General features: G+C 39.7%; 2 protein-coding genes across 3 annotated transcripts; one reads left to right on the top strand and one right to left on the bottom strand.

Moving 5' to 3' along the window:
• Positions 1–680: 680 nt before the first annotated feature.
• On the bottom strand, positions 681–16386 carry ALG12 (ALG12 alpha-1,6-mannosyltransferase). 2 transcript variants are annotated; one of them, XM_054054121.1, is made up of 10 exons: positions 14446–16167; positions 11477–11663; positions 11193–11325; positions 10482–10655; positions 8990–9184; positions 7559–7662; positions 6831–7054; positions 6022–6191; positions 5756–5831; positions 681–2035 (listed from the first exon to the last, which is right to left on the bottom strand). In XM_054054121.1, exons 1-10 carry the CDS (start codon positions 14556–14558, stop codon positions 1804–1806), a joined length of 1608 nt encoding a protein of 535 aa, XP_053910096.1. In that variant the 5' UTR covers positions 14559–16167; the 3' UTR covers positions 681–1803. The 2 variants fall into 2 exon arrangements, with proteins under 2 accessions (XP_053910096.1, XP_053910107.1); XM_054054132.1 differs by lacking the exon at positions 14446–16167 and adding an exon at positions 16253–16386 and having other exon boundaries at positions 683–2035.
• A 266-nt stretch (positions 16387–16652) lies between these two features.
• On the top strand, positions 16653–29406 carry CRELD2 (cysteine rich with EGF like domains 2). The gene is made up of 10 exons (XM_054054144.1): positions 16653–16867; positions 17994–18076; positions 18984–19094; positions 21298–21389; positions 22357–22533; positions 23879–23977; positions 25497–25574; positions 26346–26441; positions 27281–27421; positions 28860–29406. Exons 1-10 carry the CDS (start codon positions 16733–16735, stop codon positions 28916–28918), a joined length of 1071 nt encoding a protein of 356 aa, XP_053910119.1. The 5' UTR covers positions 16653–16732; the 3' UTR covers positions 28919–29406.
• Positions 29407–60961: the final 31555 nt, after the last annotated feature.

The following is a 60961-nucleotide window of genomic DNA, read 5'->3' as shown; positions in this document are numbered from 1 at the left end:
ATTCTGTATCACTTTGGCAATTAGCTAGAGATACCTGTTATAAGTTTAATAGCTCTAGGCTTCCTCTGAAGTTAATAGAAGCAAGTTTCTGCTGGGGGATTCTGACAACTAGGGGTTTGGAAAGCTGGAGTAACTAACCTAGCTTCAGCAGTACAGATATTTGTCTGCGCCTGGGCAGAATGCCAGTTTAGGTTCTTGAGTTGTGGATTACAGTGTGGGGGAGTTACATGAAGTCAATGATCAGGCTTAAGGCAAACACCTACATCCTTACTCAAAAGTTTTCCTTTGCACTGTTTCAAATTCTCAGCTATTTACACGTGACTTCCATCTGTCTTGTGCATTGTTTGATGTTCAAATTGGCGTTGGAGGAGTTTTCTTCCAAAGACAAGTCAAAGAGATAATATTTGAGTGATTTCAGTTTCAAGTGCAGCCGGGGACTGGACCAACAAGTTCTGCAGGTTGCCTTGGCCAGACCTGCTCAGCCCGAGTAAGTGCAACAGCAACAGCAACAGCCTCCCACGGGGGAGCAGGCTCCACCCCACCAGATCAGCTCCTCTGATACATCATCTAGAGAATAAAAAGAAAACATGGTCCTAAAAACTGAAATGTACACAACTAAAGGTAGTTCCTGAATAAAGCACACTTTTAAGAGAAAACAAAAAAAAAAAAAGCCAAACCACTTTATTAATAAGCTTTTTTTTACTCAAGTTTTCAGTCATGAAGGAATAGTTTTCTGCCCTTGATTCCTTCAGCAATGCTGACTTTTTACATTAATGGAGCTCCTGTCATATTATAACTGGCCCTGACCAAAACTCTTTTTTCCCTTATTTATCCCTTCCCTCATTCTATTCAGCAATCTAGTCAGACACTCTTAACAAAATCATCTAAACAAACAGACTACAGAGCATGCTTATTTTATTCTAGTTTACAGAATTCAACACATGGCACGTTAGATTATTCCTTTCCAAAGGGACTATTTAATAAAAATAAAAAAAAAAAGCAAAACAGCACCTATCTTCTTAAAGTGTATCCAAGTGAATATTTTCATAGGTAAATTTTTGCACTGCAAATTAAGATAGTATCATTACAGCAGAAGAGGGAAACAACATTTTAAAAATTCTTTTTTCCTGTGAAATCCAAGTTGCTGCTTATTCATGAACTTTTGGAATAAAGATAACCATCCTTTAATACTCAAATCTGTTACGAGACAGTGCTTGTCAAGAGGTCCGACTGCTTTTTAAGTGACTTTCACTTTAATTAGTTTGGTAGCCTACAGGGCACAATTAGGTATTGTGATGAAGCTACAATGAGTATGGCTTTCCTATATGTTGATAACATCATTAAGTTTCACACGGGCAGCCTGACAGCTGAGGGGGTTACAATTCTGCAGATACATCAAGTAATAAATCTTTGCACACATAAGATTACATATCAAATTATTGCCGTAGCACAAACCTGTTCCATTATGTATCTTGTATAGGACAATTAGGACATGCCTGCGCTACGTTATGAAACAGACAGCTACCCAAACCCAGGAAACAGGTTTTACTGAATACCACTAAACTTTTGGTAGCCTCTCTCAAACATCTAACAATACAACTTGCTATTTTAGTATATGCTGACTAGGAATGCATTGCAATATTTATGTAAGGAACATGACAAAGCTAAATATCGATTGGTAAACAGGTTTTCCATGCCTTTCCACAGCGGCTGAATTGCAGTGCTGGAATGACAATTTGCTGCTGTCTTAGACGATTCAGTCATCAGCAACATTACATCAAAAGACGTACTTAAAATTCACCGTCAAGATGACAGAGGAAGTTTTTCCAACAGTACTAATTTTGGTTTCAAGTTTAAAGTAAAAGGAGGTAGTGCAGTAAGGTTCAGCCCAATTGTACTGATGCCAGGTATATTTGCCAGTGGCCTGTGGGTTGTCTTGTAATGTGATATTTGAAGAGGGTTTGTTTCCATCAGTATGTGTGTGTAAGAAAACATCAACTGGTCTCCTGGTTTTACATCTTCTCTTTTGTCATACCTGTAAAGAATAAAGAAGGCTTATTTACATTCCTCTCTTTACATATTAAACACCTCCATTTTCACAAGGGCATGTAGTATCCAAGATGAAACACACAAGGAACTGTAATATTCTCAGTTATATCTCTTGATTAAACTAACCAATACTGGAGGAGGAAATAGTATTTTTGAAGATCGTAGGGAGCCAGGCATTCCATGCAAGTCTTTCTGTTGCTTTGTGATATAAACCACAACTCCTAGAAAATTGCTCACTAGAGTTCTATTTCAGTTCTGTGGAGAAAGGACACAAAAGCCTAAGGCTGTAGAAAACTGAACTCATTTTTAAGTTTTACTCCACAAGAATTGTAGTTTGGAGAAGCGCAGGGTTGGTGTAGTTCAGGGTCTTTTTCCTAACCAAAAAAAAAAAAAATGTTATGAGGCACTTTAGCAGAAACCATTATTTTCTGGTAGTCATACATTGAAACCTCAGAGAAAAGCAGGAAGAAGACTTCCTTGAACACTGTCGGAAAGAAAAAATATTGGCAATTATAGTATTAAAGTGGTACTTGTTATTTCTGGGTTCAGTTCCCTGACCTGTTTGGACAGATCACTTTGGGTCAGCTTTTATAAACCTGTTTAAGTACCTAAATATATAAAAAGTTAACTAGTGAGTTCTAATGTTCATGTATTTAACATGTACATTTAGAGTTATTTTTTAAAAAGGACTTAATCTAAGAGTAGAGGGAATTCACAGGATGAGAAAACAAATGACCTAAGCATTTGGCAAGGATGTGAAAATCTAGATTCAGCAACTCTCTATCTGATCTAAGCCCAGAACTTAAGTTTGTTATATCACAGAGGTGTAGGAACCTCTAATTTTCTACTTCGCAATATTTATTTATTCATTCACTGAAGAGTCAGGTGGAATTGATAGCTCAAGCGTTAGGACCCTCATAGTGGACATGGCAACTTTATCAAGTCCTCAATCCATCAACTTCAAAGGAAAAGGCTTAAGTAAGTCCATCTAAAAACACCCTGTTGACCACCGTTAGGTGTGCTTCCAGAAGTGGGAGACCTGGCTTCAAACCTTGGCTCTATATACAGAAAAACGTTCTATGTTTATGCTGGATAGTGGTCCAGAAGACAGAGGTTAAGATGGAGATTACTTCCTTTTAGTTTGTTTATGACAAGACAGTCTTAGGCATCTACCTACAGAAGAACATCCATGCCCTGTAACCCAAGAGAAAAGCAGTGCCCAATTTATTACCCTTTCCGTTGCCCTTCTCTGTGAACTGTATTCTACCAGCTCTTGGAGCTCCTATTCTTAGGCACCTGATTCCTCCAACACATTTCATGAGCAACTTACTCAGGGCTGTGGCTTTTCTTACAGGCATGGACGCTGGTAGAGAAGCAGTGCAATCCCAACCCTACATACTCCTAAATGCATCTAAGAGTACACCCAGGCTGCATCTTCCACCACTTGTTTCTTTGCAGACCCGGCCTCTCATCTGCTTCAATTCTCTAGAAAACTGGAAACAACCTCAATTTATATTTTTACAACACTCCCACAAATAGCAGTCATCAACATTTAAGATATCTAAAGCAACTACTCTTCAGAAAACTAGAGGATTTGTGTGGATTGTTAGCTAAAGTTTTGGCAACATAGAACAAACCCTCAGAATTCAGAAGTACAAAAAACATACAATGTAGAATTAGACTTCACACACTGAGCAAGTGCTTTCTTCTTGTGAAAAAATAAAACTTGCACACTAATTTCATCTGCTATTTCCAAAAAGATCACAGTACCACTTAGGATGGTACACGTGTTCAAATTGGCAGAAGGCATGGCATACTTCGTTACAACTCTACCAACTATTAATTTTGCATTTTCTTCATCAGCAAATAAAGGGCCTTTCATTTGGCTGCAAGCGTTTCTGAATTTTATTATTTTTAAATACTTTAAGCTTGCACAGCATATTTATTCCTGGTTCAAAGAGACTGCGCTAATTGCAGACAAGATTGTAACACCTGTCCTATGTAAGAATCTGTATTAAGCTTCTTTCAATCATCCTTTGAAGAAAAATAATGGATCACTTGCATTTTTCTTGAGGCAAACAGATCTAATCTGAGCATGCTGCTGAAAGCCATTAACTTTAAGACACTTTCATTTATGGATTGTAGTTATCCTGATGAATCATCAGCATTCATAGCCATTCCATCCATAAATCTGTTTTCACCTGATGAATACAGACTATGAAGATACTAAATTAGTTTCAAGCCATCTCAAAGGCTGTCACTTCCCTGGGTAAAGAGAAAATGGTGCCACTAGACAGCACTGTTGTGCTGTCAGACAGAGTGGTAGTCCTCTGTATGGTGCTCAGTTGTGGATTTTGCCTGATTTTTTTTAATGTGAAACTTTATGATGAAACAGCCCTCCCTTGAGGCATCTTTATGATGAGTAAAGATAAAAGTGAGAGAGACAAACTGCTCTGTAGCTGCAACACTATGAAACATCTATCACTGACAGGGATATTATCTGTTCACATTCCAATCCCACTGCAGTACAGCCTTGCAAGCCCCAGACACCCCAAACCCCACCACCTCAAAAAGCTCATTGAGATTAAGCATTATTCAGAGTAGCGTGTGTACATGAGTATATTAAAAAAAGAGAGATAGGAACATTTTAGCTCTCATGCATGTTCTACCACTTCTATATTAATAGCTTAATATCTCCTCTTGGCTGTTCATGGCTTAAGACTTTCTCTAGACTGAACACTAAAAAAACAATTTGAAATAAACATTGGATTGGTAACTATAAAGGCATTTCAGCTTTAAACTGTTCATGCCATCACAATGTTATAAGAGAGAGAGAGAGCACGGAAATAACACATAACAAGCTTGATGATTTTTTTAATCCCCTCAGAAGTATACTTTTCCCTTCTTTCTCTTTATTCCCAGAAGAATACTTTTATCTCTAAACATACCAATAATTAAATTATGTTTGTTCATCTGATCCTGAAGACTGTAACAGAGGAAAAAGAACTCCATATTCACAGCACTTAAACTGCATCCTGAAAAGCCAACCATGTCACCCCACAAATGTCTCCCACTATTCAATATTCTGGTTCTTAAAACTGCACATCACTGCTGGTCACAGTAACAAAGCACTTAACTGCTTTTTCTCAGAGCTAATGAATGTGACTGACAGTCTACAACATCAGCTTCAATGCCATCTATGTGAAGGATGTTTCACAAACAAAAAAAGCTTTGAATATTAATAGGCAGATAAGCTTCACATCACCACACATCATTCAAAACCAAACAAAATAAGGAAATACAACCCCCCACAATTATATACACTCTTCTGCCAACAGCAGAAAGTGTTCATCTACAGCTGTGTTTTGCAAGATCCAGTGAGATATCAAACATAACTGCATTAAAGATACTGGTGTTTTAGTAAGCTAACAATTGTTTGGCAGTCTGATGTCTTTAAAAGATTCTACACTATTTAGACAAACCAGAACCAACTAAAACAATTTAAAAACAAACGTTGCAGCGCTCTATTTCTGAAATGGCAGCACTGCATACATAAAAATTCTCTGAAGATTTACATTGTTCTTGACTCGGCTTAAAAAATATGCTGTACTGGAAAGCCTATCTGTGATGCTTCCCCCTGTGCATACACAAAAGGAGAAAAAGCAGTCTCCTGTCTCCAGATCAAAATACCTCATTCATAACATACCTCCAATCTGAATTGATTTCTAGAAACCGAGAAACTCCTGTTTGTGCTGCAGCCACATCAATATGAACAGAGACGTCTACATAAATGAAAAAAAAAAAATACAGTTTCAGTATTACAAGAACACTTTGATTAATAAATTAACAAAACAGTAACAGAAAAGGTGCATGTAAATAGTATGAAGTAATATCCATGTATGTAAAAACATACTAGCAAAAAACCCCTGCAACTGCAATTAGGCAAACATACCTCAAACCAGCTTTACGTACCTGCTGTTGAAGGTACCAACTCATGCAATTTCTGAATTGCCACTCCTCCAGGATAATTGAAATGTGAAACATATAAAGATGTTCCTGAATAAGCAGCATTAACTAGAAGGTGCATTATAACAAAGAAAGATCCAAGTTTGTACAGCCAAGATTTCCGGTAGTTATTCAGACTGTGGAGGAAAGTAAACATGAGTAAGAAGAAACCATTATTTTTCTTTCATACTGCATTTACTATCCAGTTCTGAAAGATAAGCTTCTAGGGACATAATATTAGAATGTTCTCACTAGTAAAGCTAACACAAGAAAGAAGAAAGCTAAGCATTTCTGTGTTTAAAACCTTTAGCTGTGACTGCATTCTCTTTCAAAGAATTTCAGAGTTTAACTTCAAATTTTATTCAATATACCCAAGTTGAACTAGTTAAGATAAACTCCATGTTTCAAGAGCCCCACCTGTATATTAAACTGTCTCCTAAGGTAAATTATATTAACAATATAGTAGTACATTAAAACGTGTCTCTTTCTCTGGTGGACAAAATAAACTGAACTGTAACAGCATAACAGTAAAATCAGGTCTGTATTCTTGACTCTGGACCAGACTTGCCAAATGGTCCTCTGTCAAATCACTTAACTTTTCTTTGTCTTCGTTTCCCTCATTACCATGTACCCATAGATGAATGGGTACAATGATACAGACATCCTTTCTAAAGCATGTGAAGACCTCAAGATGGAAAAAAGTGCATTAAAATAGTAATACTAGTTTTGCTTTTCTTTCACATTTTCAGAGAGGAAAAAAACATTTTTGAACTTACATTCGTGAGCACATTTTAGCAGCCACTATGTTGAAGACAGGGAAAGTATATATGATAAAACGCAGCTCTTTGTGTGGGAGAAACGAATATAAGAAAATAAAGCCCAGCGCAGGCAAAAGTAGTATCCGAGTTCTCTTTTCTGCTACACCTAAAGGTACAAATATAATGCTGCATCCCAAAGCACGAGGCAGAGCAGAGTAGAAATACCACAAGAAGGGGGAGGTCTTCAAAGTGAAAAGGAGGGTTAAGGAAGGATGCTTTCACTCTTTCACTGCTAACAAGTAAAGTAACTATTCTTTACAGAAGTTCATGCATATTTTGCAAATATGCAGTATACTTTTGATACATCACATGCTTCCAAGCATTTGTTTTCCTCTGCTTTTTTATTTGAGAAATAAAAGCATTTGCGTAACTACATTCACATCACCCAACAGATGCACATTAGATGGTGCTAATGATGGGCAACATGCAAAATCAAGGGGAAAAAAAAATGGCTTTACGTTGGTAGAACACAAATTAGAAAAAAAAGGAGAGCATCAGCAGAGGAAAGTTAAAATTTATGGAAAGATCTAAGAAACAGACATTGTCTCATAGCCTTCAAATAACAAAATGCTACATGAAAAGTAGAACTTAACACCATAACTGAGTCTCAGGAACAGGTTACACCAAGTCCTTGCTTTGGCTTATAGTGTTTAACAGAGTAATTTCCCAGACATTTCAAAGGATACTCCCCAGCTGGAACTTTTGTTTAAAATTGTGTTATACCAGAGCACTTTCCCCTCAGGCCACACAAGTTGCCTCCAAAATAGAGAATCCACAGCAACAGTTACCCCTAAAAGAATTAAGAAAATACAAATCTGTGTGAATTAAAAGCTAGGGAAAAGCACGCTAGCACATCCAAATTGCACATTCACTAATAAGATCAACATAAACTGGAACATACATCGTAAGCCTCAGTTAAGCCAGAGAAGGCTGAATCTGTCTGTCTTGCAGTGGAAATGCAGGGGGGTGGGTGGAGTGGAGACACTTCTTAATAGAAGTCCTAACAAAAGCATGTTAAATAGGAATCTGATAGAGATTTGCTCCACACCAAGCCCAGGTGTGAAAAACAGTGGTTTAATTAAAGATTGATTTAAAAGAATAGTAGAGCATTATATGTAATAAATGGTAAGAAACTGAGGTTAACTTCAAATGGTACTAAATGGAATTTTACTGTAAAGCTAGGTTAAGAAATACAATCTCTAGGAGTTTGCTACTATTTATTAGGTGGGAGAGAAGAAGGAGTATAAGGGATGAAAGGCAAAAACACAGGAAGAGAGCAGCATAATCTGTCCAGCTCCATCTCCATCTCCTCCTCTCAGGTCAATGAAAACTGCTCTGGTATTTACAAAGTTTGTCCAAAGAAGGAATAAGAATACTAATCCTTGACTAATTCCCATTGGGCCTCCAAACTCCTACCCTGTGAGATGCCTCCAAGTGCACGTGGTATGATCTTTTACTGTTTTTACTGTCCACACTGTGGAAGAGACAGCACACTACTGGAGATCACCATCAGGCATCTGACAATAGCATTTTTAATTAGGTAGGCTGGCAGAGAAGCTCAGAGTATCTGCAGGCACGTACACGAGCCTTCCACAGACGGATAGAGACAAGGAGATTTTTCAAACTCTCTAGCATGGATAATCACTCAAGCTATTATAATTAACGTAATAAACAGAGCTGAACTGTAACTTTCCCCAGAACTCTCTTGCTTTGTATCCCTGTCTGTCACATGTTGTATTTTATCCTGGGATTCAGCTTATTATCTTGGCAATAAGTACTACAACTGATAATGCACAAGTAGCTACAGCAAAGTACTAACTATACTGAAGTCAACTTGCGTGTCTAAGCCTTTTTAAGATCAGGACATAGTACTGTACGCAACTACAGGCGGGGATTGCAGTATCTTTCTACTGCTCCTTCCACACCTATTTCCTCACGTGGAATTTTTCAGAGATAAATAACCCTGCCATATTACTAGGAAATGTAATAAATCAAAAAATAAATTTAAAAAAAAAAAAAAGCCCTAAAGGCCAGACCACCAGAGAAGTCAGTCACATCTCCAAACCCCCACTGAGCTTAAAGTATGGCATTTGTTTTTTCTCCAAGCAAACACTTACCTAACCAAAATATGCCAGCAGGAACAGCATGGGAAAACACCTTGAATATGGAGATTCTTTTAGTTAATAATGTCACGAGGAGCATGAGGCCTAGGAATATGCAGAGCTCTGATCTGAAGACTATAATTGCCAAAGCTGAGAACCAAATGAACGGCCTTTGCTTCTGCTGTATCCAATACGTCAATGCCAAGAGCACTGGAAAAATATATAAAACACACCACCTGACATGCTTGAACTATTCATTTTCTAAAGGGCAGCACTTTTCTCAACAAGTGCTAGCATCTTGTTCCTCTAACTTCCCATCAATCCTCTCTTGGTCTTCCTACTGTATCTAGTCCAGAAATTCTTCATTAGAGAAATATAATTTGGAACAACACTCAACTTTCTGTTGATCCTTAAGTAATTAGGAAAAGTATAACCACAGAAGCAGCACATGGGAACTCTTCCTATGCAGTATATTTAGTAGTTTTTAGTGGGAAAAAAAAAAAAGTTAAACAAACATCAAAGGAGTGTGAAAAGCCTTCCAAACTACGATTTATAATTATTATTGCTCAGTATCACCTGAAGAGTTAGTTTATTCTTTTGGCTAAGAATATCCTGTATTCATTATATAAATACCCATTTCAAATATGAAAACCAGAGTACTGTTCAGGGAGAAAGAACTATAAATCCATTTGTGTGGTTAGCTGGAAACACACCGTATCTCTATAGATGAAGCTGGCTCTACTTTTTGACAGTTTAAGTCACACAGTAACACTGACTACATAGTAAAGTGGTCATGTTCCTAAGGAAAAGGTGTGGAACATTAACAGTGCAAAACCACGAAACTTGTATTTTTTAATACCTGCAGGAATTAGCCAAAAATTTTATTACTACCCAGTGTTTATCTGACAACTGAACTTCTTTTTGTTTTGTTTTTCAGTTCTGATCCTTACTCCAGCCTCATGATTTTATTAGTAGAACTTGCACTGAAGCATTAAGTGACTCAGCTAATATCTATCACGTGGTTAATCTTCCCTCTCATCATCTCTGGGGAAAACTGATTTTCTTTTCTTAAGTGTACAAACTGTTACATTTGTAGATAACTCCTGAAAAGGAAGGTGAGCTTGTTGCAGTGGGAGTTTGTTCCACAGTATTGTGAAAAAGCTGTTCCTCTGTATACTATGTTCACAGATTTCTTTTGCACTGCTGCCTTTTCAATAGTTCTACATTTTATGCATCAGATATGTGTACTCAAACATCTAGCTAATCAAAGCCATCTGATAAAAGTCCATAAATATTCTTATTCCTTGATTCAACAGTCGTTCTAAGCATACACAATAAAAAAAAATGAAAGAAATCAGAGCTGCTTAAGTTTTCTAGTCTTGTTATCATACAATTTAATCAAGTACATATATTAATTAGGTCTGAACACACAGTTTCTGTGTTTTAACTATTGATATATTTGAGAAGAACTTCTATATTTAAAAATCATTCCTATGTGAATACCTACCAAAAGGAAGTGCAAACACATTAGGGAGGGTTCGTGTACAGTAAAACATGAAATGAAACTGAGTAACAGTGATGAGACAGAAGACTGTTGATGTAGTTGCTCCAAACTGTTTTCTAACTTCTTTCTGCAACTTCCATAATGTGTAAATCACACTGAGCCCCAAGCTTCCTCGGACTATTAGAAGAATAAAAATAGGAAACGAATAATATCAGACAGATCATTGACAAACCACCATGTTATATAAAGTAATAGGAAGAAGTTATGAAAAATAATACTGAAGATATCACAACATAACCCACTTAAAAGGAAAAAAAAAACCTAACAAACCTCAAATTTCCTCATTATTTGTCTATTTTAACTCACCTTTAACTTTCTCATACCTTTGCACAAAGGTCAATGTTTCTATGCCCAAGTTAAACGATATTTTCTGAAGCATACACAGAAGTACACATGGGAGTGTATTCTCTGAAGACACTTGATTTTTCTACATCTGACATTTGTTAGCGCAGACTTTCTCTGTTCTATTAGTTACCCCAAAGAGGGCATGGAACTTTCACACTGGCTCTACGTACCTACAGTTTGTAAAATCCCTCATTAAGGAAAAGAATATCACATTTTAACCATTGATTCAAACACTGAATATTACAACGATGTCACCCATTAGTCCAGTAGCAAAAATATCTCTATTCTTACAATTTAAAGTTCTCATACCTATCAGCTGGGAGTAAAACTTTGACATTCTTAGGACAGAAAGTACATATATAGCTGGGCTGGAAAGAGCCGCAATAAATATTGGTCCAAGGAACGTTCTTGGAACAACTCCGGGAAATTCATGGTGGTCATACTGCAAAAAGGAAAATGTAAGTAAGATACGCAAATCAGAAACAAAGGAAAGCTGGGATAAATCATGTTGACATTGCATTTATCCTACTCATATAGCACAGAACTGTGATCTTTAACAGTGTCCAAGAAAGAATACCTTCTTTCCAATTTACCTTATCCAAGTCCAGTTGGTGGTACACTACATCGTGGATAGCCTGTAGGTTAAAGCTCTCCTCCACTTTTGTAAAAGGACAGACAGTTAAATGAACAAAGGCCACAATAATCAATAGCAGCAATGGGAATGATCGACCACTTGAACTCCGCTTCTGAGCCATCTTGGGTTTGAAATCCACGTATATTCTATTATTAGAAAGAAAATTAAAAGAAAACATAATAAGATGACGTGAAGTGTACAAACACAAAAACCGAGATTGGTAATGCAAGGAAAAAGTACTACAGTAGTGTAAAATTTTAAATAAAGACTAATAAATCAAATAATAAATCCAATTTTTCTTATATATTCAATGAATAAAGCAGATAGCCAAAAACATATTCAGGCAGCATGTCAGGATTTATGCCACCTTCTGTAAATGCAAAGATTTCAGTTTTCACCTAAACAAATTCAGATAACATGGATCTTACCTAAGAAAGTATTTCCCTTTGTGTTCCTCACTGCCACCACTGCCAAGAGGGCCACATCAGTTATGTGTGTGTTTTGTGGCAGAGAGAGCTTCATAATTTACTCTCACTTTAAAATCACACTGGATTTACACGTGATCTTTAGAACATACTCTCACTTGCCTAGGACTCTGACACTAGTGGGAGAGGAACCACAAGGATGAGAAATTGCTCAGCAACAGCTCTTTGATCTTCCGAGTTTGCCAGTTGCCAGGTCTAGAGTCGGTGAGTGAAAGACGAAATCATCTTAGACACTGACACCATGTGTCATAGGGCATAAAACAGTCTGAACCCCATGCTTCGCACTGCTACCCAGAAAGTAAGGGGATTTTTCCCTAGTGCTTAGTTTCACAAAACTGCTGAGCCATTCTTATGGTTGTATTTATGATGTAGTTTATCATGATAATAAAATCATGCAGGAGATGCTAGAGTAAATAAGTATAAGCAATGTTATGAGAAAACAGTTCATCCCTTCTGGTTTCAAAGTGCAAACCAGTTAAAAAAAACCTACAAAGTTATTTTCCATGACCACACCTAGCAAAAATACAGTAATCTATTCCATATTTTTTTAAATTAAGTTTCCTACTTTTTCTAAGCTTACAATTTTATGAAGGACAAGATCTTGGTTACTGTTATTCTGCTCTCAGAGAAACAAAAATTCGAATATAGCACCTTGAAGGTACAACTGGGGTTTTAGAGATGTTTTCTCCTGTTTTGGTCTAAATATGTCCAACAAACAGATGTAAGACAGCTGGCATATTTGCTACGATCACTTAGCAACTGCCTCCTAGAGTTACCTTTTCCTGAATCGATGTTTGTCCTGCTCATTAGTAGAAACAAATAGTGAACTAATGTTCCTTATTTTCACAGCTAACACAAACAAATTCTGGAATTTGTATACTTCATCTAAATTGCATGTTCCTCACTGACTGCATCTGTTTTTCTCACGATTACCACTTTCACAGAATGTGACTGAAGCTCTCGTCCTGGGCTCAAAGACAGAGTTATGTGGTAGGTCCTTACCATTTTTTGTTTGTTTTGCAATGTTAAGAATCTAAATAAACCACATCCCAGGAAGTGTGAAGTAGTCTTTATAACCTGTGCCTAGCATTACTTCTTTACGAGGACAGATAAAAATGGTTTATGCTACGACCGAATCCTTTTTCCACAGCAGTAATAACAGAGGTACGGGACCGCCATCAGGAGCACTTCAAGAAGTGTCTGGCAGAAATTAAGCCTTTTCACAGGGCAATTTACCTAATACAAATTCTTACAAGTCAAGAAAGCTCTCTTGCTGAATTCTTCCAATAAACAGAGGCATCTTGTGTTTCTGGCTAAACTTTCCTGACAGAAAAATGAACACCAAAGGATCAACCTGCTGCTGCACACAGCAACACGGGCATTTGAGAAGCCTGTGTGTCATGTGAAGCACCATATAACATACCAGCAAAGTAGTTAATTCCTCACTTGCAACTCACAATCTCTTAACATTTCAGGAGCCTGATCATAGGACCCCAGTGCCAAGGAGCTCTATATTTTCCCCTCTCTTATCAGTTGTGTGATAAAAAAACATTATCTTCACCAATAAATATTGCATTTATTATACTCTGGTCACTCTACAACATAGCCTGCTCCAGATATCTTTACATGCTCACCACAAAAACAATCAATCCCTGACTTCCTCAACCAACAGAATGCCAGTGAAGCTACATACCCCACAAATACAAGGCTTTTTTTATCTTATTGACTCCAATTCTTTTGCATGTCTGAAAAAAGTAAGCTTGCCAGCATACTCATAGATTTTGAAGATAATTATACCTAACACTGAGGTTCCCTGAAGGGAAACACTCTAGAAGATAAAAAACAAAGATAAAAAACAAAGCATGAAGACAACACCTAGGTTTCTGAGATAAAGCTTAATAAACTTAACAGTCTTGTCAAGATAACATGCACTGTCAAAAACTGATGCTTGATTTATCAAGGCAGGTAGACACTGAGTTTAGTATTTAAAATAAAGTTGCTATATAAAAGCGAAACACTTGCAACTACAACTTTTATTTTTAAATGTCAAAACCACAGAAAAAGATTTTCACTTAATAATCTTTCAATAATGAAGATTAGAGGAATAGTGTAAGCAAATAGTTTTATCTATCATTAACACTGTAACAACTTTAGAAGACTCTTCATCAGATCTGTACAACATAGCCACACCAACTCCCTCCAGAAGCTTACATCAAGACTGAATTATAGAAAAGCAGAGAAATCAAACCCAAAAAATTCATCCTTTGTTGAGACTAAACTGAGTGAAAATGAATTGCTTTCTTACACTAAAAAAAGAGTCAGACACTTCCATAAAGAATGGTTTACTCTTTTTCTATACTTTTTTCTGTGGAAGTGTCCTTAGTTCCAATAATGGACATTTTACCCTTCCCATGAAAAAATACACCATATTTAGCTCACTCACATTTTCCAGACACTCTTCAGTATAAAGATGTTACAGTTTGGCAGCCAAACTGCATGTTGAATCTGTCTACAGAGTCTGTATTTTACTCCCTCACATGCTCTGTAGGGAAGCATCTAAGCGGAACCACCAAGATCATCCCACCACAAAGTCCTCCCTCTTTGGCTTGGTCTAGCTTTGCTAAAACCTATGTTCTATTATCTTCAATTTTCATGGTTTTTTTTTTTTTTTTCTATGCTTTAACAGCTCTTCCAACTTTACTCTAAAGCTAACTATTGAATGAGGTCAGATTTAAACCTTGTACTTGCAAGAATTGCAGTATCCTCTTTTCTAAGAAGGAACACTACAGTTGCTATCCTTATACATATTTCCCCATGAGTGTGGGGGCCAGCTACAACGAAAAATTAAGACAAAGAAGATAAGAGAAAGTTGAGGCAGGAAGCAAAGCCTGGGACAGCACCAACTATGAAGGATACAACAAAGCTCTATAGACAATGTCACTGTTCAGACTGGTGAAGAAACGCATAGAATGCTCCTGACTGAAAAAAACCAAAAAACTCAAAAGCCAAACCAGCCTGCTCCCGCTGCAACTCCTTAGCTGGCCTGCTGCCCCACCACTTTGGGAGCACCCTGTCCACCTCAAAAGCAGTGGTCCGACTGATACCAAAACTGCTGACAAATAAACTCTCCAACACTCATTTTGGGGATCTAGAAAGCGAGTATCCTTTATCAGGCCTGGGAAACGTGAGGGACTGATCTCCCTCAATGACGTGCAACCAGACAAGAGCCAGTTACAGAATGTATTTCCCACTTACATGCGTGTGTATAAGTTTCCCCAGAAATCTTACGCATTTTCTATTACTTTCCAAAGACTAATTTTCACACTATTATGAACTTCATACCAGTCAAAATTCTTGCTAATTTGGAGCTTTGGAGCCACCTCTCTGCTTGGCCTTCCATTTGAGATCGGGAAAGACTACATACAGAGGTGATTACAGAAGAGACATCTGTTCAGCACAGATCACGCCTCACACAAGGCAGTGTTATCTTGTAGTGATAGGATGAGGGGAATGGGTATAAACTGTAGAAGGGCAGATTTAGGGTAGATATAAGGAGGAATTTCTTCACCATGAGAGCGGTGAGACACTGGAACAGGTTGCCCAGAGAAGCTGTAGATGCCCCATCCCTGGAGGTGTTCAGGACCAGCTTGGATGGGGCCTTGGGCAGCCTGATCTAGTGAGACGTGTCCCTGCCTATGGCAGGGGGGTTGGAGCTAGATGATCTTTGAGGTCCCTTCCAACCCAAACTATTCTATGATCTCCAAAGAGTGACTATTGGAGGTGTTCAAGGCCAGGCTGGGTGGGGTATGAGCAGGCTGATCCAGTGGGAGGTGTCGCTGCCCACCGCACGGGGTTGGAACTGGATGATCTTTAAGATCCCTTCTAACCCAAACCGTTCTAGGATTCTAACGTCTGGAAAAACATCGTCTGAAAGAAAACACGTTATCAGAGGAACATTCTGTCTAACTTTCAAAATATACAGTTACTCAGATGAAATTTAGCTCTATCTTAAATAAGAGCTATTCCACTTTCTATACCAGCACCCAATTCCCGCATCACCCGCAGGCGCCGCACCCCCCCACGCCCGGGCTAAGGGAGGTGCCGCGCTGCACCCGCCGAGCCCGAAGCCTCGGCAACGCCGCCTTAGGGTCACGGGGCTGATTTAACGTCACCCCCCTTCGGTTCGCCCCGGGCCGAGCCCACAGCATCACCCGCCACCCGCGCCCGCCCTCAGCCCGGCCCGCACTCACCGCCCGCGCGCCCACGTGGCCGCCCCGCAGAGGGCGCCGGAGGAGGGGCGGGGAGAGCCGCCGGCCCCAGCCCCGCGAGCACGTGACCGCGCCCCCGGCCGGCCATATTGAGTGAGGGCACAGCGCGCGCCAGCCAGAGAAAGGGCTACGGGGCGGCTGCCAAATACAAATGGCGGGTGAACCTGACGGCCTCACGGCGCTGGCGCCTGCCCGCTCTCATGATGGCGGCCACCTCGCTTCCTCCCACTGCGCTCCACCGCGCCCCATCTCGGCGCTCTGCTCACGCAGTGCCCCCCGATTGGTCCGCAGCGTGGCGGGTCGCGATTGGGCCACGTCCCTCTGCTCCTCCAGCTCCACCAACGAGCGCCCGCGGCCCGAGCGCGCGCGGGGCGGACGCGGAAATCCGAATGGAGCCGGCGGTGCGGCGGGCGCGGGGCGGGGCCGAGGCGGGCTGGGAGCGGTGGCCGCGCTGCCCTCGCCATGGGGCCCGGCCCCGCGTGGCGCCTGGCGCTATGCGCCGCGCTGCTGCTGCTGCTGCCGCCCGCCACGGGCCTCGTCGAGCGGCGCCGCGGGGCCTGCTCCACCTGCCGGGGCATCGTGGACAGGTTCAACCAGGTGGGCGCCGGGGCTCCGCCGCGCTTGGGGCTGCGGAGCTCCGCCGGCTTCGCGAGTCCGGGCTTCGCTGCAAGGAGGTTGTACAGGAGCGCTGGCCGAAGGTGTCACCCCCTCGAATCCTGTGTGTGATGCCGCTGGGCAGGGGGAAAGCCCAGCCAGGGACTGCCTCGGGTTGCGGCGCTCGGCGCTCCTTGTACCTGCGCTCTCCGTGCGAGCTCGATGGGTCGCTTTAGCGGTGGACATGGGAATGGTTGGACTCGATCCAAGAGGTCTTTTCCAAACTGATGATTCTATGATTCTATGTTCTCTTGCAAGGTATCGCTTGGTGAAGGGGCTGGAGAACAAGTCTTACGAGGAGCGGCTGAGGGAACTGGGGTTGTTTAGCCTGGGGAAGAGGAGGCTGAGGGGAGACCTTATTGTTCTCTACAACTACCTGAAAGGAGGTTGCAGAATGGAGGGAGCTGGCCTCTTCTCCCAAGTGACGGTTCAGACTGGATGTCAAGAAAAAAATTTTCACAGAAAGGATCATTGGAAACTGGCAGAGGCTTCCCGGGGGGTGGGGGGCGGGGTTGAGTCCCCATCCTTGAAGGTATTTAAGAGACGGGTAGACGAGGTGCTCAGGGACATGGTTTAGTGGCAGATAAGAATGGCTGGACTCGATGATCCTGGAGGTCTTTTCCAACCTGGTGATTCTGTGCTGCTTACAATAAATTATCCTGCCCTATGATTGCGTGTTTATGTTACCGCACGATGAAGATGAGGCTAAGTAGTATAAAAACTGAATGAAGCAGAGGTTCTGTTCAGCTGGTTATTAAAGTTCGTGGGAACTTAAAGGAGAGGAGTGTAAAGTTTCATACCTGCATCGTTTTTGATGTAACTGCAGATTGTGACCACGACTTCTTTATGTCTTATGAATACTGAGTCATGTTACGCTGTATCCTATGCTTTCTCACTTTTCAGTAGCTGTTTCTTTCACTTAGCAATTTGAACTGTCGCTTCAGAGCTTTACTGGAGTTTCTTCGTGGTGCTTTTCACAACTTCCATATAAGCATTTACTGTAGCCCTTAATTTTTATTAGAAACAAACCCAATGAAACTTACATTCTTTTGGTACTTTTCATTTGTAGGGATTAGCAGATACAGCTAAAAAGAACTTTGGTGGTGGGAACACTGCTTGGGAAGAGAAGACGCTGTCGAAGTATGAGTCTAGGTAAGCTGTCTCAGTACTTCCTGTGTGGTTGCGTTTTGCGTCCACTGTGCGTAATGCCACCATACAGATGTTTGTCTGGAACTTAAATATTGGATGGTGCAGCTGAAGTTTCCTGTGTCCCAGCCTTAAGTTCTTATGGATGAAAAGGTAACATTACATTGTAAAGTAAAGATTAAAGACTGAAACTCCTTATTAATGCCTTTATTTGTCTTTTGGAAACAACAAAAGTTAAGAGTTTGGTCATAGTAATTTTTATTCTATTTATCTATTTATTTTATTTAAAGTACTGAAATAATGATCTTCAATAATGGTCAGTTGTTTATTGATAATCCATAAAAGCTGTGGAGTACTGTAATACTTGTTTTAGAATTAAAGCAGTATCTCCTCCTTGGAGCTGTCACTATTTTAGTGCCAAACAGAAAGCGAGAAGAGGTGCAGATTACTGTATTCTTTTGTATATATGTTTGATTACTGAGCAAAGTGATCTGATATCTTTCTTCCAAATTTGAAATTCACTTTTTAATCTTAGTTAGAGTATTGAGATGTAAGAGTGGCATTTCTGGATCTCCATTGCTGTGGGCTTGTATCCAACATTAACAATACATTAAATTTATTTTGAATTTGGGAGAAAAATGCTGCTCTCAAAATTTGCTGGGAAGCTAAAAATCTATCAGACTGACAGTCTGCAGACAGAATAAATGCAAGCAAGCCACAGTGATGCTTGTGGTCATCCTATTTTTTTTTGGTTGAAATAATGTTGGTTCTTTATTCTGATATCTGCTTTGTTTTGGACCTAATTCAGAACACACCATAAACTGATTGTAGGCTCAAATCTAGCTTCTCTGTCATTTCTTGAATGGTGTCAAATGTTTAATTTAAATTTATGATTTTCCTTCTCTGCTTGTAGTGAAATTCGTCTTGTAGAGATCACAGAGAATCTGTGTGACAGTAGTAACTTTGAATGCAACAACATGGTAGAAGAGCATGAAGAACATATAGAGAAATGGTGGTTCAAACTGTAAGTGTATATATATATTTTTGTGGTGATTTCTGTAAGGATAAGCTATTTAAGAGAACAAACTACTAATGTTAACTCTTATGCCTGAACAATAGCAGTGTGTGTAATTCTTCATTATTCTTCAGGAGTTGCCAGTGAGTGCGGCTGGCTTCAGACTGACTTTTAGTAGCATGTGCTGCTGTACTGTGTTCTTTTTTTTGTTCTCCTGGCAATAAAAAAAATAGTTGATACTAATAAATCTAGAAGTTGAGTCTTTTCAGAATGGTAGTTTAGCAGCTGGCTTTTCTATCTGCCTTCTAAGCTAGCCTGTGTTTTCTGTTATAACTAAGCTTTTGATAGTCCGTTATAAAATATAATTAGTGCAAGAATAGCATTGTAGCATTTAAACATCTTAATCTTTTTTTAAATTACTAATCCTGTGTCTTCCAAGTATTTTTTTACTACTTTTGACTATCAGCACTTCCAATAAAGTAGAATTCAGTAGGTTGTACTACCATTATAACATTTCATAACTGAATGAGTTTTTTTGACAACCTGCTTTGCTCTGAATGAATGATTGCTTTATTGCTTTATCCTTTTACCAAGCTATACAGGATTGTGTAGGCATGAACATGCCAATTGAAGGGAATAAAATAGCATAGTATAGACCAGAATGTTTCAATTGGGAGGAACCTCTAACAGTCATCTAGTCCAACTGCCTGACCAGTTCAGGGCTGCTAAACAGTTAAAGCATTAAGGGTATTGTCCAAATGCTTGTTAAACTGACAGGCCTGGGGCGTTGACCACCTCTCTAGGAAACCTGTACCAATGTTGGAACACTCTCTCAGTAAAGAAACACTTCCTAATGTCCAATCTAAACCACCCCTGCTACAGTTTTGAACTATCACTACATGTCCTGTCACTGGATACCAGGGAGAAGAGGCCTGCACCTCCCTCTCTACCCTCTCTCCTCAGGGAGCTGTAGAGAGCAATGAGGTCACCCCTCTGCCTCCTTTTCTCCAAACTGCTGAAGTCCAAAGTCCTTAGCCATTCCTCATAGGACATGCCTGTAGGTGAGCTATGCAACCCAAAGTCTTAAATTTGTCTTAAATTTGCAGAACTGAAATAAATGTGTCTTAAACTAGAGAATTTGACGAAATCGAGTTCTTAAACAAAACCATTCATAAAATGCATTGTTTTAGGGGAAGTTTCTGTATTTAATAGGCCTTTTGAATGCAATTGATTAACTTTGCCTTCAGTCATTTAACCTGCACTGTTCCAATGGCATTCAGTTTCAGTGCCAGTTTCCAAGGAACTTTTTTGTGTCCATGGAATACCTTAGATCTTTTCTCACAAGTTCTTATGCTACATGTGGTACTCAATAAATATACTTTTCGGGTCCTGAGCTTTGGAGTCAATGTGTTGAGATGTAATAGTTTAGAAAGAGAAGCTGTACATGCCTCAGGAGTTGCTGAAGACTTCTGTCAGGCTTCAGAATACCTAAGCCTTTCCTTCACTAATGTTTTGGAGACTTCAGCATCAGCATGATACTGAAATCTGTGAAATGTCATTCAGAACTGCAGTAGTCCTCATGCTTGCTTTCACAATAGTATCTAGTCATTTCTTTGTTATTTAGGGATATGTGCTACTGCTAGAGTAGCACATAGCTAATTTTTTAGTGTTAGAAAAAGAATGCTTCTAAAATAATACTTGTTTCATGCTAAAAAAGAGGAGACATTTTAACAGGCATGCCATTGTCAGGTTGGCTGTAATCTGAGCAGGTGTTAACACATGTACTGGATTATCTTCTGCATAGTTTAGACAAAGATACAATAGTTATTTTTAAGAAGAAGACATAAATAAGGCTATCTAAACTGTATATAAACTTGCCCTAAGAATAAGGTATTAAAAAAGGTGGTATTTGTGTGTATTTATAAAGATTAATTTATTTTATTGGCTACTCTTATTTTGCATTTTTCATAATCTGTAAAATTTGATTTGAGTTGGTTAATAGTAATGTAGTTTAAAAGGTAAATTCATCTCAAGTTGGAGGACTTCCAGAAATCGTTCCTGAAATAAGATTGTCTTCAGAACAGAAAAACAGGTTTCCCATCTATCACACGCAATAGATTTCTCTGCTGCATTGTGAAGATTCAGTTGTGCAAGTTGGCTTTTAAAGAATCCTTGTTCTTTTTATTGATAAATGAATGTCTTTCGTATACAGAAAGAAGAAGTATCCCGATTTGTTTAAGTGGTTTTGCATAGAAACAATAGAAGTTTGCTGCCCTGCAGGAACTTATGGACCAGATTGCCTTGGTAATTTTTCTCTTGAAAAATACAGTAGCAGCTATTTTTTTTTTTTTTTTACTTGTTTGTTTTCAGTCTTTCATAACATGGACAGATACATGAAGTATGATACATCATGTGATACACCAGCTTCTTTGTAATATGTACCTGCCTGCTTCCTGGTAGTTAAGTAACTGCCTTCTGAGCATCCTGCGTGAAGAACAGTCTTATGGGCGGGAAGTAATGTTCAATAACATCGAGGGTACTTACATGTGCAGAATCCATCTGATCTGATGCTCACATCCACACCTGACCCATACTTAAAAGGCTGTCTGTGACATCATCTGTTGTTTATGTGGCCTTTCAGAAGCTATGTAGACAACAGTCCTTGACCAATTTCAATAGTAGAACTGCCCAAACACTGTTAGGGAGTAAATAAAGAAATTCACAACTAAGGCAATGAGAGAAGTTGGATGAAAGCAAGGTCTTTGCAAAAGTGATAAAGGAGGTATTTTGGCACTTGAAGTTTGTATAATTTCATACATATCTAAGCCTTGCACCTTGTTAGAGACTGTTAGAAATTAAATGCCTGTTTCCAATATTGATCTAAGTGATTGCTACTAGGTTTTCCCAAGTGCAGTATGAGCATTCTTAGAATTCTGGGATAAATAAAGTACGCAGCTGTAGCCAGGAGGCTAGGAAAATAGATTGGAAAATAGATTCTAAGTCTTGGTCTTTACCCAAAATTAAATTTATAACTGAACTTTCCTGGAAATTGTTTTGATTGCATCTTACACATGACTATATTACTGAACGTTCATTTTTTTGCAGGCGTTTTGATTGCTTTCAAGGGGAAAAAGATTTTGGAAATTGTATCTTGTTTAGTGTGACCACTTTTTTACGTTTTACTAGGTAGGGACTTCAGGTGCTTGTGGCTGAGAATAGGAAGTTATTTCCTTTAACATCTGATTTAAATGTATTTTTTGATCCTTTTTAGCTTGTCGTGGTGGATCGGAAAGACCTTGTCATGGAAATGGCCACTGTGATGGTGATGGGACCCGAGGCGGAGATGGCTCATGTAGCTGTAACAAGGAATATGCAGGAGAATTTTGTTTGGACTGTTCTAGTGGTTACTTCAGTACCATGAGAAATGAGACACATTCTGTTTGTGCAGGTAACAAAAGTCTTTGACAGATGCTTAGATCTTTGTCTTCCTTCTTCATTTTTTTTAAACAAAACTAGAAACAATTTAAATTGACAAATGTATTACAAAAAAAAAAATAGTTACAGTTTGGTTACTCAGCCTTAACCATAAAAGACATCTATAAGTCGGTTTGATGGAATTCTAAGGTTTTGCTAAGTTATCCTTCCGGACTACCCTTGATTTTTATTATTTTTCTAATTTTTTTTTTCTGCTTTAAATTAAGAAGCAGAATTAATCTATGTCATGAGGGAGGCAGGAGACCTCCCATATCACCCTCATGCCCTGTACTGTATGAAAATCTTGAGCTGAAATTGCTCCCTAGTGGACTACTTTGAAAGCTTAAGTTTCAGATAAGCTTAACTGGAGTAAATGGCCATGGAAACAGCTGATCTGTACTGTAGACTACATAGATTCCAGTGAAGTATGTCTAAGCTTACCTTTGAAACAAAATCCGGTTATAGGAATAGACTTTTTCAACTGGTCGGACTTCAATCTGGTTTTACATCCTGAATGAGATTCTGCAGCAATTAAATCCTGACTATGGGTCCTAATAAGGTTGTTTTTCAACACAGTCTATGTTGGATTTTTATCTGGCTGTGTAGCAGTTCTTCTCTATGATTTCTTTGATATTACAATATATAATATGCATTTTTATATTGCAATATATAGCATGTGTATATTTTGTGTTATATGTGTATATAATATATATACTATAAATATATACTATATATACATATATGTATGTATATATATACTATATATGTAATATGCTCAAACAACTGATTTTCTAGTATGTTGTAAAGTTCTTCAAACTAGTATCACTGCACACATTGCTCTCATAGCTAGTTGCAAATTAAATAGTTTGAGGATTTGTTAGGTAGGAGTGCCAAGTCTAGTGTTTAAACCATTATCCCAGCTCTGAGCAGCTTCACGAAGTTTACCTTCTTGATCTCCTCTTCCCAAATATTATGGAAATTGGACCTGTCACTCCTAGTCACTAGAATTTCTTGGAACTCGTTTAAGTGGTACAGATGACTGTAATTGCTAGGTTTGAATCCCTGGGGTTTTTTTGTTTGGATTTTTTTGTTGTTGTTGGATTTGGGTTTTTTTGTTGTTGTTTTTTACCAAGCCAGAGATGTATTTTTATAAATATCTCCATAAAGTCAAGATTTAATCTTGTGAGTGGGAGGGTCAGCCTTCTAAGGTGTGAAGCTTCCAGTGAATCCTAAGTAAGGTTTTCTTTGAGAGTTTGTGTGCCCACACTTGTTTTGGAATCTCTCAACAAAGCTCAGATTGTAGTTTTTTCTTACCTCAGCCTGCCATACTGCCTGTAAAACTTGTACTGGTTCAAGTAACAAAGACTGCCAAGACTGTAAAGAAGGCTGGATTAAAAATGAAGAAGCGGCTTGTGTGGGTGAGTAATGCTTGACTCCAAACAGGTTCTGTAGCAATATTGGCTAGTGAGATCAGATGCCAGCACATCGAGTTTTATTGTGTTTTATTGAAGTTTTCTGTCAGTTTAGATTTCTATAGTGTGTAGTCTCTTGTTTCACATTGTAGGAAAGCAGCATTTCCTCCCCACTGATTGCCTGGTTTGCAGAGTGTTCCCCTTTATGGCATGGAGTTTGTGTTTCAATGCGAAAGAGCGCCCTGTTCTTGATTTAAACTATTTTGTTAACTACCGCAAGATTCTTGTCATCTTATCTATGTATCTTGTAGTAATTGCACTGTTGTCTTCACATTACTGTACGTGTATAAATGTTCAACCCTTACAGAGTTCAAACATTTCACTAAAAGTGAAGCATACTAACTTTTCTTATTATTGGAGAGAAATGCAAAAGACAAAGATTAGTGCTTCTCTTGATGTATGAGGAGATATGTATGAAACACTTAAGGAAAAACCCAAATACCAAAAATATTTCCATGCAGGAATACACTAGAGGGAGAATAACACATTCTGTTTAACTGGTTGATTTTTACAAGTTAGAGACCTTTAACATAATGTCTTGAAAGAGTATCTTGGAAATTATGTGAATACTGCTTCTTGTTAAAATCGCCAATGAGAGCCAGGATTTGAACTACAGGTCCTGTGATGCATGCTTAGGCAACTGTTTAATACTCCGAAAGTGTTCATAAGATGCTCCAGTATTGTCTTCTGTACAGCTGGAGTTTTTTTCCCAAGTAGTCATTGCAACTGATCAAGTATTAATTGAGAAATCGGTAGGAGCGCTGTCTGCAGCAACAGGATGAGATAGACAACAAGGAGACTGAAATAGCCTTTCTCTGTCAGAATTTTTTAGTTGTGAGTATGGTTGCACCCTTTCCTTGAAATTGCAGGACTAGCATGTTTTAACTTCCCAGGTAGAACTGTTTTTCAGCTTCACTGGTCCTAACCATAACTTGGCTTTTTTCAGTTTACTTTCTGTAGAAAGCTAAGTGGTGTACATGTGTGCGTTTGTGTAGTTTTTTTGATACTTTAAGAAGTTCCGTAACTTGGTAATGCAGGAGTAGAGAAATCAATGGTATTCCAGAAGAGTAGGCTGTCTGCTTATTTGTTATACTATGATTCTAAAAAGCATGACTTGAAAATGACAAGGATGGCAGGTATTCTGGAAGTTTTATTTAATTTGAGGTCTTGAATTTCTGATACGTTAGTTACTATGATCACAAAACATCTTCTGAGGATCGGTTTTTATTTGTTAATGCAAATCTTATGCCTAAGGGAACAGTATACATTAGCATGTTACTTTTAAGTCTAGCATGTTTCCTATCTGATCCTGAATTCATTGTAGCAATTACTCTCAGGGTAGTTAGTTTAGATTGTAGCTTCTGTGGGCCTTTTCTTGCAAGATCTCAAGCATAGCTTTCAAGTAGCAATCTAGCTATTAATAATGACTACTGTTTTGCGTAACTTTTCACGTTTTATCTTTCAGATTTAGATGAGTGTGCTTCTTCTCCTTGTAAAGATCACCAGTATTGTTTGAATACAGATGGATCTTTCTCTTGCAAAGGTTTCTTTCTCTAATCTACTGTTGTACCTTATTGTCTAGAATCCTAATCTAATGCTAGAGTTAATGCTAGGAAGGGCTTTGTACCAGGAACTTAGTACGATGTGGTCTGGTTCTCGCTGGGCGTAGGAAGGATAAGGCTTTAGACCTATCGTATGAGGAAAGCAAGAGGCTTCTGTTTATTTCTACACTGCTCTGGTGAGAGCCTGCCTGGAGTACTGTGTTCAGCTCTGGGCCCGCAGCCTAAGAAAGATGTGGACCTGATCGAGTGGGTCCAGATGAGGGCCATGAAGTTGAACAGGGAACAAGAGCACTTCCCATATGAAAACAACCTGAGACAGCTGGACTTGTTTTGCCTAGAGAAGAGAAGCCTCTAGGGAAACCTTACAGCAACCTTCCAGTACCTAAAGTGGGGGCCTGCAGGAATGATGGGGAGGGACTCTATCAGGGAACGTAGTGATAGGACAAGGGGTAACAGTTTTAAGCTGAAAGAGGGTAGATATATATTAGGTATAAGGAAGAATTTCTACACTATGGGGGTGGTGAGGCAAGTGTTCAAGGCCAGGCTGGTTGGGGCTGTAAGATGCCTGATCCAGTGGAAGGTGTCAATGCCCATGGCAGGGGGGTTGAAACTAAGTCATCTTAAAGGTCCCTTCTAACCCAAACCATTCTGTGATTCTATGATTTCTTGTGTGGGTAAGCTGACTGACTTTAAGGGTGATACTTTAAACCTCAGATACGTGAGTTTTTATGCTTAAAACATTTTATCTTTAGCATGTGATGCCAGCTGTGTAGGTTGCACAGGGGAAGGTCCTGACAAGTGTAAGACCTGTGCGTCTGGCTACATAAAGGAAGATGAAAAGTGTACAGGTTGGTGAATTTAGTGTTACATGGTAGAACACCAGTTAGCTCGGAGCTGTTAAGTACGTTTGCGTTTGCTTCAGTTTTCAAGCCTATCAAAATGAACTCAGTCGTTCTGGTATTAGCAGCAAAGATTTCCTTTATAATTTCCTTTATGTTGTTGAGTTAATATACATGACAAACCTTAAAGGTGAAACACTTCTACAAAAGGAACAAAGTATTTTATAGTGGGTCCAGGAAACAAATACATGAGCCTCTTGTCAGTTATCTGCCACTTCATTAGAAGTGTGTGTCTGTGTTCATTTTGTAACAGAAGAGCAGGAACACAATGTTTTTTCTTTCTGTTAATCCATTAATGTCGAAGTTCAAATTAAATTTATTCATGGTGATTTATAACATATGAAATAATAGTGAAAAGACCAAAAATAAAGTTTCTTTGTGAGGAAGAGCAGAAGCTATGCACGATCTTAAGTAGCTGTTAACTATGATGATGTATTATAGTATATCAGGCTTCCTTCCCTTCCTTCACTTGTATTTTGGTGGCATCAATAGAAAAAGACTGTGGGAAATCTTCAGTATGTTAAGACGAATACATTTGCTTTATTCATTTCCCCACATAGGGGTTTGCAAAACAACAAAAAAAAATCAGTACTACCTGAATAAATTTGAAACAGCCTAAATCATGAAGAAACAACATTATCTTAACAGAAGTCAAATCCCTGGCAGCAGTGTTTTGCTCCTTAGTGTTTTTTGTCTTTGAATAGAATTTTGTTTATATGACTGAGTACAAGTAAGTTTTATAACAAAATAAGAGCAGCAGACTCTTTCTTTCTTTATCCTATTTCTAGATATTGATGAATGTAACCTTCCTGAAAAGGTCTGCCTGAAAGAAAATCAAGACTGTGTTAATACTTCAGGTAGTTACAAGTGTGTATGTTCAGAAGGGTTTGAAGATAAAGATGGAACATGTGTCCAAACTGTAAAAACAGGTAAGTGGCTCCTAATAACAGATCTTTTTAATATATGCTATGTCAACAACTTGAAGGTGTATTTCTGTCTAGTCCCTTGTAAACTCTTCTGTATAATTTCTCATCTTCCTGCAGCTGTGGTCTGTATAAATGGGTTTGTTTTGTGGGCTGCGTTCTGACATGCATGTTTTCTTCCTTTAAATACAGTGGATTTTTTAAATATCCTGTTCTTGTGTTGATAAATTTTGTTGCATAACTTAAGGTTGTGTTTATAAGGCCAGGCACTTAAGGGACTCATTACATAACATGAATTAGCAAATTACTCCTTGAGCATTAATCATAAGACTTATGCGTTTATCTGATAGTATCTAAGCTGCTTCAACTCACTGAAATCTAGAAAATAAAACAGAATTCTTCTTGCTGGATGAGCAAGCTGAATTTTTTAATTTCGTGATCACAGAAGTGCCAGAGCTGGTGTGAAGGTGAATATGGAGAAAACATCTGTTTTTCAGTAGCCAGGAACTGTTTAGCTTGCCTTAAGCTGTACCTTCAGTCAAGAAATTCAAGTCTGATTTGCTCTAGGATATGTGATATGGACAGAGTTACATTCATTACTCCATCTACGCTTTTTTTAAGATTCCAAAGTGAAAGACACCTTTATTTTGCAATAAACGTTGTAGGAGAATAGATGAGAGAGACTCAATTTCATACCTCTATTTTTCTTTCTACTTCTTAGCTTCTTTGGCTTTTTTGTTTTGTCCATCCTCAATTGCTTTTTCATCTCGTACTAATAAGTTGTAAAGAGATACATAATATTGGTATTCAAGTTCAGCCATTTTGCCCTCAGTACTCACTGTTATTAGGCCTTTAAAAGCAGTTATGCACTTTTCCTGTGCAGATATTCAGGTAATCAGATACTATGTTTTTTTAACGTAACTTGACATTTTATGAGAATAAAAGCAAAGTGAAGATGACAAATTAGGTTAACTTTTTTCTTAGATTAATGCTTTTACCAGTATAATAAATTGTCGTATTGCTTTTTTTAAAGGCTGTTTTAAACATATGAACTAAGCAGTTTGCACTAAAGAAGATATTTTTGAGTAAGACTTGCTTTTTATTTTCAAATACCATAATTTCTCCTGACAGGTCATGTGGAAAGGAGAAAGTTCGCTGTGAATAGCTGAAAACAAAGACTTAAAATAGAAAAAAAATGTGCTGCTTTTATCTTCTGCCACTGATGTCAGGCAAATTTATTTTGAATGTTTTGCTTGCAGCTAGCTGAAAAACCTAAAAAGCTTAAACTAGGAGGATGATGAAATGAGTTCTTCCTATATGGCTTTATGGCTTCACTGATCTTGATAAATATGTTGATTGTGTTTATCTTTAAAAATTCCTAATGTCAAAAAATACATGGTATAATTATACATTTATATTCTAATTATGATACTTAATTTCACAGGAGAGGAAGTAGAGAGTGAAACAACTAAGCCTTCACCTACTGGACATGATGACTTATGATATGCATTTGAAACCAAAAGACATTCCTATCAAAAGTTTTAAATTATTGGACTAAGCCTCTGATAGCTGACATACTGTGGAAATGGAGGAGATACCCAGGTTTCCATTAAGATTTTTTTTTTTAAATGGTGATAAACTGCTCTTTAAGCTGCATTTCTTTATTCTTAAATGCCACTTTTTATATAATTCTTCTAGAACAAAGCTCTAGATGGGTTAGTATAAAATTTGAATTAACATAACATTGTACCCAGAAATTGTAAACAACTTGCAGGTTTCTCATTCTAGTGCCTGCCGACAACTGTGATCATTTGGAAGGACATAGTTACACTTCATAATTCAAGAAAAATTCAGACTGAAGTTCGGCAATTCTTGACATGAGAAGTATTTCAATATTTCTGTAACTGAAATAAAGCTTTTAGAAATTGTCACTCCCTTAAACAAAATAGAATGCCTAATGCTGTATTCAATAAAAGTTTATTTTGTTGGAATGTGCCTTAAAAATTTTTTAAGATGCCAATACCTGTTCTGTCGTGTCTATTTTTCAGTTAGGTAGTGAAAAAAACAAACCAACCCAACAAAACCAAAATGCTAGAACCTTGTAACCACTGTATTTCAGTTCAACACTGAATTCCAGCACTCAGTTGTGCTAGAATGGGGTGGTGGTGGGGAAACCCAACACACCCACCCTCCCCCAACTCTTTTCTTTTAAAGAATTATGTCAAACCTAAACTTCCAAATGTAGGTACACAAGTCTTTCTTCCAGATACTTGCATTAAGTGTTTCATACAGTGATGAAAAGTAAGTTTGGCTACCACCTGCACTCAGAAGCTCATAGTTGTTATACAAATAAAAGCATAGCTTGGGCCTGGCTAAGAAGAAGTTATAAACAGTACACTGATGTAAGTGGAAATACTAAGGGTATGAATAGGAAGGACCTGTCAAGCAGTGAAGGCCAAACACCTGTATACTCCTGAAGACTTCTTTGCTCAGACTAAGGCACAGTTCAGTTTGTGACTGTACGTGCTAGGATTTAGATGTGCAATAGACATTTATGTGAATATTGTGCAAAAAAGGATTCTGTTGGATAGTTATGTTAAAAGCTGTCTAAGCTGGTGCTGTGTGCTGTAGTTTAATTTACCACCAGCATTAAAAGTATCTCTAACAGTTCACTTTCCTTCAACTGTTATATCTAGATGTTTCTTAATTTGCCAGTCCGAAAATGAAAAAGTTAGTGCTTTCTCAGCTGTAATTGCCAGATATAGGCCCATATGCCACAAAGCTTCCAAGTACTGTTGTGTGGGTAAGTGTTGTATTTAATAAGTGCTAAAGTAAAAGAAGGACAAACTAGGCAATTTGGGAAGCATTGGGAATACAACTCAGGGGTCTTTAGTGTTTTCTAGTACAAGTGTAGCCAGTTATGGTAACATTAGGCCTTAAGGATCTTACAGGAGTATAGCTTGTTTTTGTTGCTCACTGACACTTAACTCTCAGGTGTTCCAGATGATAGTCAAAGTAGTCTTTGTTATTAGTAATGTGAAACATCAGTTCTATTTAGAAACTACCACCAACTCCTATATAATAGAATTGTCTCTCCCCAACAAACTCTTCTATTAATTTTTAAGCCTGAAATGATGCTTCCTCACATGAAGAACAACTTGCTGTTCTGAGTTCCCTTCAAGTTATTTGGGACCCTGGTGAGGGATACCTGAAGAAGTTTGTAACTGCATTATGGAAGCATTTACTTTCCATTTCACCCCCATCCAAGGTGAACCTTGAAATTCTAGATTCACAGCTATTATTTTGTAAACTTCATACTGTGTGGTATCAAACTAATAACAGCATCCCTTTTGTTGGTTGGTGGTGTTCCTTGTTTAGGGTTTCTTGACCTAAGACAAAGTGCTTGTTGTAATAAGAAATACACTATTCGGTACCATCTAGGCACTTTAAAGGACAAGGTTCTCTGGTATGTCATAGCTGGAATCCACAGAAGGTTCAGGAACAAGCAAACCTGCAGACCCGCATGTTTCAATTAAAGCTCTAAACAAGGCCAGAAAAGCAGTCTCAAGTGTGCAGCATGTATATGACTATCCTCCTGCAGTGTCTGAACTTGGGAATCAAACTATGTGCTGAAATGTCTTCAACTGAGCATTGGGACATAATATTGAATTTATTCTTTGGTGTGAATTCCCAACATGTCTATCGTAGACACTGAGTTCTCTGCAAAGTGTAATACCATTCATTCATAAACAGGGTAAAACAAGTCTGGTTTGCAGGATAACTTGATGATTTAGGTAATTCAGGAAGTCTGAGATCATCTGGAAGGGTTCAAATCACTGTCTTCATTATTAGGAGAGAAGATGAAGCCCATTAGTTATAGGCAAGATCAGGACACAGGTCACTGTAAAATATACGGGCTATATTGTAGAAACACAACACTATTTTTCCTTTTATGGTTGATAAGAACTGATCATACATTGTCCTAGTGTGTAGGGAAGAGGTACTCTTCAATCAGGCGCTTGTCATAGTTAGTGCAGGTTGAAAAAGCACTAAGAGTTGTGAAAATTACCAAATTGTATTTTGAATGTTAAGCTGTCAGTGTACACAGTATTATGTGCATATTAAGACAATTCACCCTGAGAAACAGGATGCTCCCTGCCCTTTAAGTTGCTTTCAGATGGTTCTTAGTACAGCACACGATTAGGACTACGAGTAATTCAGGCTTGCCTTAACAAGTAACTAATTGTAAAGAATACATGAGGAGGAAAAAAAACCTTTAAAATACCCCAAGTGGTGCTGGATCAGTACAGTACTAATATGAAAGACCGTTCTCCATGATGGTCCTAGCTGAGCTCCTCATACCCCTCTGTTCCTTTTGTCTTTCAGTGTGCCCTATGTTACATTTTATCTGTTTGAAGGGAGACTTCTGATGTTATTCAAAGCAACTATCTGCTTTTTTTTTTTCTTTTCTTCTTTGGATGAAAATGGAGTTCTCTTCCTCTTTTTCAGCAACTTTATACTATGTCAAATGTTATGGTTTCAGTTCCAGTGTTAATCTAAATATGATCTGTGGATAGAGCTTAAATATGTTTGCAAGGATCTAGGTTTTTCTCAGGTTACTCTTAAAATAATATTTTAATGGATGCTAATGTAGTAGTTTTTCTCTTGTGCTAATGTATTAGATTTTCTGTCAAAGGACCTTTGAAATTGTGTCTCTGTTGCATTAGACTTTGTAGCTGTTTTGTCTTGATTTTAACTTTTTCCCACAAAAAAAAAAAGATACCCAAGTTGATACTTCCTCTTACTGGACTGGAATATTAAAACTCAATTTCTAGTCTCCTGATTGTTCTTTGTGGCACGCATGGCTGTGGAGGTCCACAGCGGGCTGAGCACCCCTGCTGACCGCACCCAGGAGAGGTAGCCGAGACATAAACAGGGAGGCAACACCTGCGGAACTTGGAGATGGTGGGACAGAAAGTGAGGAGACGATACAGGACCGCGCGAGAAAGAAGGACCATTAGAGACTGTTTATATATAAGCTAATCCAATCATGGGGAGACGCGTGTGTAGACAAAGGGTATAAGAGACGTGTGTGAGATCAATAAAGAAGTCATGTAACATCAATAAAGAAACTTGCTTCCAGATCACCGTGTCGTGTCTCAACAGCGACATCCGGTGACCCCGATGAGGTATAGCCTGGAGTTTCATAGAATCATGGAATAGTTAGGGTTGGAAGGGACCTGAAAGATCATCTAGTTCCAACCCCTCTTGCACTGGGCAGGGACGCCTCCCACCAGATCAGGCTGCCCAACGCCCCATCCAACGTGGCCTTGAACACCTCCAGGGATGGGGCATCCATAGCTTCCCTGGGCAACCTGTGCCGGTGCCTCACCACTCTGATAGCTTTGGGTTTAGAGTTTCGGCGGGCGCAGCCAAGAGAGCAGCGTGCATAGCTGCTAAATTATTTCGAAGTTTCGCCGAGCAGAGCCAGGAGCCCCAGCAAAGCAGGAGCGGCGGGAATAGCTGCTTAATTCCGGATCCGGGACCTTTAAGAAGACTCCGAGTACAGGTGAGCTGCTGGGGAAAGGTGGGAGCCTCATTAACAAAAGAGGAAGAAATGATAATAAGCACGTGGAAACAAATACTAAAAAAGAGGGGTGTAGAGCTGGAAGAAGTAATGCTTAAAAAGATGCTTTTATGGAGCAAGAAACAGGGATACAATCCAGACACGATAACATCATTTAATGTTTTGAATTGGAGAGAAATAGGGAACAGGCTGTTTGATAGCGCTTCACGCGGAGACAAAGAGTCAGTGTCCTTGTTAACCACATGGTGCCTTTTGTTTGATACTTTGAAGGACTGTAAAAAAACAGAACGAGAACTTCCACCTCTTGCCTCCCGAGACGAGCCTCCATTTGCTGAGGATCTGTTAACGGAGCAAGAGGGATTTTCTATATTAAGTGCTGATCCAGATTCTGCACCTCTGAGTTTCAACACCTAAATTCAGGAGATCCGGTAACGCGCCCAAAGAATAAACTGTCTCGGTTGGCGCGAAGAAGTCTTCTTGTTGATGAATCAGACGATGGGGCAGACTCGGCTCGTCCGATCTATAAACAAACCCCACGGCAGGTGAACCCCGTCCCGCCGCCCCCTGAAGAGCGAGGGGCGCCCGCAGCGCGCGGTGCCTCTGTGCGCCTTTGCCGGGTGAGGCGGACGGTTGGGACCATCCTGGAGCTGGGGGGGGGGGGGGGGGGGGGGGGGGCGGGGGCGGCTGCTTCGAAAAACAGAAAGATAAGGCTAACGCCGAGCCAACCTCTGGGGGTCCCTCTGGTAAACCTCAGACCCCTCAGGCGTGGGATTCACCCCCGGCACAGGTTACTGTGAGACCGTATGATCCTTGTTTATTTTGGCAAAAGGTAAAACGACGGGCTATGCGGGAAGGACTTTGGGCGTTGTGCGAGGGAATTACTGCACTCTTAGAGGAGCGTGGCGCGGGTCCTGCGCCAGCTGTGGCATTCCGGGGGGACCCGGGGCAGGGAATCAGGGATGAGCACAGGCCATACGCCTGGAAAATGATACAGGACCTTCAAAAAAATGTTACAGGGTCCGGTCCCAACTCCCCTGCAACGACGCAATCAGTTCGGTTACTATGGAAAAATGACACCATATGACTTTGCTCAAATTGCACAAATTATGTTTCCGCCTGTTCAGTGCACAGTTTGTCGAAATATTTGGACCCAAAAGGCAGAAGCACAAGCAGTGCGGAATCTGCAGCTCCCCCAGTCGGATCCCCAACATGGGGCAGGTGTTTTAACAGGAACTGGACAGTTTAGTAATCCACAGCATGAAGCCGAGTGGCACCCTTTAGGGCTTGAACAAGTAAAAGCACTAGGGCTTGAAGCACTGATAAGAACAGCGGAGACGGTTGAACCGAGGGCTAAATATACAACAATTAAACAGGGAGTTTGAGAGCCATTTTTACAATTTCTAGAGAAGCTACAGGCTGCTGTGGAACAGCAAGTTTTTGATGGCTATGTAAGAACGATGTTGGTCACACAACTGGTGCAAGATAATGCTAATGCAGATTGTCAAAAAATAATAGATGCCTTGCCAAGTGAACTGACTCTTGAAACTATGATCGTGGCTTGTGCCAAGGTGGGGTCAGTATACCATAAAATGTCCACTCTTGCTGCTGCTATGGCAGCCATGAAAACACCAGACAAAGTATGTTATAGTGTAGCAAGACTGGGCATCTGAAACCTGCCTGTCCAAACAGACAAAAAATGAATGGTGGCACTGCTAAATCAGCTGTTACACCAGCTGTTAGCAGATGTCTCAGGTGTGAGAAAGTCGGACACTTTGCCAAACAATGCCAGTCCAAATATCACATAAGTAAACAATTGTAACAGCCGGGAAACAGGAGACGGAGCGTGGGGGGGCGCACCCAGACACAAACACTTGTTCTCATGGAGAACATTCGGTCTCGTGCAATACGGCTCCAGGCCTTTGTGACCTCTTATCAGGAAAAAACAGCGAAGCAGCAGGGATGGATGTATCCACCACCCACACAGTAACTATTAATACACAGGGAGTACACAAGGTCCCTCTGAAAGCGTGGGGGCCTATTGGTCGTGGACTCGGTGCCTTACTTATGAGATGTTCCAGTGCTATCTTACAAAACATTCTAGTTCATGTGGGGGTAATTGATGAGGATTTTACAGGACAAATTTGTGCAATGGTTTCTACTATCAGCCACCTGTTACAACAGAAGAGAGAACTCACATTGCGCAATTTGTGCCTTTTAAAAGCAGTGTTCCTAAACCGGAGCAAGTCAACCGTGGAGGTGGGGGATTTGGATCCACCAGACCGCCTCAAATTTATTGATCACAATCTCTCTCAGGCACAAGGCCACAAATGGAATGTATTCTTGCTATGAACACCTCTTTTCCACATTCCATTGAAATATCTGGACTGCTTGACACTGATGTTGCTGATGTTGCTATCATCGCTTGGAGGGATTGGCCTGATTCCTGGCCCATGATACCTGCAACTTCAGGAGTAGTGGGACTAGGAGGTATGGCTACTAGTCTTATTGCAGCAAAACCTGTAATTATAACGAATCCTGAAGGGCAAAACCCCACTGTACGACCTTATATTACTCCAGCCCCCTTAAACCTCTGGGGACGAGACTGTTTGGGACAATAGGGAGTCAGTATAACAACAGATTTTCCATAGGAGTCACTATTCTGTAGGGCATTAAAAAACCCACTTTAAGGTTGTGATGGCTCACAGACAAGTCAGTGTGGGTGGATCAGTGGCCCCTCAACAAAGAGAAACTCAAAGCCCTGCGCACATTAATGGCAGAACAGTTAGCTGCAGGCCATATTGAAGAGTCACACAGTCCTTGGAACACAACGGTTTTTGTGATCAAAAAGATATCAGGAAAATGGCGATTATTACATGACCTGTGAAAAATCAATGAGGTGATGGCAACCATTGGAGCATTACAACAGGACTACCTTCCCCAACAATGATTCCAATGCAATGGTACGTATCAGTCATGGACTTAAAGGATTGTTTCTTTACAACTCCTTCAGATGAAGAAGAGGTTGAAAAATTTGCTTTTATAGTTCCTTTGACTAATCATGCGGAACCCACAAAAAGATATCATTGGAAGGTTTTACCTCAAGGAATGAAAAACTCACCTACTCTCTGTCAGTGGTTTGTAGCCCAGGCACTGAGTGTTGTGCGGCAGAAATAACCTGAATGCTATTGCTATCATTATATGGATGACATCTTATTGGCTGCTGCAATGTCAGAACAATTAGGAGAATTGGAAAGGGACACTAGACGAACATTGGAACATTATGGTCTAGTCAGTGCCTCTGAAAAGGTACAACTGTTCAACCATGGTTGTACTTGGGCATGAAAGTACTGGCCAAAACAGCCCCAGGCAATTAAAATAGTAACCGAAATCAGGACTTTTGTTCGAAAAATAGTTGGAATTATAAATTGGTTGAGACCCTGTTTGGGCCTTACATCATCACAAATACAACCCCTAGTTGATTTGTTAAAAGGGGACACAGATATTGCAGCACCCAGAGTTTTAAATAAGGGAGCCAGAAATGTTCTGGAACTAGTAGAGCAAGACATTCAGGAAAAGCATGTCTAGTGCATTGACTTAACTGTAATTGTGCAGGCATTAGTCTTTGTGGAGGACACAATGCCCTACTCTGCGCTTGTGCAGTGGGATCAGGGGTGGGAAGATCCCCTCCATGTATTGGAGTGGATCTTACCGTTTCGAAAAAGAAAAGGGCTGCTCCAGGATTATAAGAGTTGTTAGCTCAACTCATTATTAAAGTTCAAACACGATGCATGGAACTATTGGCACGAGATCCAGAATGTATTGTTATTCCTCTGCAAGTTCAATATTTTGAATGGTGTCTTGCCAATAGTTCTGTACTTCAGGCTGCTCTCCTGGATTTTACAGGCCAGATATCATATCATTTTCCTTCTCAGCCACTTTGTAAACTGGGAACTCAAATCTCACACAGGAATTATTAAACCAAACAGCACCTGTTGATAGACCCACAGTTTTCACAGATAGGTCTGGGAAAACAGGAGAAGCTGCTGTTATATGGTTTGATGGCCAAAACTGGCGACATCTAATTGAGCACCAGCAAGGCTCCCCACAAGTGGTGGAATTATGAGCAGTCACATTGGCATTTCAACAGTTCTCACAAGCCATAAATATGGTAACTGACTCTGCTTATGTTGCAGGCCTAGTGCAGAGATTGGATAAAGCAGTTCTTGGACAAGGGACAAACCAGCTGTTGTTTGGAGTTATGAAGCTGTTGTGGGAAACCACACAAAACTGCAGCTTACCCTATTATATCTTACATATAAAAAGCCATAATGATTTACTTGGTTTTATAGCAGAAGGAAATGCCCAGGCTGACCAATTAGTATCTGTGGTAGAATTAGGACCAGTAGCAAACATTATGCAACAAGCAATTGCTTCTCATCAATTTTTTCATCAGGGTCACAGAGCACTCAAAAGACAGTTTCAATTTTCTACTACTGAAGCTATCATTGCCTCATGTCCTGATTGTCAAGGACAACATTTTCCAACGGTCTATGGAGTAAATCCTGGCTTACGGGCCCTACAAATTTGGCAAACTGATATAACTCATATTATGGAATTTGGCCGACAAAGGTATGTGCATGTATTGATTGATACCTTTTCTTCTGTCATCATTGCTACTGCACATACTGGAGAAACAGCAAAAGATGTTATTAGGCATTGGCCTAATAACATTGGCCTAATAACAGCCTTTGCCACCTGTGGTGTTCCTCAACAAATTAAGACCAACAATGGTCCTGCTTATGTTTCTGGGCGGGTGAAAGCATTTTTACAGTCACGGAGTGCCAGCCATACTACAGGTATTCCTAGCGTGCCCATGGTACACTTAAGTGCCTTTTACAAAAACAAAAGGCGGGAACATCTGGGGAATCACCTGAAGCACAGCTGAACAAGGTGATGTATGTATTACATTTCTTAACTATCAATGAGGAGCATCAGAATCTCGCAATGATTCGACACTTGAAGTCCACTGCAACTATCTCTAATGGAGTGAAGGTTCAAGTGAAGGACATTCACAGTGGTCAGTGGTCAGGCCCGTGCAAGCTAATAACTTGAGGTCGATGGTATGCTTGTGTTTCCACAGATAGAGGACCTCGGCGGTACCCTGCTCATTGTGTTTGCCCTGTTGTGGATAAGCCATGGAGGCAATGTGTGGAAAATCAAACAGCTGGAGACGAGTGTATGGGTAACCCTTGCTAACATCGCTAAACAGAACACCATTTTCTGTGGATAATTGGTCTTGTTCTCTACAGCTAAAGAACTGTAATAATAACTGGAATGCAATCTGTGCACACTTATAATACAGGAACCACAAGAATTAGAGCTGTTAAGATCAGTAAAAATGGAGTATAAGTCAATGCTTGTGTACTTTTCAACTATACCTAGGATATTACTGCTTCATTTACCTGTTTTAGGAGTGGGTATGTTATTGTAGTTGTGCTATTGATGTTGCCCTGCATTGTGTCTCTGATGCAAAGGGCCCTGCAGTGGATGACACAAGCAATTTTATTTAGCACAAATACAAAAAGGGGGAATTGTGAGGGTCCACAGCAGGCTGAGCACCCCTGCTGACTGCACCCAGAAGGAGAGGGAGCCAAGACGTAAACAAAGAGGCAACATCTATGGAACTTGGAGATCATGGAACAGGAAGTGAGGAGATGATACAGGACCGTGAGAGAAAGAAGGACCATCCAGTCACAGACTGTTTATATATAAGCTAATCCAATCAAGCGGAGACGCGTGTGTAGACAAAGGGTATAAGAGGCGCGTGTGAGATCAATAAAGAAGAAGTCATGTAACATCAATAAAGAAACTTGCTTCCTCATCACTGTGTCGTGTCTCAACAGCGTCACATGGCTATATGTAAAGTAGTTGAGATAACAGGCATGTCCTTACTACCTTGTCTTTACTGAATTTCTTGGGGGCAAGTTGCTGTTTCCCCTACTGAATCTAGACCTCTTAAACCAAATTCTGGGAGGCAGAGGAATCTCCTGGGGTAATCTGCTGGGAGGTAAGAGACCTAGATCTGGATTTAATTCTCCTGCTTTCTGAAAGTGCTCTGACCAGTAGGTTAACTTAGCAACTAGATGGGCAAGGCTAAATCTGGCCATACATTAAAAGGAAAGAGTGAGCTCATGCAAGTTTGTGTGTTCTTTTAGAGGTGGGTGGCTGTGTTTTGATTTTTTTAGTTGATTGCTTTGGTTTGATTTGGTTTGGGTTTTTTTAAGAAAATATATATCAATTATGAGTAGGCACAACTCACTGGTCCCAATTAATACACCTAAGTTCTGTAGAAGGAATGGAAACTCAGACTTATTGATGTCCTAGGTAGGTGAGGTTTGAAGGGTGTTTTTGGCTAGTAGTACGTATCTAGCTTGCTTAATTTTGGTTGTCTAGAGTGTAGATGCCAAAGTCTATAAATGGTTTGGTAGCTGCTGTTAGAACAGATTACACACATTGTTGGCATCTTGCTCACACCTAGTAGGTGCTGGGCTCCTACAGTAGAATCTAGAAGCCCAGATTGTGATTAGAGAGTGTAATTACATGAAAGTATTAACAGTTCCACTCCACTCCTGGCATTGTGCAATGACCTGTACCTGGAGGTAAGATGGGCCTGCCCTGGCCTAGCATCTCCTCACTTTGCTAATATGGTATTCTGACTGTGAGCTGCAGGTCCTGATTGCACCAACTCTGGTTGTTCATTAAAATGGGACTGTAGGGAAGTTTGTGACCTGTCTCCTAAATGTACCTGAGACTCAGTTAATTCTTCAACATTTACACTTGCTGAAGCCAGAACTCAATTCTACCACCTGACAAAAATTGAGCTTTGCCACTGCCAAAAATAAAAGCCAAATGTATTTCTGAGATGGCAAAAATCACAGAGAGGTTGAGGGTATAATGTACCTTCAGAGGTTGTCTAGGCCAAATACCCTGCTCAAAGCAGGGTCAGCTAGAGCAGGATCTTGTTACTCAGGACCACATTTACTTGAGTTTTGAATATCTCTGGGAATGGAGACTCTACAGCCTCACCTTTTTCACATCCTCGGGAACCTTTTCAGATCAGTATGACTTTTCAAAGATGATAAAGATTGGGTTTGCAGTAGCATTGGCTAGCCTCCACAGTGCTCATGGATGCATCCCATTAGGTTTCATGGGCCTACTCTGTCCAGCTTTTTTAAATGTTCCCTAACTTGATATTTTTTCTCCAGGTGTCATCTTTGTTCCACGTTCCCACAGCCCTGGGAATCTCACAGACCAATCTTACCAGTAAAGACCAAAGCAAGAAGGTATTGAGTATCTTGGCCTTTTCTGTTTCATTTGTCACCTGATTCATTGACCACAGCAGTGGGCTTGTGTTTTCTGTCATCTTTCGTTTCCTGCAGACCTGCCTGTAGCAGCCCTTGATGATCTTCAGAGCCTTTATCAAGTTCTACTCCAAGTGGGCTTTGGCTTTCTTGATTCCATACCTTCATGCTAAGACAACATCTTTGCATTCTTCCCATGTCAGTTGCGCCTGTTTCCACCTTGTATGTTCTTTTGTACATTTTAAGTTTAGTCAGGAGCTCCTTGTTCATTCACACTGGCTTCCTGCCACCTTTGCTTGATTTTCCCACACATCAGAATTGGAGAAGGCAATTGCTGAAAATTGATTGACTCTTCCGGACCCTTCTTCTGTCTAGGACTGTCTGCCGAGGCTTCCCTTCCAAGCAGATCCCTCAACAGGCCAAGGTCTGTTCTCCTGGCATCAAGAGTTATGACCCTGTTATTGCTTTGATGGCAAAATGGTATTTAATTACATTGGTACTTGTTTTGCTGCTGAGGTAAAAATATTCTCTCTCTACTTAATGATGATATTTAAATTTGACCCTCCTAATAATTTAGGCTTTGTCAACAGGGAAACTGTAGGCTCTTTGGGTGACTGTCATCTTTTTGGTTTGCTTTTGTTAAATAGAGTCATGCCCTAATCCTCACCCATTCCCCAGTTTGCATCATAGCATTTGATACGTAGGATCTACATCTACCACTGCATCCACTAGTGCAGAAACTGCTCGAGTAGTATCTGGAAAGTTGTGTAGCTAGGAGAAACATTCTTTTCTTGCTAAATTCTTCTGTATTCAGAGGGCCCAGTAAATCCAGGGGCAGGGAGGAAGCAAAAAATGGTTGTATTTCATTCTAGCTGTAAGATCAGTGCTCAAGTTAAGCTTGTTAACGTTGCGGCAATCATCTTCAAATATCTCGGGGCTGCTGTGTCAGCGTTTCTAAGTATATTTGAGAAATTGTTATGGATACTTTGGTGCTTCATATTTTACAAATCTGCAATGTCCACGTGGTGGACAAAATCTATCATTTTTGGTGGATTGTGTATACAGTAGCTTTATAAACCCAGTACTTGCTTTCCTCTTTTTGAGAGATATCATACCTGGACTAAGCTTATTTATTTTCCTTGAGGAAAAAAGAAAAGGCACCTTAAATTAAATGAGTTCAGTTTCACATTAATTTTTTCAGTTTCTTCTAGGAATCTAGTCTGGACCCTGTTATTCTTGCCCATTCTTTGTGCTTGTAAGAAGTATTTTGTAATAAAGAACAAACAAACAAACAAACAAAAACCCCCAACAACAACGTTGTTTCTGTTTAATATTTCTTAGGTAAAAAATCAACCAACCAACCAGAAAACTTTGACTTTTTATTTAATAAGGGGGAAGGAAGGAGGAACACACTGTGAAACAAAAAAATAAGATGCCCTACATATTGGTTGTGATTTTTTTTTGTTTTCATTTGTCTTTTTCTAGATAAAAAGGGCTGCCCAAAAAAGGGACATGCAACTAAATTATTTAGTAATTTAACAGGAGAACCTTGTGGGTTGTCTTATTCTTCCTTGCTGATGTGGAATTAGTCTCTCTGTGCCATTTGGAAATGCAGTGACTAATAACAGCATTGATTAAGTGCTTTTTCGTCATTACCTATTATTTTATGTATCAGAATGTATTGTCAGGTGCTTTTTTTTAATTAGCAACTGGCACAATAAATTAGATGTCTTCTGCATGCAGCTGTGATTGTGGCCTCATTTCAGGTCATGTACACACACACACAAGATGGTCCTGTATAGGATCTTTGCCTTGCAAAAGTGGAAGAGGAACAGATTCAGGGATCCGAGACTCCTCTTTGATATTTAACATTAATAATATGTAGATTTTTAGTTTGCTTTCTAATTTTTTTACATTCCTGGAGTAGGCAATGTCACATTTTTCAAGAACTAAAGCAAAGGCCAGAAACTACTGTTTACAAAAGCATAACAGCTGACATTCTCATATCAAAAGCAGTTATATAAAGGAAATGGCTAACCATAACTCTTGGCAGCAGTCAAGCATGTAGTTTCAGTGCTTAAGTGTGTCCCCTCAGTGACTTTGTAACGTGCTTAGGAAAGTTATTGTTTCATCTATTTATCAAGGAACAGCAAGGCTAGCTGTGGCTGCTCAGCTTTGGCAAATGGAAAGATCACGCATCACTGGGAATGGAGAAGAGAGAATGTGAGAAGTCATCAGGTGTATGAAGCAGCCACCAGGAAGGGATGGCATGGTATTCACTATCCCTGGCAATCTCTTGGAGCTCTTTAATAATTGTGTCCAAGAGCCTGGGCTGGAGCAGCCTTAGTAGTCAGGTTAGGAAATGAGCAGTTCTGGCTCAACTGCATTTTTATATTCACTCATCTATACACCTAAATGCTCATGTTTGTAAAGAAATACTGTCACGTGTAAGCATATATAGACCTTTGTGTTGTAGTATAGATAAACACCTTTCAATTGAAGTATTTTTTTCATTATAGTACATGCAGTGATTAAAACAAATTCTTCCTACCTCGTGTCAACTTTGTAACAAGAAATTCGATTGCGGTGTGAGCTGTAGAAGGTAGATAAACTCTTCCCATGAGCTCGCAAGGGAGAAAGATGAGTCATTAAGACACAAGCTGTTCTGTCTTTTAGGACATAATTCTGTTATCAATTCATTGCACACTGTTCATGTTCAAAACAGAGTGTCCCCAGAATAACTTTTATTTTATGTTAAAGCTCTTCACGTAGATTGTGTTTGACGGGCTGTTTGACAGGCGTCCTAATGGGATGACAGCTCTGGAATTCCTGTTGTTTGGCAAAGAGCTCTGTAGCAGGCGTCGTGCGACGCTGCTTCAGGCATTCCCTTTGTAGATGATAGATGTTACTGTGCAGCTGTTTGCCCCATGCAGAGATGCACAGCTGTGCTGCGGCAGGAAAGGAGTATATCTCTGTGGTGCCGTTTCAGTTCATTGTGCTGCAGATTTTCACAACTTTCGTGTTAAGCCAGCAGAGGGTACTCTTAAGCTTTCAAAAAGAAGTTGTTACATTGGCTGCTTCAGGAAGCTGCTATCTCAAATACAGTCACAGTACTGAGGCGAGGGGCCAGAAATGTAATCTCTTTGATTATATGTGCCTGATTGCTCTTAAGCAAAACTGAAGAATAGGTCATATACTCCTTTGAATAAATCTTTAACACTGCTTTCTTTCCAAACACATGAACAACTGAGATCTTCTCAGTCATATAAAATAACTGTCTTAGAAACAGGAAAATTAGAGTTGGAAGGAACTTCAGGGCATCTCTTATCCAACTATGTGCTGAAGCAGGGTCAGCTGTGAGGTCAGAGTAGCTGCCTTATCCACTCTTGAAAACCTCTTTTGGAACTGTCCTCACAGTCAAAATGTTTTTCAGTATAGTCAGGCTGAAGCTGTCTTGTTCCAGCTTACACCTGTGGTCTTTTGCCTTCCCGCCATGCACTTCTGTGATTCTTGATCTTCTGGTTCTGCTCATTAATGCAGCACAGGAGGCTGTCAGCCCTCTCTGCTGCCAGGGCGCTGCTGGATCATGCTCATCTCCTGCTCAACAGGATGCCCAGGGCCTTTTCCATAGAGCTGTTCTCTAGCCACCAGTCCTCAGCCTGCACCATTGCAACAGCCTCTTTCTTTTCAAGTGCAGGATTTTGTGTTTGTCTGTGTTGATTTTCATAAGGCTCTTGTTAGTCCATTCCTCCAGCTTGGATAGATGCCAGTTTTCTTTTAATTCTTATATTTACACTTAATTTTCATTCCAGTTAATGGTTCCACTGCTTATAATAGAATTAATTGCATGTATAAAATCTAAAAGTTTGTAGGGTTGTGTATTACAGATTTATATATAGAGTTACTATAAGAAAAATAGGTTTTTTTACATAGTTTACTTAGCTCTTGTGTGATGTGATAGCCAAAGTATCATGCGCAAATGCACAGTTCTCTATATCTGACAGGATGATGTAGACTTCACTATAAGCAGGACCTTTATTTTTAAAGGCTTACAGTCTTCCTCTAAAACCCATATGTTTTTATGTCATTACTCATCTGCACAAATACAGTTCACTTAAAGCATAGCTGTCGCTCCCTCGCTGGTTTTCAGTCTTTCCTTCTGCCAGTCAGCTGTATCACCAGTTGTTCCTATTGCCTGCAGCTGTATGTTTTCTGCAGATTAGAAGTAGAACAATGAAGTAGCCAGAAACACCTGGACCTCTTCAGGATTCTTGCCGTCCCATCTGGAGCTCCCAGGATTGTCAGGGCACTGAGACTAATGGAGCCGCATTTATGATCAATTTTCAACCTGGCACTACCTGACCAGATGAGTTTTAATGAAATCTGATGACTCATTATGTACAGTAAAACAGTGTTTTGTACAAGGTCCTTGACTTAACATCACAACCTGTTAAATTCTAACTCTTTCTTCCCAACACCTTGTGGAAATGTACTGAGGCAGTAAAAATGTATGGTTTTGTGAAGATCACGGTCTAGTGTACTTCTCCTTTTATTTTTTTTTTTTTTTTTTATGGTATCATAGTTAGAAAAAGTAAGAGATTAGCAAGGAGGGTAATATGTACTGGATCATGTATAGAAGAGACAGCATTTTTGTTTCATGATGAAAGGCAAGGTCAGTCTTCTGGCCTTAGAGCTCTTTTATTTTTCCAACCATCACCACTTTAAATACACAATATTATAATTTTAGCTCTTCTTTTTCACTGCTGTGAAGACCAAACAGTGTGATAGAAAAGCTGAGTATAATAATTGAAAATGTCATTTCAATTTGATATGAGGAATACACATTTCTTCAAATGTAAAATCCTTGTGTTTGTATTTTGTATGTGTCCATGTGGGTTTTATTTCACTTGGTTTGGGCAAGAAGAAAGTAAATCTATGCAAATATACAGATGTACATCCTTATTCAGGAAAGTGTGTAAAGCTTATGTAGGAAATACTCAGAACCAAACATACATAGTCCTCTAAAGTTAGGGGGATTTAAACATAGGTTTAACCAATTTGCTGAATCAAGTAGATTAGCATGGATATATGCTTGATGCTCTTCAAACAATAACATATACACTTCAGTTTAAAATTATGAATAATCTCACTGTCTTCAGTGTGCCTGGCACGATTAAAATTGAATACACATGTGAGAGAATTCAGCCCTGGCCTGGAGGTTTCAAGCAGTACATGACGCTGTTGAGAAGAGAGGTATCTGCATAAGAGCGGAGGTATTTTAATCTCTGGCCAAGGATCAACAACATAGGATGTAAGTGCCAAAGGCTGGGGAGAGGTAGATCCTGAGTGTCACTTGGGTATAAAGAGCAGGGGCTACTGGATCCTGACTCTTTCTCTGTTCAGGGCTTGGATGCCCCTGCCTCACAAAGATGAGAAACGCTTGGCTGCATCCTCCATTTCAGAGGCCATATTTCCTAGTTCCCGCTGAGCTTCTTCCAATGCACTTAGCTTCTTGTTTGGGCGAAAAAAAGTAGTCTGGCACACTGCACTTGAAAAGATGCTGACCCCTGTTCTACATCTCACACTTGTACAGAAAACATCCACAGTTGTTGAATTTAGCTGTATCAGAGCATGTGTTCCAAATCCTGCGAACTTCTGTGTCTGTTAACAGCAATTGAAAAACCTGCCAGTTTTCATAGTATTCTATAAACAAGAATATGTAGTACTTCTGAAGAGTTATCTGATACTGCTCTGAAAATAGTATGATATTTACCAGGGAATTCATCACCAGTGGTAGTACACGCTCCCTATTGGCTTATATTCTTTATTGTAATAATATTTGGGCTTCCCAAAATGTGAAGTAAGAACACAGTGTTTACATGAGTTAGAGGCACAGTACTGGAAAGAAGAAACTTTGTAAGTTAATGTTCTTTGAATAGCACTTGAATAAACTTCCATGGGAAATTTGTTTATTTCTGAACTTAAAAACGGTTCCAGGAAATACTCGTGCTGTGACAAAGTTTCATTATTCTCTGGGGGTATAGAGGGATTTTATCATGGGATCACGGCCTTCTGAGTCTGTCAGTGAAAGAATGGACATGCTATTCTTTGTATTCCGAGTCCTTGTGTTTACAAATATAAAGAAAGAGGAAAGAAATGTAATTCTTCAAATTAAGCTTGGCAGTTGTATTTAAAGTCCTAGGAAAGCCTTAAAAACCTGACAATTCATAGTAGCAGGTTGCAGAAGGAGGTGATGGGGAATTTGTAAAAATAAGCACTTGTGGGAAACAATCACTGCTGAGCTTTGTTATTGCAAATATTGCTTCTTTTGATTCTGTTGTCCTCTACAGATAAGCAGCAAACATAAGATTTTTACCAAAGCATCCAGACAGTAGGTGAGCTTCACCTCAACAATCTTTTTTAAAAACAGTGGAACTATAGGAAAAAATAAGTGTGATGACATGTAGAGCAAAATATAGAATCTTGTGAAAACTAGAATAATTCTGAATATATAGTGAAGATGATGCCAGGGAAATGGAATGAGCAGGCCCTTGCCACAGAAATTGTTTCAATAGCGCACTGACATTTTGCTTTGGTTCTCCCACGGGAAGAACTGTGGAACATGTCTCCAAAGCTTTTTGACTTACACCTGTCAGCAAGGACAGACGACTGACAAATTAAGATGTGTCTAATGGTAGCACACTGAGACAAAGTCAGTTGCATCCTGCAAGGTAAGAACAAAGTTTGCTCTGAGTTTGCAGGAGCACCTTTGAGGTACCTTTTTAAAAGCACAAGGAGGTTCAGGTAACTTGTTCATAAACAAATCATAAACATAGGAAAGGACAGTCCGATGGAGTGCAGGCAGAGATGAGATTTCTGAGATCTAGGTTTACCTTTGCTGAAAATTACTGTGTGATTTTTGGATCTTCATTGAGCTTTATTATTTAGGCAGGCCTGTACTTGGGGAGTGTTATTGGAGCATGAGGTCGGAAGGCATCTCTCTTAACACAGAGGGTGAAGTGGCTCCAGTGCCTCCCACTGAATTTGGAGACCAGATTCAGGAATCAAAAGCTTTGACCTTGAGGAGGAAACTTAATGGGCTTAGTGGCCATCCATAGTCATTGTTATTCAAAGCATCCCTGTGGTTTCCTGGTTTGCTCTAGAGAACTTAAGAGGGCCATGGCAGCCTGGGCTTTGAATGAACACGGTGGCATCTAGTGCAAATCAAATACCTATAATGAACACAGGGATAAAAGCGATTTTGTGCTTGCTAGTGCTTCTGTGGAATTTGTATCACCACAGAAGTGGGAGAATCCCTTAAATACCTTCATGAGAAGTATCTGAAATTCTGAAATAACTACAGGCTTTGGATTGTGGAGCATATCTCACACCAGTTCAAGCAAAACTGAGAGTTAATGTGGACAGGCAGCTGCATTTTTGGCCAGAGCTCAAGCAAAATACAGACACGGAGAAAAAGTTGCATTTGATTATACAAAGTTTGATCCTATGGTCATAACTGGAATTTGCACAGCCTCTTGTTCAGGGAATCAGTACTTTACTGCATTCCCACAGCAAAGTAGAATAGACATACAGAGAAAATGACAAAATGTAACATGAAGAATACATACTATACCCAATCCTTTTCTTTTCCAAACAGAAATTTAGGAAATTTTCCTTCTCTTTTCTTTTTTTTTTTGAAGTACCAGTCCTAATGAAAACAAAGCTTGCTAGAGGATGGCATTAACAGCTGGACAAAACCTACTTTTCTTTTCAGTACATGTGTCAAGAAATACTAAACTTCATGAAACTTCTTTAATCTCTCGTTCTTTCTTAGTGAGTGATGGATCTTACGTTGACAAATGATGAATGATTTTGCAGACTACTTGTTTCTGCTAGCAAGAATCTTAACATGTTTTCCAGGAAAAAAAAAGCTCTTAGATACAGCGGTGCCTGTTTAAAGTAGAAACTCATTTTCAGGATCTTTACTATAGTGGAATCATTGAAACCAGGAAAATGAAATTTTATTATTTTCCAGCTGCAAATGCAGCTTCAGTTATTTTACTTGTATGACCTTCTCCAGCTTCAAAGTTATGTACAAACATTTAGCTAATTAGTAAAGTCATGCTCGCAAGCAGGCAGGAGAGAAGTTGAAGAATGCCTTCCAACACCAAATGGATTTTGGAGATATCTGGTGATACTGATGAAAGGATGCTGAGGATCATTTTTTCTGGCTAACTCCTTGGATTTCTCCACCCCTCCCTTCCCCACCTGCCACATTCCTCCCCACTCTCTCCCTGCTTTTATCTGCAGCCTCTCTCCTTTCTCACACCACAGCTGTCTAAAGGCCTTTGCTCAAATGCTGACATTTTTTCCACTCTCAATCTCAGTTTACCTCATTTCTGTAGGCGTCTAAAGAGAGATATTGGCTACTTTTCCTTGCTGACAGAATCCTGAATCATCCTCAGAGATTCAACACTGCGGAAGGGATGGGACTAGTCAGCACGTAACTAGCCCAAATTGCGCAGCCAACCTTGTCATTTTAGGGTATCACTGCAAGTAAGTTGTGACAATTGCTGCAGTCAGTGGGAGATTTGCCCACAGCTCTTAACTGGACCAGGGCTGAGACCTTAGAGCACTGAAAATGAACCCCAGAAAACTTTCCACCAGTGTTTTCAAGGGGTCTGTTCCAAGGGAAATACCTTGGTCACTGTGGACTCCGCTGTGTTGGAGAAAATGAGCTTTCAGAAAGGAACAAAAGTTCAAAAAAAGAAAGAAGATAAATGGATTTTATCTGAATACTTTATTTAGAGTATTACAGGGCAGAGTAACAGAGAAAAAATTATTTAGCCTGATCCTTTCACAAACAAAATTCTCAAACGCCAAAGAAATGCAAAAATAGGGGTTAAACAAAGGAATAAATATCATCTATTGAATAGCAAATGGTTTTGCTTGCCCACTTGTAAGAAAACACAAAGTATCTTTGTATACCAAACCCTCATACCGGGAGCTCTTGTGAATAAGAAGGACATACTGTGAGTGGCAGCAGGAATTTGAATGATACTGGTAACTGCATCTCCAAGCCTACAGGTGCCAAATGCCTCTGAAAAACACTCCCCTCCCGAAGTATCAGGCTTGGGTGGCTAAAGATCACTTCGTACAGCGCCAGTCTGCATTAGGTGCTTCACAGGAATGTTACAAGTTGTTTATTATAGCTGTAGTCTTTCCCTACAAGGGTTAAGCACTACTGAGCAGGGCTGACAGTGTGTTTATACGCCTTAACCAAAGCCTGGTAGTCTGATGACTAAAACTGCAAATAAAAATATTTATGAAACTGTTTTCCAAGTAGAACATAGGTAATTTTTTTGACCACAAAGGCTATTACCCATCAGTGAATAAATTGCTGCTATCTCGATGATGATTTTTTTGGTTTTGCATATGTCCCTGGCTTAATGTGAAGTCAGATTGTTATATGCCGATGAAGCTGAGAAAACCAAGTAGCACTCATCAAGCAAAATCGATCCCTCCATTTTTAGAAATTTATAATCTTCTGTCTTGCAAGGAGGCTTAATTTGGCTTGAATTAGCAGAAATATTGTGATGGATATGAAATGATGGAAATCAAGTCTGGCTGTGGAGTACTGCACCACTTTGAATGCAGGATATCACAGACTAAGGGTACAAATGAGGCTTGGATGCAAAAGCACTAAGACTTCAGAATCAGCATATATTTTTCAAGGCAGATCTGCATTGCAGTTTCACCAAGGAAAATAACAGAAAAAGATGTCCTTTTATCTTTTTATTGGAACTATTTCCTCTGGCAGACCCCTCAGTCAACAGACAGATATATTTTATCAACTCTATTTTATCAGTAAGAATTTATGCCTGTAGAATTGTCGTGGGACAGAGCAATGATAATTAATCCCAAATCCAATCAGTGTTATATAGTTATGTAGGTGTTTTAGGGCTAGTCTCTGTGTTACGAATAAATAGCATGCCACTTCTCTAGGGTGAGGCTTCTCATGCCAGGGCTACTTTTTCAGTGTAAGATTCTATTGTTGTGGTGGTCAAGTATGCCTACTAATTCAGTAAATCACATTTTTCAACTGAATTTTCCATTATTATTAATGAAATAATTTGCTATTCAATTATCACTGTTAATAGTTGTCTGTGAAAGTCTGCTTGCAGTGCCAATTTTATAGCTTCTCCAAAAATGACAAAAATATAATTATGGGTGACAGTTTATGGTAAGTCATCAGATACCTTAGGTACCAACATGAAGCATATCTATATGTTGCAATTAAATTATGTGGTATTTGTGATAGCACCTGCTTAGTATCTTCCAAGTCTTCCAAAAGAAAACATGAATTTTCTATGTGTCCAGTTTCTTGTATATAAAATCGATGATGTCCAGCAATGGTAGATTTTAGGTCTACCTAGGAATTCCCTGCTTCTCCATCAACTCTCTCCAAAAAAACCCATTTCAACTGTTGATGTCATATATAGTTTACTCTACAATATCTAGAGTGCACTGTGTGATAAGGTGTCCACATGGAGCTAACCTTTCTGCCAGGGCTGTTTAAAAGAGTCAAGAGATGCTGGGCACAGTGTGCTCAGGGACTCCTCAGTGTAGATGTGTTGACTCTGGATTAGCATTCATGTCCAGCACTGACCCATCTGCATGCTGGCTGTGGACTCCCTTCAGAGCAAGAGCACAGTGACCCTGTCAGCTTTGTCTGCGGGAGGCAGCTGTGTTTGAGAAATCTTCATCCAGATGTTTGAAAATCTCATCTGAGAACAAAACCTTCAGATTCATAACCTGCAGACAATTGCCATGGCTTGAGTTAAACTTAGCACCAGGCTCTTTTGGTGTGCTGTTGTGTATTTGCCCATCTGGGCAGCCAAAGATTCCCTTGGCATAGAGGAAATGGGTTTAAAACAGTGTAGCAGCACGAGAAATTTGTTTCCTAATTAGAAACAGCTCTTAGGAGCAGCTCACAGCCTGCAAAGTTTGAAGTAACCTATATGCTATTATAAACTCCTGTAGAAGTCACTTTGTCCTCTTGTTAGGCTGAAGGTGATGCAAACAGAAAAATACATTACTATTTCCCATATGCTCCCCACCGTGGAAAGGCTGCCCAATCTTTAACTCATGGTGAGCTGAACCTTTCCTCATGAGGCTCCTGATGCTAAATGTGTCAGTCAAACCACATAAATGTCCCCTACCCACTGCCCATGCCAGTGTCTTTGGTCAGAAATACCTCTATTACAGAGCTGTTTTATAGGGTAGATCTAGGTTTAAGTAATAAAAACCTTCTCTGAATTGCTAGAGACTCATTGCTTTTACTCAATCAGAATAGGAAATTACTTTCCTCTTAGGTTATACTCCCTTCCTGATCTTACAACTAGGCAATACTGTGGTGTGAGGTACCCATTCAGTGAGACAAGAACTTTGTGAAATACAGGAGAAATCCAGATTCTTAGTTCTCTTAGACTTCAGGGTAATTAAACTATACTGGAAAAAACGCTGTCTGTACTCATGTCACTGAGTACTTCATTAAAAAAAAAAAAACAAACCCCAAAATAGAAAAAAAGAATGAAGACAATTAGATTCTTGCAGAATATAGCAATTCATCAAACGTAACCCACAAAAGTAACTGAAACCACCTGTTTCAACTTCCTGCCTAGGAAAAGAGAGTACTGCAATGTATAAAGCACAGAGCAGTGAATGTAGAGAGTCCTGACGACGAATCATAGCAAACACAGCTGCACAGAACTTGTTTAGGAGGGAAATGGCGTATCTTCTTCTTTTTCACTTTAAATTCAAGTATTTGTATTCACTGTTTTCAGCCTGCTAGAAAATATACCTCACCTACTAGAAACCTGGCCTCAGATTATCTATGCTCTAGATTTTTTTTAAGTTTTAAGATTCTTTCGAGGTTTTATGTGAACTGAGTTGTGTTTAGTTTGGAATCTAATGATGGAAATCATCACAGATTCTTACTGAACAGCACAATATGCATTTTATTCTTTCTCCAGCTGAGGAGGTAATGAAAGCTACCAGTACAAAACCCTCCATTTCTTGTGGCATCCTGCTTAGGAACAAACTTAATACTAATGTTAAATGGTGCCTTAACCTGTAAGTGCCCCTTCAGTTCATGTTGACTTCATCTGTATACTCACTGAGTAATTTGTACCTCTGGCCAGCAGATGATGCATTTGTTCTGTGTGGTCTCCTCTGTTGCTGACTGATACTAAAGTGTTTTGAAACTTGACTCTCCTCACATCATTTAAAAAGCCATGAAGAATGTTTTCAGATATCAAATAGATAGATGTCATTACTACTGTTGTCTTTACCAAGACAATTCAAACACCTGTTCAGAAATGCCAGGTTCTGTTGTTTCAAATCACATATAGCCTTTGCCTTATATACAATATAGATGTATTGATGTGCTCCTAAAACTGCAATTGCTTGCTGCTCTAATACTTGAAGCTATTATGTCTCCAAATATCAAGACATCATTACTGAGACTTTTTATCTTTTGTTATTTTAGTTAATTTAATGGTATGAAATAAGTGATAGAAAAATGGAAAAAAACCCCTTGTCATTTTAATTGGCCAGATCCTCAGCTGGCAAAATTTCAACAAAGTTGCATCAGTTTATGGAGTGAGGCCTCCAGGTGCTGGAGAAATCACCTCTGAAAAAGCTGTATGCTCTATAAATTACGTTTATAATGGTTTGCTGTATAGTAGCTGCTAACTGGTCACCAAAATGACACTGTAAGCAATTCAGATAATATTAAGTATATTATATATTTGGACTTCTTGTTCTTCCTCTCACATTCTTTGATCGTTATCTATATTGTCAGTACTTACTCTGCAGCATGCATTGTTAAACAAGCATTAATGTTACAAAATCTGGTTTTAATATCTGCTTGAAAACCACAGTTATCCCACTTGCTTCATTACTGTAGCACTAGCCTGAAGCAGAGACACGGGAGCTTGTTGTACTAGACAGCGGAGTGAATTAGTGATTCCCCAGAGCTGGTTTCCCTTCAGTCCTCCTGTAGTATGAAAGTTGACTCAACACTGTTGAAAGCCAATGCAGCTATGCAGAGCATGTTTGTTTGGTGTCTCTTTGCAGTTCTGTTCAGATTTCCCTGGGGGTACAAAGCAGTTCAGGAACAATGGCGAAATGACGTATGCTTGAACTAGGAGCACATGGCATCTGTAAAACTTCCATCCTTAATGGTTTGGCAGTGGATCATTTGGGAATTAGGGATGAAAGCAACAGATGTTGTACATTCAAGCACCTGGATAAAGAAATGAAAACCTGAAAACTACATATATTATTTTGACAAAGCAAAACAGTGAAACTTGCATTTGTTTGTGTTGTCCCAACCTATTCAGATAAGGTGCCGTTTGTTTTTAAATGGAAATATGGCTTGGCATATCATGACAAAACCATAAAGGCCCTTGTAGCCATGTTACATCTGGGTCAGATGTATTTGATGTTCTTGCTTTGATCTCCTGTGTAATCAGTGTGTTTTCAGCTTAGATCTTGAATCCACCTCTCTTGTAAACAAGAACAATTCCCAGACCTTTTGATCTGCAAAATGACTCATTCTTCCACAAGTCTACTCCAGAACAGCAGAGAGAAGTGATTGCTGTTCCTAGGGGTTTCTTTGGCATGCTGCTCAGAGGCGTATAAAGCTCCCTGCTGAAAAAACTAAAGGGGCTAAACAAGGTGTCTGCTGGATGTCTTGGAGCCTTTTCTTTGGCATTCTTCCCGTGTCTCTTCTTGGGACTTTAAAACTTAGATAAAGTTCCCTATGATGACTGGATTCATTGACATTGCCTGCAACTTGTTCAATACTGGGACTGTAAAATAAGAAAGGAAATAGCGGGTAATAAAGAGAATGATGGATTGTGAAGGAATCAAAGCAACTGTGGACAAGGACTGGGAAAGTGCAAGGTTGGACAAAGGGAGAACAGAGATGGCAGAGCCAACAAGGACTTGGTGATAGGTGGAGCTTTGAAATGGGCTACACAATCACATGAGGACAACGGGCTGAGGTGCCTGGGGCATGGGTGTAGTGACACTCCGAGAAGTTTGAAAGAGAAATCAAAAATCTGAACTCCTGGGATCAAGACCTATGGGCAGGAAGAAGTGTTGGGAGGTGGATGAGAGTGGAGCCAGGCTGTGTGAGCTGTCTGGAGCGGGGCAGCGGGCCTGGCTCAGGAGGAAAAATAGAAGCAAGCCTTGGAGGCTAGGATGCAAAGACAAGACTGAGACCAGACCAAAGGGAGAGGGAGCCCAAGCAAAAAAGGGAGAGAAGTGACCACTAAAAACATACTCTTCATTATCTGACCATACTCTTGACCTTCACCATTCATCCACATTTTCCACCTTTCATGTTACAAACTGGCAAAATATCCTTCTCCTTTCAGAGCTGGTGGAAACCTCTCTCTCTCTTCTGTGAATTTAAGGGGTTAGGTTTTGTATTAAAAACCCCACATTAGCCTTATTAAAAGCATGAGAGTTCGTTTCAGTTCAAAAAGAGATTTTTTTTCTTTGAAAGCTTAAAGCCATTCTAGAAAAATATTTTTTTCCCACCTGTCTATTGCATTCAATCTGTGAGTACTAAATAAGATATGAATCTTGCTAAAAATAGGATGAGATCGTGTAGGGAAAGACAATGCCAATGCGCTTATAGAAGTCTGAATTACAATAATCCTTTTTGCTGGTGCAATTTGACTTTTCTAATCACCCTTAATAGTAGTCTTCTAAAACACACTTTTCCATTACTAGAAACATTTCTACTCAATATACTGAGGCATTACCCACAATTTTTATTTCTGTCTGCCTCCTCTATCATGCTTCATTTGTGTGATATACTCAGAATGTGTGTAGTAGCTGTGAGCTATTTTTGGTATGTAATACTATAGATGTGAGCAATAGATCACATTTCAGAATGGAGGAGGATTCTGCAGGAGATATCTCATTAGGTGCTATTAAAAGTGTATAACTCACTAATGATGTGAAATGCAGCAATTTTGCAGGACAGCAAAGCATGAAACCTGTTTGTATGTAAGCAAACAGAAGCAGAAAGCAGTGGTACATTTTTCTAATTGATGAGTGCTGTCTACATTCTAAACGGCTTATTTTGACATAAAGCCACTGCACAGACCCTAATCTTATTTTTTAGTTTGTTTTCCCGTTAAAATTTCTTTCTGTTTCCTGTCTTTTCTCAACTAGAGGAAAACTAACTGTCGACGTGTCTCTATCTCATTCCTTTAACTTCATTTTTTTTTTTTTTTACCTGAAAAGCACTTACTGAGAGCTGTACCAGAAATCTTGCTGTAACTTGTCTGGGAGCTGTGGCATCCAGGGGGGTCATATAAATCCAGGCTGATGAGCTTCCCTGGCATGGCTTTCACATCATGCATAAACACATGCTTAAAATACACGATGTGGCCCAAGTCAAGGCACCCTCCATTGCCCTTTCCCTTACTAAAATTAACGCCAGCTCATCAGGTCATGTTTAGCTTTTGGCTAGAAAACTGAAGGGGTTTACTGACTGGAGCTGGGAATTCCCCTGGTGTTTTCCATTGGAGAAATATACATCCTGTTATTGGGGTGCTTTTCCTCTACCCTTCACAAAGTGAAAGAAAGAAGTCTGGGAATGCAATGTTTATCTCTTCCAAACTCTTTCAGCCTCGTGTCTGCCTACGGACAGCAAGTGCCTGAATGAAAAGGAAAAGCTATCTGATAGGGTGCTGATTTAAAACCCAACACTGAGCGAACGGCACTAAGAAATGGGCATGGTCCAAATATGCCAGAAGCTTTCTCACTCTCTGGATTCCTCCCAGCTTGGTTTACTGGTATATCATTCCCTTAAAACTTCCCAAAGCTCTCAAATACCTTGGAAATATTTGGGAGTAGTCCAGCCTGAAGGTCAGTGAAGTCAACTAGGAACGTTTCGCCAACTTCAGATAATTTGAACAAACATTCTGTCCTGCTCTAAAAATTGTAAACTTTGTTGTTATGTTTTTCAAGCATTTGTGAGATGGAGAAGTGTGGAATAAACTTCCAGCTATGCGAACCATCACAGGTACTGTAACTAGTGTTGCTTTAACGTACAGAACTGCCTAAGCATGTAGTAGTTGACTCTCAAAGTCTCAGTTGAACAGCAAAGCCCAGAGCTAGACTCCTAGAGCACCCTTCATGTTCTTAGAGCATACTGGGGATCTGTTTGTTTATGAAAATAAACCTGAAGACTTTGATCGGGGAGATGGATGAGGTATCTGATGGTGAAGTCCTTAAAGGGTCTGGTTTAACTATGGGAGCATATGGTGTACAGTGGTACAGGGTTGGAGATTCCCAGCCAGGAGCTGGCTGAGCTGATATTCAGGAGCTTCTCATATGGGGAAAGGGACCCATAAGCAGGGTTAATAATTCTTTCTGGTTTGTGCTAGAGAGATATATGCAGAGAACCAAAAGCACTGGAGATATCTGGAAGATTATTCAGTAGCTTCTCAGAAAGCACGATATAAGAAAGTCAGGTGGAAATCTCTTTTCTTAAAAAAAAAAAAGCAGACAATTGCAGGTCAAAAGTGTCAGACAGCAGCAAATCCAGGAAGGGGAGTGAGGACAGCCTAGAAAAAGCTCTTTCAATAGGAGAGGGTATCCCCAGAGCTCCAATTTCCAGTAAGGAAATGTCATGAGGCAGGAAGCAATCCCTAGGGTTCAACCACAGTGAGAAATTTCACTTCTGTTGCTTTCTGTGGTCACTTAGGGTCTCAGTGAGGTGACTTGATGTTTTAAACACTGATGGTCATCGAGGTGAATCCCCTCAGGCAGAAGAAGAGCAAAAACTCCATGGTCATATGGGTCTCATCCTGGCCTGCTGAATCCAGCTGGAAATCTGCTATTCCTTGCAATTCCAGAAGATCCAAGATATTGTCATTTTCTCTTTCCTGATAGCACCTCAGAGGTATCATCGGGGGTAGTGGTGACTTTAAGCTTACACAAAACACTACAAAACAGCTTCTGAGTAACCAGGGTATGGTAAAAAAGTTTCAGACCCTGGCTCTGAACAGGTGACTAAATGCTTTATAACCTGTGCTATGCACATCAGACCCCATCCTACCCATATCCACGCTAAGCAACATACGCCATTTCCCCACTTATTTATCTTTGTGAGTTTTTCTCGGGGTGTTTTCTCTGCTTTTTGCTTACAGGTTTGTCTTGGACCGTGAATAATTGCTTTCACTGGTTACTTGCTTGTTTGGCCTTGTTTGATCTCGCTGATGTAAAATTTTAAAAAATCCAAATGAGTGTAAGAAATAATCAAGGTGACTGCAGAGCAGGTTATTCTTAATGTCTTCATTTTCCCTTGCTGTTTGACTTTGATCTGTCATGAAGAGCCAGCCATCAATGTTTGTATCTGAACATACACACGTACACAAGCACAGGATACAATGAACTCTTTCATAGCCAGGCTTTACTAGTAAATAGAAAGCAATGTTGAGTGCCTGCTGCTCTCTGTTTCATACAATTAGCTTGGATTTGATTGTACATGCTTTTGAATACTGCATGTGAGGTGCTTTGTGACCTTGGTTGTTATGCAACATCCCTCTCCTATCTGATGGTTAAGTACCAAGCTGCTAGAGCATCTCAGTGTGAAGTGGATTTCAGACTCTCTGGAAAAGATGCTTTTTATTAAAAAATTCCTTAAAACTATGCTCCAGTAAATGTTCCCTTTAGTTTAGATGAGTACAAAATGCTTCACTTAACAGTACTGCTGAAATCATGTAGTACTGAAAATTGTAGGAGCCCAAGAATTTGTTTACAGCAGGCTTTTTAGCAGATTGAAAATAAAAAGCATATAAAAAAATCAGTGCATATAAATACTACTGTATATACATTTCATAGCGCAAGAGTTCAAGAAAGATCAAATTTAACACAAATTTTATCCTTTAGATATAAATGTCAATTTATGAGCAGTCTTGTAGCCAAATCATATCACTGGAGTGAGACAAAGGCTGTCTTGCTTACCATGTCACTCCAAATTACCTGCAATGAGCTGTGCAGACACATATGAAAGCCTAAATTAATAATTTTCTAGGTGCATTGTAAAGCCCAGTTTTTACAGCCGATAATCATAAAGGCCTGGTCTGGGGAGTGAGAAATGAATTAGATATAGGGTTAGTTGGGGTCATAAATGTCAAGCACACTATCGACCTTGTGAAATTTGTGTATGGAATAGAATGATTTGCATTTGCATATATGGTGCTGTTTATTTTTCATTTTCCTAAAGCATCGAGAATAGACATATTATATCAGCCAAATCTCATAAAATTGGCTCCTGTCTTGCACTGGCACGATGTAAAACACGTATTTGAAATCTTTGCTGCAGTCTCCCTTCTGCTCTGTAAGTGCAATGCCAGCTGCCACAGTGGTCAGCCTGATCTCGCACACTTGCAAAGCGGTCACTGAGTAGGAGGGAGGCCGTACTGCTGAACAGCAGCTGGGATAAGCATGTACCCAGCCTGGAGCCAAGTTAAAATTGCTGTGACTTTTTTAAAGTGTAGTGGCAGATCTGACTAAATCTATCTGGTGACTTGGTCATGCACCTCCTATTTGTGTTGAAGGCACATATGGGGTGCGTATTTTCAATGCTTGTGAATCCTGATGGCTGTTATCTCATGCTCTGCCTGGCCAGCTGGGAACAGGAGATCACTTGTAGTTCAGAATGAGTGTGTAATGAGTGCAAAGCGATAAGAAAACGTAGAGGAAACATATATTAATTATATGAACAAATATAGTAGGAACAAAGTTAATCGTATAGAAATCGCTCATAAGTTATTTAAATATAGGATGTCAAAGTTCAAGTTCATTTTATTTTAGATTAGACTCACGTGCATCTGTATTCAGTTATCTAAATGTAGAGCCTCTGTCATTTTAAACGCTTGTGAGACATCCCACCTGCTGTACGAAAACAATTCAAATCTGCAAATTCACTGTCAGATGCTAGCCCTGTGAGGATGCCTCAGACGGCTTACCGTACCTAAGTACTCTTAAGTAGCACAAGACACCTACAAGCATTCCTTGAATACTTTAAACACTTTTGACACCAAACCCTAGTAGTCTTAATCCAGAGCTAAAACTCACTCCTTAAATTTGGTGGCATCAATTCCAATAAACAGACTTCAAAACTTCAGCTTTGTAAATGTCCATCAATATGCTTGTACTAGTAACTAGATGATCAGTATCACACCGATTCAGTAATGATGAAGGCTTTGGACAGGAGTAACAGGCTTAAACTAGGATGGAAGACAGCACATCTAATTATTATTCTTTGAGACACACAAAGGAGTTGGATTTTTGCTTCCTTGAATGGCTCAGGACAAAAGAGCCTCACAACTCTACAAATTTGGAAAGTAAAAAATGTTGCTTTACACATAATGATAAGCAGAACAACATTCAGTATTCTCTCACATAATAAGCTGTCATCAGTCACTGAATCCAATCTGGAAGCTGGAGATGTTTCTGTGGTCCTTTCTGGAGCTTGTTTTATTTATGTAACAGTACATTTCATCCAGCCATGCTGCAAGGTTTCCTTGAGCCTCAAGTTTTTTCTGAAATGTGGCAATTTGTGATTATTAGAGAAATAAAGTTTGAGATTCCCCCCAGGAATGAGACCATCTGCTGTTATTATCTCATGGATAATGGCTTCTCCCATGAAGGAGTAAAGCCTTGCCTGCATGAGAAGTCCTCTCCTACACGGCCATGCCAATAAGGAACTGAAGCGCAGGTGCAGTATATTCTGAAAGGGACTTTTTTTTTATTAAACTATTATAGTTCCAGCATCCATAACTGGGGATACCCCTGTATTTTCTCCATCCTCTAAGTGTCACTTAAGCCGTGTTTTTTGCTTCCTGTCTTTTAATCAGTTCTCAAACAATTAAATAATGCTTCCTCCAGAACAGCGGCATCTTGGTTCTGGTAACCTTTGCTGCAGAAGAGCTTTCAGTTAATTTTTTCTGTACTGCTGATGGTGTTATTACATATTTGTTCCTTCTGTCCTTAAATAAGATGGTCAGGTTTCCACAGCAGACGCTATCTCTTGGTAATGTGTGACTGACACGTAGCACAGACCAACGCCCCTCAAACAGTCTCAATATTCTTTTTCATATTACCATCAGATGATCAATTCTCACTACAAGATTTTTAAATACAGTGCTGTAAGACTTTAATATGCCACAGAATTACCCAGACACAGGGACATGTGGTACTCTGGGACACAGACATGGACTTGGTTTTCATAGGAAAGTACAAAGCAGAAAAGCACCTTGGGACTTTCTGTTCCCTTGTTGCACACATGAACACAGCTTGACTATGGCAATTTCCAGCTTGAGCTAAGTAGAATCTAACAATTTAGTTTGTTGATAAATGTGGCGCTACTTCTCACATCTATATCACCATTGAATATCATAGCGTCTGTTCTGGACACTGTGTGGAACTGCACGTAGAATATGCTTCATGATAACAATTAGCCCATACCTTCAGCTTCTACTGCATCGTTTGATCACTGAG

Source organism: Cuculus canorus, chromosome 1 (genome assembly GCF_017976375.1).
Source record: "Cuculus canorus isolate bCucCan1 chromosome 1, bCucCan1.pri, whole genome shotgun sequence".
Taxonomy (NCBI): Eukaryota; Metazoa; Chordata; class Aves; order Cuculiformes; family Cuculidae; genus Cuculus; species Cuculus canorus.
The sequence above is the reverse complement of the archived record's forward strand: the minus strand, read 5'-3'. Positions and strand labels throughout refer to the sequence as shown.

Coding starts and splice junctions, on each gene's coding strand:
- ALG12 (XM_054054121.1), bottom strand. CDS start 14,558: ATGCTTCCCTACAGAGCATGTGAGGGAGTAAAATACAGACTCTGTAGA. Junction 11,326..11,476: donor ACCAACTGGACTTGGATAAG/GTAAATTGGAAA, acceptor TCCTTTTTGCAG/TATGACCACCATGAATTTCC. Junction 5,832..6,021: donor GTTGGTACCTTCAACAGCAG/GTACGTAAAGCT, acceptor TCATTTATGTAG/ACGTCTCTGTTCATATTGAT.
- CRELD2 (XM_054054144.1), top strand. CDS start 16,733: ATGGGGCCCGGCCCCGCGTGGCGCCTGGCGCTATGCGCCGCGCTGCTG. Junction 18,077..18,983: donor CTGTCGAAGTATGAGTCTAG/GTAAGCTGTCTC, acceptor CTCTGCTTGTAG/TGAAATTCGTCTTGTAGAGA. Junction 26,442..27,280: donor GGAAGATGAAAAGTGTACAG/GTTGGTGAATTT, acceptor TCCTATTTCTAG/ATATTGATGAATGTAACCTT.